General features: G+C 46.1%; 1 protein-coding gene across 2 annotated transcripts; it reads left to right on the top strand.

The window, feature by feature from the left end:
• The first annotated feature begins 14,406 nt into the window (after positions 1–14,406).
• On the top strand, positions 14,407–40,528 carry Klhl25 (kelch like family member 25). Of its 2 annotated transcripts, none has more exons than XM_027408167.2 (3): positions 14,407–14,563; positions 34,387–36,191; positions 38,954–40,528. In XM_027408167.2, the coding sequence occupies exon 2, from the start codon at positions 34,398–34,400 to the stop codon at positions 36,165–36,167; it is 1,770 nt and encodes a 589-aa protein (XP_027263968.1). In that variant the 5' UTR covers positions 14,407–14,563; positions 34,387–34,397; the 3' UTR covers positions 36,168–36,191; positions 38,954–40,528. The 2 variants fall into 2 exon arrangements, with proteins under 2 accessions (XP_027263968.1, XP_027263970.1); XM_027408169.2 differs by lacking the exon at positions 38,954–40,528 and adding an exon at positions 38,118–38,604.
• Positions 40,529–71,601: the final 31,073 nt, after the last annotated feature.

Here is a 71,601-nt window from a genome sequence, read left to right as displayed (position 1 = left end):
CATCTACAAGGTGTGTTGTCAAGAGGGGGAAAGCTGGGAGGCAGAGGCTGGTGGGTCTCCGTGAGTTCGAGGCCAGCCTGGTCTACACAGTGATTTCCAGGCCAGGCTCCAAAGCAACACAGAGAAACCCTGTCTTGAAAAAAACAAAACAAAACAAAACAAAAACAAAACAAAACAAAACAAAAAACAAAACAAAAAACAAAACAAAAAAGAGAGGGGGGGAAGTAGAGTGCAGACCATAACTTCAGAAGCATATCACCCTTGGTGCAAAAACTGGGCATTATGGATATAGAAGCATGTTTGTCATAAGCCCTGGAAGAATAGGACACAATCTTCAAAGCTTCACCTCAGCACCCCAGTTAAGAGGCGGAGAAGGGTTGATGTGATAAAGGAAAATGGGAAGTAAGAACCATCTACATGTTTTCCACAAGAAACTACATTATACATAAAGACAAGTGTGAAGAAATGGGTGGGAGCAGCTGAAGGAGTAGCTCAGGGGTGCAGTGCTTTCCTAGCAAGAACAATCCTACATTTAATTCTCAGTATTTTGGAGCTGGAGGGATGGTTCAGCGGTTAAGAATACTTGCTGCTCTTCCAGGGGACCTGGGTGCGATTCCCAGCACTCACATGGCAGCTCACACCTGTCTGTAACTCCCTGTCCAGGTGGATCTCTGTGAGTTTGAGACCAGCATGGTCTACAAGAGCTACTCCCAGGACAGCCTCCAAAGCTACACAGGGAAACCCTGTCTAGAATATATATATATATATATATATATATATATATATATATTCTTGGTGTTTCTGGGAGGGAAAAACAGAGTGAGGAAGGGAAAAGAAGGAGGGAGGGAGTAGATGAGGGGGCAGGTGGGAGAGCAAATGAGCAAGAAATTAGGAGACCTAGGCCTACAGTCCCAACTACCTGTGAGGCTGTGGTGGGAGTATCACTTGATCCCATCAAGTTCAAGTCTAACGTAGGTGAGAAGGTGAAATCCCCACATTAGAAAAGGAAAGAAAGGTGTGGGCATGGTGGCATACACCTTTAGTTCCAGCAGAGGCAGAAGGATCTGTGTGAGTTCAAAGCCAGCTTGGTCTACAGAGCTAGTTCCAGAACAGCCAGAGCTACACAGAGAAAACCTGTCTTGAAAAAATAAATATCTCATGACTTCAGAACACTAGTGTCTTATTTGTAGCTTTTTAAAGTGTACTTTGAGGTGGCAGTGACTGCTGAGTCTACTGGCTTGTTCAACGTCCTTGTGCTTATCATTGGAGGACCAGCATCCAAGTACCACATCTAATGGGGAAAAAAAGTGCCTGGCTTCCCACCTGCAGCTTATCTAAATGAACCACATGTTAATTACTGGTGTCGGAGTTACACACACACTTAATACTAATAATGGGATCCTTAAGCTTTCAACTGGCAAATAATGTCCAAAATTAGTTTTTAAGCATCATAGTCACTGTCAGTGATCCTGCTCTGGCATTTCTAGGCAGCCAAGCCCAAAGCAATCCCAAGATGCTCCAGTGGCGACTCACAGCGGATGAAGCAGTCAGGGAGCAGAGCCCAGGTGAGGCGCTGGCAATTGGGCCCTGCCTGGACTGTCAGCTTCTTAGCTCAGAAACAGAGAAAAGGCAAGAAATTGTTCATCTAGCTTTTGTCTACACTGATCAAAGCTAAACTAGGGATTGCACTTATGTGAACACACACGGGGGAACCATGAAGTGTTGACTCATCACTGGCAGTGTGGCCCTCTAGGTGTGAAGAAGAGTCACCTGGCACCAGAGAAAGGTGCCTTGCACCTGGACACTGCTCAGACCTGATAGAAAGATGCTGCCAGAACCAGAGCTGGAGTCACACGGGAGAGGGAGGTGGGAAATCCAGAGTGGAGCATAGGAGGGGTTCACCATAGCTTGGCTACAGAATCTCCAGCAAGTAGTACATTTACATTCAAAAGGTTGAGAGTTTATACGTTCTCCCCTGACCCACACCCCATATCAGGAACCAGATAGGTTACCTTCGAGGACCATGGTGTCACCCATGTCTCAGAGGTCGTAGGCAATGCAATAAAGCAACAGAAAAAAGTTAACCACGAGAATTGGAAGGAAGAAATAAAACTATTATGAGCAGAAATGATGATTGCATTAATTATTGTAATCAAATAAGTCAGTTTATCAGAGACACTGAAGGTTATATTTCTAGGTCAGAGCAACAAACTAATAGAAAATGAAAATGTAAAATCAGTGCCATTTTACAACAGTGTCAAAATGTTTCCGAATCCGTCAAGGTTCATTGAGCAGTTCAAGGCTGAGAGCTTAAAAAGCAAAAAGACACAACCAAAAAAATACTGACATTTCAGAAAGCAATGGTGAATGAGCTCAGGGTCCTATATGCTCTGTAAATTTCCCTCTAAGCCCAAATCATTTAAATAAATTAGTGTTTTTCTTTGAGAGGCAATATTGGGAGAATAATCAGAACTGTTGTGTAGACTGAAATAAAAATATGTAAAGAAACTGATGGGACTGGAGAGTTGATTCTGTGATTAAGATCACTGGCTGCTCTTCCAGAGGATGCTGGTTCCATTGTAGCAAACATGTGGTGGCTCACAACCATCTGTAACTTCTTTTGGGCTCTTGGATACCAGGTACATGTGTGGTATACAGACATACACGCAGACAAGACACATGAAATAAAATAATAAAAAGTAAACAAAGAAAAGTGCCACAAGAGGGTGGATGGGGTGGGGGGTAGGTCAGGGTGGGGGAGGAGGGATGGGGTGAGGGGAGGGAGAGGGAGAAGGGATTGACATGTGAAACAAGCTTGTTCCTAATTTGAACTAATAAAAAAATTAAAAAAAAGAAAAGTGCCACAAGCCTGCTTCTGAGGGCCTCCTGGGGTAAGCTAGGGAATACCCAGTGGGCTTTGACACTCAAGTTATAGAGACCAGAATCCAGCAGATTCCAAACCCTCTTGGAGGTGGAACCAGAGATACTCAGAGGAGGAGACTTGGACATTCCTTTCTTTCCTCCATCCTGGGACAGAGGGTGATGGAAGATACCCTGCATCTTTATTACATAAAGGGGAGAAGAGCTGAAATTTCTCAGCAGCAAAAACAGAGAACCGGGTCTCTGAAGAATTTGGGAGCTGTTCTCCTGGCACTGGTAGAAATTATTTAAGGCCCATTCCTCACTGTTCCCTCTGAAGCTCTGGCTCTCTGCCTCTCATGCTGAGACTAGTTTTAGTGACAGCCCTACAAAAGTTGCCCCCATCTGCTGTTCCAACCTTTGGTGCCAAGTTCATTATCATGTTCTGTAAGGATCCTCTTTTTCTCAAGCTTCAGAGAGCTCCTTGAACTGTGGGTCCTGTGACCTGAAAGTGGGGGCCGTGGAAAGTCTGGCAACAGTAAAAGTATCTGTGTATGTAGAGGCCACAAAATTTCTTTGGAATCAAATGTATACTGGATTGGGAATATTCCTTGCAGCGTTCACCCAGGTTGTGTCAGGAACCTTCGCTAGAGCCTTGTTTCTGAACAGGCAGATGTGCACTTCATATTGCAGGGACTGCTCTGCTCTGTAATGCTGTTAAATGCTGCCTAAAACACCTCAGCTCAGATCTGAGACTATTATATGTCATGAATTGCAGTGTTTTCTACTGTACATACAACATTTTCTGCTCTTATAGAAACACCGGTTTAATTACAGACAGCAAAGACATAATATTTTCTCTTTCTTTTTTATGTATTTATTGTGTATACAGTGTTCTATCTATATGCTTGCCTGCACACCAGAAGAGGGCATCAGATTTCAGTATAGATGGTTCTGAGCCACCATGTAGTTGCTGAGAACTGAACTCAGGACTTCTGGAAGAGCAGTCAGTGCTCTCAACCTCTGAGCCATCTCTCCAGCCCTTAATATTTTCTCACCTTCATTTCTTTTTCTCTGTCTCTCTCTGTCTGTCTCTCCTCTCTCTCTCTCTCTCTCTCTCTCTCTCTCTCTCTCTCTCTCTCTCTCTCTCTCTTCTGAGATGGTGTTTCTCTGTGTAACAGCCCTAGCTGTCCTGGAGCTAGCTCTGTAGACCAGACTGGCCTTGAACTCACAGAGCTCTGACTGCCTCTCCCTCCCATGTGCTGGGATTAAAGGCATGTGTCACCCTCCAGCTCACTATCATTCTCAGTGTTGGATGACGGCTGGTTTTTAGTATCAAATCACCACAACTTAGAGTCACCTGAGAGCAAGGATCAGCATTTGAAAAAACTGTCCTGATTGCCTTAGGTGATGCAGGTAGATGTAGCTGGATGTAGGTGTCGCCTTCTGCTGGCATCTCATATTAAAAACAAAACAACAACCAGGTCAGAAGGGCGATTGCTCACCTTTTGTTCACTCATCCTTTCCCTTTGCTGAGGGATTGATTCACTACTGCTGCTTCTGCTGCTGCTCCTCCTGCTGCCTCCTTCATTGATGCCAGAATCAATGTTTCCAGTCTCCGTTGTTGACGAAGGACAGTGGCTTTCCAAGAACCTTCCAGGATTTTGGTGACAGATTGGGATTGTTGACCCATCTGTCTTCATGGAATGACCAACTACCAGGGTGTTGGCCTCCCTAGTGGCATACAGTCACAGGGGACTCCTCCCATTGCTGAGGCACCCAGCCCCAGGACCTAGGGACCACCAAGTTCTCATCCTCTCAGGTATTAGACAACTGTTGTTAATATTTTAATGTAAGTGGATTTAATAATTTTTTTATAATTCTTTAAATTTTTTAAACCTTTATGTTTTATGACTACCGGTATTTTGCCTGCATGTATGTCTATGTTATGTGTATGCAAGTCATGTGGATGCCAGAAGAAGGTGACAGATTGACTGGAAGGGCAGTTACAGGTGAAGGTGAGCTACCATGTGGGTGTGGGAATCAAACCCCAGTCCTCTGGAAGAACAGCCAGTGCTCTTAACTGTGGAGCCATCTCTCTCCAGCCTCTGATAAAGTCTTTTAAGTAATATATTCATCTCATCAGTTCTGTTCCTCTAGAGCACCCTAAGACAGCGTGTAACTATCAAATAAGTCTAACTTCAGGTTGGGTTGTGTTTTGCAAACAATACATACATCTCACCAGTAAGAAAATGTTTATTCATCGTTAATAAATGGTAAAATTACATGTATACTAAAGAATTGCATTAAAATAAGTTAAAATATATTAACAGTAATGTTCACTTTACATCCCTGTTTTATAGATCTTTGTAGCTGCTGTGATGTTTAGTTTTAATCATCAACTTGACACAACCTAGAATCAGCTTAAAAGAGTCTCCATAAGGGATGGTCTAGATTAGATTGTCTTCGGATGGGGGGAGGGAGAATTGATTACATTTATTGATGTGGGAAGACCAGCCCTAAAGTTGGGTGCAACTTCCCCTGAGTCTGGGTCCTGGGTTGTATGAAGAGGGAGAAAGCTGAGTAGTGGGCATATGTGCATGAACCCATTGCTCTCTCTCTCTCTCTCTGACTGTAGAAAAGGGACCAGCCTTCGTAAGTGTTGACCCTGGGACTGACTTGCTGTCATGGGCAGTATCTGGACTTGAGTTAAAATAAATCCTGTCTCCCTGGGGGGATTTTGTCAGGAATTTAGGAAATGAAACTAAGACACCTGGGGTCATGTAAGCATTTCTCAGATGGAAAGGGGTCTTTGGAGACTTAGGGAGCCCTGCATTGGGCACCAGGATATCGGGTCTATGCTGAATTCCTGGGAAGTTGTCTGGTTCTCAGATGGTCTACCTATTGAAATACCAGAAGCCAGAAGAATATACAGGCTCTAAATTTCCCTTCCTTCCTTCCTTCCTTCCTTCCTTCCTTCCTTCCTTCCTTCCTTCCTTCCTTCCTTCCTGCCTGCCTGCCTGCCTGCCTGCCTGCCTGCCTTCCTTCCTTCCTTCTTCCCTCCCTCCCTCCCTCCTTTATCTTTTTTCTTTTTCTTTTTTCTTTTTGGTTGTTCAAGACAGGGTTTCCCTGTGTAGACCTGACTGCTGGAACTCACTCTGTAGACCAAGCTGGCCTTGAATTCAGAGATCTGCCTGCCTCTCCCTCTGGAGTGCTGGGATTAAAGGCATTCACTACCACCTCCATGCTCTAAAAACGGAAAAAAAAAAAAAAAAAAAAACTCAAAAGCCAGTATCATTAAATATCTATAAAATGGGGCAAAAGGAAACTCGTCTGAGGCTGCTCAAACCACACTTAGCTTCCATGTGAATGACAGGGCTATTTTATTTCACAGGTGTACACAGGTATGCTTTAATGTGCTCTGTTGGGAGCAGCAGTTTCTCAAAGGAGAGGAACCACAGACTTTCTGGAACCTTTAGTCCCTGTGGAGTTCCCAAAGTGGGCCTCCAGGTTAGTATCTGGATGGGGACCACAGGGTATGGATTCCATGAGATGGTGGGAATTCAATTAGTTTGAAAGAACAAAAAAAGTCTCTGCATCAATGCTGCCACCCGGTTCTCTAAAGTTTTTTTTTTTTTTTTTTTTTTTTTTTTTTTTTTTGAATCTCCTCAGTCATTCTTTTAGCTGCTCTGTTTTCAACATCAAAGACTGAGTCACAGTTCCCCAGAGCCAGGAACATCCCAACTCCTACTCCCTTTCCTTCTCCAGCACAGTCCCTACAAGAAATCTGCCACAGACAACTCAAGTGGGGAAATGTTCTAGGCCACCCCCTCCACAATCCAGAAACTTGTTTTGTCCTGAGGCTCCCAGATGTCATCCTTCTGTCCATGCTCTGGGTACCAGAGATTGGCTAAGGAATCAAACCCAGACTTGAGGACAGGTGAGTCTCCATCTCCTTTTTAGGACCGCTTTTTTTTTTCTTTTTTTCTTTTTGGTTTTTCGAGACAGGGTTTCTCTGTATGGGAGCCTGTCCTGGAACTCACTCTGTAGACTAGTTTGGCTTCGAACCCACAGAGATCCGCCTGCCTCTGCCTCCTGAGTGCTGGGATTAAAGACGTATGCCACCACCACCCCAGTACCATTCTTTATCTTGCAAGATGTGCTTGCCATATTTAGTCCTAGTTTCCTCCACGGATGGAGAGACCAGCATGCTTTCCCATCTCTGTTCCATGGCCCGTGTGTTTTCAGTTTGAAGTCTTCCTGAAAAAGGAATAGCTTCTGTCCATTATTACTAGTCAACGGGTAATGATATTCGTGAAAAGTGGTCAAGGAGCCATTGCAAAAACTTCAGTAATGACGACTATTAAACCAATTTCCTCCCACTTTCTCATTGTATGACAGCTAGAAACTGCTAGAAATCCAGTGCCAGAATAAATTTGACATTTTAGATGTCTCCTACAGCCACACACGACTTTTGACTTTTTTTGCTGTTGTTTTTCAAGACAGGATTTCTCTATGTACCCTTGGCTTGCTCACTCAGTACACCAGGCTGGCCTCCAACTCATAGATTTCCGTGCCACCACCACCCGCTGGCTTGAGACTCTTTACTAACAAATACTAGAGTTGAGAGAACAGTGTGATGAGCCAAAGCTTTGCTGAGGGAGAAAGACATTAACAACCACAACATCAACAGAGGACTTTGGTTTTCCCTGAACTTAGACAGGAAGAAAGTGAGGTATGTGCTTTAGATGAAACTATATAAAAGCTCCCATAGTTGTGCAAGCAGTGTTAGTAGTGAGGCTGTGGACTAATCCACCACTACTGGAGTCACTATCTGAATATACCTCTGAGAGATGGAGCTGCAGACAGTGGGGCCTGACTTAGGGGACCAAGTCACAAGGGCTTGTCTTAGAAAGACACCTCACCTCTTCTTGTCACTCTCTTTGTCTCTGGCAGCCATGAGTAAAACAGGTCATTCCTCCACATGTCCTCACTGCCATGATGCTCTGACCTCAGGCCTAAAGGAATGACACCAGATAACCTCAGTGGAAACCACTGTAGGCACCAAAATAAACATCTGTCCTTCAGTTGTCTCCCAGGTGCTTGGCAGAGTGATGTCCTCACAAGTCACATTGCCTTCTGTGCAGTTCTGGAAGAGGGAAGCTTGCTCCCCTGACACCCTTTCTGAGTGTAGCATCACTTATTCACTCAACATAGTTGCACAAATACACTTTAACAAATGAGTCAGGTCTCCAGCCCTGTGGAAATTTGAATACAATTAGCCCTCATAATCTCACAGGGAGTGGCCCTGTTAGGAGGTGTAGCCTTGTTGGAGTGGGTATGGCCTTGTTGGAGGAAGTGTGTCACTGTGGGACTTTGAGGTTTCCTATGCTCAGGATACTGCCAGTGTCTCAGTCTATTTCCTGTTTCCTGAAAGACTCCTGTCAGCACCATGTCTGCTTGCACACTGCCACGTTTCCTGACATGCTTGACACCATGAGGATAATGAACTGAATCTCTGAAAAATGTAAAGGAGACACCTCACTTTAAATGCTTTCTTTATAAAGGTTGCTGTGGTCATGGTATCTCTTCACAAAATAAACTCTAAGACCAACCCCTTACTTTGCTTTTCTGGAAGTTTATAGTTTTGTGTTTTCAGTCTATGATTCTATGTGGATAAGTTTTGTGTAAGATCTAAGGCTTAGGTTAAAGTTTACTGTTTTATTGTGTGTGTCCTTATTAGTTGTTTCAACAATTTTGTTTGTTGTTTGTTTTGAGTAGTAACACTTCTGTTCATGGTTACACCATTCCAACTGAGTGTATGGAGAAGGCAAACTTGGCTCTTGATCCATAGGCTGCTCTCAGAACAAACAAACACACAGAGAAAGTAAGAATATTTGGTTTTTACTCTAACTCTCCCCTCCACCGTCTGTTCCATGGAGAGGGTTAGGCCTCCCATAGGAAGTCTACTAAGTCTGTTCCATCATCTAGTTGAGACAGGAGCAAGGATCTGTCCACCCCCACAGCCCTGTGTCTAGGCTGGGCAAGGTATCTCCATATAGAATGGGTTCCACTAAGTTGCTTTGTGCATTAGTGCTAGATCTTGGACCCACTGCCAGAGGCCTCATATATTGTCCCAGTCACACCATTGTCACCTATATTAAGGGAGTCTAGTTAGGTCTTATGCAGATTCCCCATTTGTCAGACCTGAGTCAGTGATCTCTCACTAGCTCAGGTTAGCTGAGTCTGTGGGTTTCCCCATCATGATCTTGACTCCTTTGTTCATATTTTTGCTCCTCCCCCATTTAGAATGTACTCCAGGAGCTTGGCCCATTGGTTAGTAGTGGATTTCTGCATCTGCTTCCGTCTGTTTCTGGAAGACACATCAAGCTTCTCTGGAGTTAGGATTGTAGCCTGGGTATCTTTTGCTTTATGCCTGGTATCCACTTATGAGTGAGTAATACTATATTTGTCTTTCTGGTTTTGGGTTACCTCACTTAGGATGGTTTTTTTTTTTTCTAGTTCTGCCCATTTGCCTGCATATTTTAGGATGTCGTTTCTTACAGCTGAGTAGTACTGCATTGTGTAAATGTACCACATTTTCCTTATCCATTCTTTAGTTGAGGGGCATCTAGGCTGTTTCCAAGATCTGGCTATTACAAATAATGTTGCTATGAACATAGTTGAACAAATGTCCTTGTGGTGTGAATGTGCCTCCTTCGGGTATATGCCCAACAGTGCTATTGAAGGGTCTTGAGGTAGGTTGATCCCTAATTTTCTGAGAAATTGCCATACTGATTTCCACAATGGCTGTACAAGTTTGCACTCCCACCAGCAATGGAGGAGTTTTTCCCTTTCTCCACATCCTCTCCAGAATAAGCTGTCAATGATGTTTTTGATTTTAGCCATATAATTTGGAACTTTTGATACATGTGTATGATGTGAGATGATCAAAGAGGGTAATTAGCATACCCCGCCCTCCACACACTTTTCATTTGTGTTGGGAACATTCAAAAACCTCCCCTTATAAATATCTTAAAGAGCATAGAAGATTTTAACTATATTTACCTTTCCCTGCTGTAACACATTAAGCTTTATCCTCATGACCTAACTGATCTCATTGTAATTACCTACCTAATGTGCCCTTTATATGACATTTAATATTACATTGGTTGAATGACATCTTGAGTTAGTGTGTGTGTGTGTTCTGGAACAAAGCCTTATCTAGCCCAGACTGGCCTCATACTTGTATGAGTGGACACTGGAATTGAACTTCTGATCTTCCTGCCTCTGCTGCCCGATTGCTGGGATTACAGGCATGTGCCACCATGCCCAGTTTTTTTGCATTTTCTTAAGGTCATTCATTTTAAGATTTGCTCTCTTTTTGTTTACAGTAATTAAATAGTATGTTATTTAAGCCAGGTATAATGTTGTATGTCTTTAATCCTAGCACTCTGGAGCCAGAGGCACACATAACTGTGTGAGTTCAAAGCTAACCTGGTCTACATAGGGAGTTCCAGGACAGTCAGAGCTACAAAAGAGAGATACTGTTTCAAAAAATAGTATATTATTAACTTTCTACATGTTTAGAAATTTTCCGATTATCTTCCTGTTGCTAGTTTCTAGGTTGATCCCTTTAAAATCAATTAGCACACTAATTTAAATTATTTGTAAATATAGTACTATCTGTTTTCTGGTTCCAGACATAATCAATCTTGTTCTTGATTCATGAATGCTTGAGGAAAAGTATATGTTGAGTTCTACACATCATACTTGATTTGTTTTTATGTGTGTCCCTTTTCATGTGTGTGTCTAGTGCATGTGTATGCATGTTTGTGGAAAGCTAAATAACCTCAAAGGGCCACCTCCAGGAATTCCATCCATCTCCTTTGAATCAAACTCTATCCTTAGCGTAGAGTTCACCATTTTGGCCAAGCTGATTGCCAGCAATTGTTTTGCAGCCTTCTGTCTCCCCCTAGTATTACAAATGTCCACCAAGTCCAGCCTTTAAAAGTAGTTCTTGTGGATTGAACTCAGATCATTAGGCTTGCAAGACAAGCAATTTGCTGACTGACTATCATCCCAGACCCATTCTAGAATTTTTTACTTTAGCAGGGCATGGTGGCAGCATACCTTTAATACCGGCACTCGTGAGGCAGAGACAGGTGGATCTCTGTGAATCTGAGGTCAGCTTGTTCTACAGAGTAAGTTCCAGGACAGCCAGGACTATGTAGAGAGACTTTGTCTTAAAAAGACCCCAAAAGCCAAAACAAACAAAGAAACAAAACCAAAAAGACTTTACACTGTGGGTTACCTGAAATACTTCCTAGATGGCAATATTCATTGGCTGATGCCAGTCACCTGTCCTCCCTTCTTTTATGCTATCACAGCCATATCCTAGCATGTCAAGGGAAATATTTATATCAAAGTGCATATTTCCCAGCTTCCCTTGCAGAAACAAACTTGTATCTTATTAATATCGTACTTAATTTCAGCCTTTCTGTCAGATGCACTATAAGAGAGTTCTGAGGAAACTGAGGGGGGTGGTGGGTCTGGGGGAGAGGAGAGGTAGGGAGGAGCCAGGAGTAGTGGAGGGAGGGGAAACTGTTGTGGAGATGATTTGCATGAGATAAGAACCTATTTTCAAGAATAATAAAATAAAATAAAATAAAGAAGAATCCTGAATGTTATAAGATTAGCTGGTAGTACTTCAAAACCATAAAGTCAACTTGTGTATAATGCTGAGGTTTCTGAGGTAACTGTGATGGGCCCTGTATCTCAGATCTCCAAGTGTCCTTGGAGTATAGTATATTAACTTTCTGCATGTTTAGAAATTTTCGGATTATCTTCCTGTTGCTAGTTTCTAGGTTGATTCCTTTAAAATCAATTAGCACACTAATTTAAATTATTTGTAAATATAGTACTTTCTGTTTTCTGGTTCCAGACATAATCAATCTTGTTCTTGATTGGCCTGGCAGATAGGGGCTCTGACAGTGGGATGCCCCAGTGTCCATGAAGGACTGAAGCAGATGGCAAAGCAGGCTTCTCTTTTCCTTCCTTTCAGCTCATGTCTAAATTCTACACTCCAGTACACATTCTTGCTGTGATTTCTGTTGATTGGCTATATTTGATATTCATGTATGCCACTACCCAATTTAGGCCTCAGAGTTGAAGAGAGGAACAGTGATAATGTGGGCCAGGTTTTAGATGGTTGGCATGCATAAGTTCACAGAGATCCTTTAAGAAACCATAGCAATGGTTATGAACTTGCTAAGAATCAATTTTGCATGGGGAAACCTCAGCCAACCCACAATTACATAAGTGCTGTAGCTTCATGAAATTGGCAGGGCACTAAAACTATAAATGCAGACTGTCATTCATTTAATGAAACTATGATTTGATGCCACCTTATTATCCTTTTGGAAAGTTCCTTAACAGCACATTAGGTGAACTGATCACCTCTGGCCGGGGCTCCTCTTAAACATCAGAGCCCTTCTGTCTTAAATGTCTCCAGATCTTGGCCAAATGGAGACACTCTATTGAACATTTACTGGCTGCCAAGTCCTAGATCTTTACAATAATCATGTGGGAAAGGTTTGTTGATATTCCCTCTGCCCGCAAGAGCCAGGCCCTCAAAACATCAACTTGCCTGCAGTCCCTCAGAGCTCTTGAGGGGCAGAGTTAGACAAACCTGGACTTCAGGTTACTTGCAGCTCCATGGGACTGCCCCACCCCCACCCCAATGTATGCTTTGTGCTGTGTATGTAGCTAAGTTCTCTTTCTGCCAGGCTAAGCAGCTTTCTGCACAAGGGATCTATTTCCCATTTTCCACCAGTCAGCCTGCGATTTGTCTTCCAAATCTTTTGCACCCGCCCCACAAACCTCCCTGGCACCAGCCATAAGTGAGACCTCTGCTCTCCAGGGTTTACCCCTATCCTTCCCAGGCCTGTGTGGTACTTTGTCACCTTCGTTTGTTTTTAAGAAAGGATCCGACAATGGGACTCTGGATGTCCTTGAACTCTGTGGACCAGACTATCCTTGAACTCACAGAGATCTGCCTGCCTCTGCCTCCTGGGATTAAAAGTGTGCACTGTTATGACTGGACAGTTTACTGCTTTCTTAACTTGGGCTCTTTGTGTCCTTAAGCAAGCTGTTTCAACGACTGTCTGTTTGGTCCTTTAATCCTGCAGTTACTCCAGTGGGGGACTTCATGCCTGCTACTTCACAGGCAAGGAGATCAGACACATAGCAAGCTGATGTGGTAGAATAATGGACAAACCAAGATTACGAGGTCTCAGAATTATAGCACATACACACAACACCCCTGTGTCATAGGGTAAAGGCATATAGTAATTCTTTTCAGTTGTTAGATTGTTTTTTGAGACAGGGTTTCCCTGTGTAGCCATGGCTGTCCTGGAGCTAACTCTATAGATTCTGAGACCTTGAACTCAGAGATTCACCTGCCTCTCAGTGGATTAGTGATTTCTTTTTAAGATGAATTATTGGATGTATTGGTGAAGTGTGATGGCCATTCTTGATGATCAACTTGATTATATCTGGATTTAGCTAAAACCCAAGCAACTGGGCACAGCTATGAGGGATTTCTCTTGGTTGGATCATTTGAGGTAGGAAGACCCGCCCGAAATCCTGATCTGAGACAGAAGACAAACCATCAGTCTGGGCTATGTCATCTAGTGGCAGTCTATATAAAGGACCTGGAAGAACGAAGCTTCTGTCCTTTGCCTCATTGCTTTTGTGATCACCGGCACATTCATTCCTTCATTGGTGTTAGAGCTGACTTCTTCCCGATTCCAAGGCATACTGAAGACCAGCTGAGACACCCAGCTTCATAGACTGACAATAACTGGATTCTTGGACTTTCTTTCTGGCCACAGCCATTATGGAACTACCCAACTACAGCCTATAGATGGATCTAATAAATAACATATATGTGTGCATACGTATGTATATGCAAATGCAGATTTTTATCTGTCAGTTTTGCTCTCCTAGAGAATTCTGACTAATAAAGATTACTTGAAGGCTACTTTTAAAAAGTTTAGTGAGAAGTAACCGCCATTTTGACAGCTGAAGTGTTTCCTTTCCCCTGGATTCCAAGTGTAGACAGGGATTCGCGGCAGGAGAAACTTCCCAACATTGAAACTAGCCGGGAGCAAACAGTGATTTCCTTAATGCAGGGAGGGTTAGAGTGCAATTCTGTAAAAAGATCAACAATGGCTGGGATTCGGGAACAGAAAGAGGCATGTGTGTAAGCTACAAAGCTTCTTCCTTGGGGAAGCTCTAGACCAGGTCGCGTTTCTTTCGAGTTTCTTTGGGCAACTCTGGCCACCAGGGCGGAAGGCAATGGCTTGTCGCTTTAAGAATCTGGTGGCAGTCTCTTTCCTTTCCTCGTCCCGCCTCCCGCGGTACCAGCGGTCGGAACGACCACCTCTTTCTCCTCACGCGGCTGTACTACGGGTTTATTGGCCCATCCGTCACAGAGGCGCGGCCTATGATTGGCTGCTGCGCTTTGGGCCGGGAGGCGGGGCGGTAAGGCCGGAGAAACTAGTTTGTTGGCGGTGCCGATGCGGGTCAGCTACGGGAGAGCGGCCGGGACTCGAGAGCTGGCCGGGGGCGGCGGCGGCGGCAGCGGCAGCAGCGGTAGCGGCGGAGACTGCGGGGACTACGTAGCGCGTGGGGCCATAAGGTGAGTACCGGGTCGGGACCGGGCCGACAGGGGGCGCCGTCGTCTGGACTTGTCACCAGGACAGCGACCCTACGAGAGGAGCGCCCCGCAGGGCGTAGGACCGCGGGCTGGGTTCCCTGGGTCTGGAAAGTGGGGGGCTGACCCGGGACCGCCCCTCGATCGAGCTTGAGGACCCCGTATTGCTTTGCTCAGAGCTCCCGCCGAGGCAATGAATTGTTTTGAAAACGGATGTCACTCTCGGGAGCTGCTACCCTCCCCCGAGAGTGTGGTTGATTCATTGAGTCCGCTGACTCTTTTTAAAAAAATTACTATTGATCCTAGAAAGAGGACGCTGCTTATCTTCGAGGATGCGAACAGCGCAGCTTTGCGCCGGCGCCTAGCCAAGGTCCGCATGCCTAGCGAGGGCCGTGCCGAGGGGTTAAACAAGGGAAGAGAAACCTGCGGGATCTGGTCGTGTGGCCCGCCGCGCGGGGTCCTTCCTGTCTGGGAAGTTGTCTATCGAGGGAGAAGTAGTGACACTTCCGGAGTCACACCCACCTACCCACCCAGGTGTTGCCCCCCCTCGCCCCCATGGGGCTATAGCAAATCTCCCTCGTCCCCAATTGTTCTACCCTCCTCCCATGGTTTGCCGGGTCCCAAGAACTACGCTGTGGTCTGCAAGGCCCCCACTTGACTTCTCCTTCATAGTTGTATCAGAAGCTTCTTTTTCCTAATGCGGAATTATGCCTGTGGGGCACCAGGCACCCTTGGGGTGTACCCTAAAGTGCATTCCGGCAGTCTACAAGGATTTTTTTCCTTTTTAGTCTTGTTAGGTAGTCAGGCCAGCCTTGAACTTGGAACACTCCGGTTCCAGCCTCTTGAGTGCTGGGATTAAAAGCAAGTGCCATCATGCCCATCATGCCTAAGATGGGCATGATGATCACAGGTAGTTGGAGGAGCAGGAGACAACGACCCAGGCCCCTTCCACTTTATCAGTACATTGGGGAGTCCTAAGTCCAAGTTGTTTTGGCCAAGACACACTGATGAGGCAGGCAAGATATGCCAGTTGCCTGGGCCATTTGGATTCCCCCTCGAATGGAGTAAGTAGGACAGGGAGGGAGGGGAACTTGGGACCTGACCCTCCAGGATGCTGGGCCTCTCATAGGTGACACAATTATGCTGTGAGGACTTTTTATGGGTGTTGCTGAAAGCTTGTGTCTGGGAACTGGAGGGGGCGGGGACCCAGGGTGCTCTTATCCTATAGTAGATTTGGTCCCTTTAAGACTGGGGTTCTTGAGTTCACAGGCTTTGTCTATGGAGACTGGCAAAGTCCGTTTTGTCCCTGGCCCTGTAATTACTGGTATTTCAGATTGAAGTCATTTATCAGCAAGTGAGACCAGGGAGACTGTTTTAAAGGAAGCCGGGGAAGAAGGAAGAAACCTTTGTCCTGGGTCTCAAGCTGCATCTGGGTTCTCTGTGCTGTGCAGCTAAAGAGCTTTGGGCCAGTTGCCTGTTCCACAGTGGCTCAGTCCCTGTGGATGGCATCTTGAGCCTGTGGGCACCAGTGTGGGGAGAGAAGAGTAGGAAGAAAAAAGAAATGGCCTTGCATGTGGTGTGCAGGGAGAGCAGCCTTCCTTCCTCCTGTCATTAGAGGGTGGAGCATGGCCTGGAGCAGTGAGCATGTTATATGGGGTGTTTTTAGTAGTTCATTTACTTGATTGGTCATTTGAGTAGACTTAGACCCTCCCTTTAGAGAGAAGGGGTGCTGGCACATGGATGGGGGGGGCGGGCTCGACATCATAGTTTGCAGAGAGTCCCATTGAACAGGGTCACAGGGAGTAGGAATGAAGTGGTGGAGGCTTCCTGGAGAGAGGAAAGGAAAGCTAGCAAATACCTTCCACAATCCGGTTTCCATGCCCTGGGCTGCAGCCATTTTTCTTGCCATGAATCTCTAGAGTGCCTGCTTTAGGCACAGGTGAGGTCAGGGGAAAGGGAGGTGGGAGGTGGGAGGTAACCTAAAGGTTGATTCGTGGCTGTGATAGTGTAATGAATTCAGACAGCTTTTCGGGTTCATTGGAGGCCCTGGCTTCCCATGCAGCTTCTGGGGTGTGTGTGTGTGTGTGTGTGTGTGTGTGTGTGTGTGTGTGTGTGTGTGTGTGTGTTCCTGGGAAGACTCATCCTGCTAACCAGCTCACTGCTTGAGTCCTGAATCCTCTACTAGCTGGGAGTGTGGGTGTGTCCTGGGCAGGGGCTTGGTTCCCTCCCCCTTGTGCAGACTTGGCACCAGCTAACGGTAATAGCCACAAATGAATTGGCTCATTGAGATGCTTGTTTGCATCTAATGTGGTATATTTCATAATTGAATTGCCTCAGCTGAACCGTGCTAGTGAATCCTTTTTAAGGCTGAGAAATACGTACTTGGGGCCCTTGTGAGGAGGGCCAGGAAAAGGCCGAACTGAAGCACCCACAGCTTACAGTAAGTGTATCCCAGCAGGACTTAGGCATCTGTTTCTGTCTGGCCATATTCCCTTAGCAGCAACAGTGCCCTGAGCAAGTGTCTGCTGGTACCACTTCTAAGACATCTAAAGCTGACCCCTGCCACACTTGCCAGGACTCTCTGGGGCTGTTAGCACATGGGGGCAGACACTGAAAGGATTAGAGGGACAGAAAGGGACTTGGAGGTTGGAAGGGCTCCACCTTAAGTCACTCAGCACAGGATCAGTAGAAAGCCTGGGGTTCAAATGCTGCTTGTGTGTCCCTGTAAAGCTGTCTTGATGGTGTGAGATGAGACTATGCCCTGTAGAGCACTCCCTGGAATGGTGTCTGGCGTCTTGTGGGCTGCTCCTGCCCAATTCCCTTTCTTTCCCCTTTGCTGCATCCTCCTGACATAGAATGGAGGTGGGACTCCTGTTCTGTGGTCTGTCTGCAGGTGGTCCACAGCCAAGGCCCCACCCTTGCCCTCTCCCTCCTTATCCCTTTCTCAATCTTAGACCTTTTTTCTCCAGTCCTGTCTTGGTGCTCCTTAGGATGATAGAGGGTAAGCAACTTGTGTCCTGTTGTTTAAAGTGACAATTGCTTGGGCTGAGATTGCTCCTTGGTAGCATGCTTGCCTAGCTATCATGCTTAAAGCCCTGGATCAAAGGAGACATGGTGCAAACACCTATACTCCAGGCATTGGAAAGCAGAGGCAGGAGGATGAGGAGTTCAAGGAAAGCCTGGGCTACATGAAGCCCTGTCTCAAAATGGTGTTAGGAAATACTCTCTCAGAAGTCTAAAATGCCACAGGGGGCAGGGTGGGGGAGGCTAGCAGCTTTCTGAGTTCCAGGATATCCTGATCTACATAGCAAGTTCCAGCCAGGGATAAAAGTGAGATCCTTTTTAAAAATAAATAAATAAATGAACAAACCTGTCAGTTTTGTGGTCTTAGTAATCCAAGTTAGAGCCAGGTGTGGTGGTGCACACCTTTAGTCCCAGTACTTTTAACCCTTAATCCCAGCATTTTTAATCCCAGGTAGAGGCTAGGGATTACAGTGGGGGATAGGGATTCAGCTAGCCCTCCACTGTGAGACCCTGTGCCAAATTGATAGGTTAACTGAAAAATTGCAAAATAAATATATTGACACAGATCCTGTCTAAATAAATGCGTTAACTGAGAAACTGCACTGTACTTTACATGAATTCCTATTTTTTTCCCCAGGCACTTTCTCCTCAATGTTCTGCCTCCAATTTCTCTAGAGTAGGGTTCCTCTTTTTCAGGTCAACCAAGGCCACAGGCCACCTCCACCTCTTCAGCCCACAGCAGAATCCCTCAGACCTGCAGCTGTTGTAGGAAGGACACCGAGTTCTGCCTGTGTGACCATAAGCAGGTCTCCTTGCCACAGTGCGTTCAGGTGGCTCTTCTAGGAGATAGATTTTTCCAGACTGTCCTGTCAACAGTCTCACTGGAATGCCCCAGGGTCCCGAAACTCTAATGCTGGGCAGTTAGTTACAAGGCTTGCCTGTCAACCTTGTGTGAAGGAAGAATCTGAGAGTCAGCCTGTGATGGGCAGTGACTGAGACAAGGTAGAAGTCAGGAGCTGGGTGGGTTCTGGCTCCAGCTCTATGGAGTGCCGTGGGCATCAGATGAGTCATTCTCCCTGTCTGGACCCTCGTTTTTCCCTGGGGTAGAATAAGGTTGCAAGCACAAGCTCCCAGCTGCCTTGTCTCTGAGTGGAGACAGTCAGGTCCTGCTGGTAGCTCCAAAGGGACAGGGCTCTTCTCCCCTCCATCCTCCCTCAGTTTCCTGGTGGCTCCTCAATTTAGGGCTGTACAATGCCCAGGAAACTGGGTCAGAGAAGCTCCAGTCTGGGCCCAGGGATAGCAGGCATAGGATTAGAGGAAGGTAACACCTAGATGACTCATTTCCAAGGTCTCCCTTGGCTTGTCCTGGGCAGAGAACTGGACATCAAGTGTGGGAGCATCTGTTGATTCCCCTCCCTCTAAGGAATGGCATGGCTTATGGGATGTCCCCTGGGCACACAGCCAAGGTGGAGAGATGGACAAAGAGCGCAGAGAAGGAGAAGAGATTATGGGGAGCTGGGGTTGGGGGCAGGAGGATGAGGCTGAGTGCCAGGATTTGGCAAGGATGTGCCTGCAGGACCAGTTGGGTAGCTCCTCCTGCAGAGCAGGGCCGTGGGTGAGCTATGGCTGCTGCAGCCAGCCTGAGGACCACATCTACCTGGCTGTCACGCTACCCACTTCTGCCTGGTGATTGCTGTCCATGTCAAGGATGGGGCAGGAGTAGACAGCAAGGGCAGGAGGGAAACCAAGCCTTGCTCTCTCCACATGTTCCTGTTGGGCTCCCCAGGAGGGACTGAGCAGAGATCAATGTAGGCCAAGAAAATGAATCTCCTAATTAAGATAAAGAGGTTCTTTCCTTGTTCAAACCCCAGGATGAGCCCCTTGCCTGGTTTGCGTAGCCAGGCCAGTTTGTTTGGGTAGGAGTGAGGTCAGCAGGCAGGGAGCTCTTTTCTAGAGAGCTAAGGCAGCAGCATCCAAAGTCCAGAAGTTAAGTTCCTCTGGGCCCAAGAGACTGTGTAGAGAGTCTCTTTATCTACACATGCCTCCTGAATTTACATCTTGGGAATCTGAAGGAGGAGGTATGGTATCCTGTTCTCAATGCCTTATAGGTGACACTGGAGGAAGGTTGGGCTCAAAGAGTTTACACTGGACCTCCACTTCTGGTGTCCAGGGTTGGTAGTCAGAGGTCATAGCTCAGCTAGGGTACAAGCTGAATGCTGTTTCCACTCAGGAGAGGCGAGCAAGTGGACATCATTAGTCTCTTTGTTCCAGATGTGTTCAGTGGGCATGCTTTGTCATTGTTCTCTGCCTGGTTCTGGAATTCAGCAAAGCACAGGGTGAGCCCCATTTCCTGCAGCTCCCATTCATTTGGAGGAGGCTGGCCACAGGCAGAGCCAATAAATGCAGCTATCCCCAAAAGGGCTGTTGGGAAAGTAGACTGGGAGGTGACAGCGGGAGCAACAGGACAAGGACCATCTATGGAGACAAAGGGGTTGGGGAATGTCCCTCAGGGTCGTGACATTTGAGCCAGAGAAGTGTGCTAGGTAGGTAGTGCAGGGTTCAAAGGCTAGGATGGCATGAGTACAAGGCAGAGGACCAGGGTTCCACAGAAGGTGTATTCTGAGGAGACTAAGGAAAACATTGTGCTTTTAAATTGTAGTTTTTAAATTCAAATATAGTGATAGATTCCTTTCATATAAGAACAATATAGAAAAACTTCATAGTATGAAAGTCTGCCCTTTCCTGGTGTGTTCCACAGGTAGAGATTGTGTATGAATTTGATTTTCTATACTTTGACCCTCTTTAGCCTCTATCACTGCATAGAGGGCAGCTCTTTCCCTCTTAATGTCCACATAGCAGCCATATTGTGTCTAGACCACACTGGTTTTAATGTTGCCTTCTAAGGAGAAACTTGGGGTGGTCCTCATTTCCCCCGTATGTTCAGTGATTCCTTGGAAGCCTGCTATCTTGTGTATTTCAAAGCAGGCATGGCAGTTTTAAATTTTATTAGTCATATGCCTTTCAGCATTATTACTTTTTCCACCAAATGCCATTGCTCCATTTCTCTTCCACGCTTGACATCATGCATTTTGAAGAGTAACTGATACAATGGAACCAGTATCATTCTTTAAAAAAAAATTAAAATAAAGGCCCGCTAAGCAGTTCATTCATGCATTTTCTTTTGACTCTGGTTTTTCCGGAAGATCAAGGTTCTGCTTCCTATTGGTCTCCTGGCCTCAGCTGGGGATTGAGTGAAACTCTGGGCTGTGTGTGCTCATCTGTGAAATGAGGCCCTTTAATCCCTGCCCAGCCCTGCCCCCTGCTTGCTGCTGTGTGCTCTGACTGGGAAAACATTCCTGAAAGGTCCTCTTCAGCTCAACCGCTCTGGAACATCAGGAGGTATGGTTTTTGCTAATGACAGGGAGCCTAGTGTCTGAAGGCTGGAGCATTTGAGTGAGTGGGCGCGCTCCTAAACAGCATTTTAGTGACAGGAGGTGGCCTTGTCTGGGTGAAGTGCGGGTGGCTTTAGGTGTATGTGTAGAGTCCTACCCCACCCAAGATAAAGTTGGCTGGCTTTAAGGGAGCTCCGCAGGGGGCTGGTCCACCTGTCACAGGATAAAGCCCTTGAGTTAGCAGGGCAAGGCCAGCTCTTCTTGCATATGGAAGGGTTTTCAAGGAGCATCTGTAGACTGAATTGTGTGTTGTATGTTCCCGTGAGGATCCCTGTATATGTGCCAGGGAGCTTTAAAAGAAGCCAAAGTACCAAATGGCACTTGTACTTGACTGGGAGACAGAAAGAATGTGGAGACCCAAGGAGGAGAGGTAGATCTTGGGAACTGTGGAAAGTCAGGCTCTGTACATGGTCTCCTGATAGACCTTATGACTGGGGAGTCAGGATGGCCAGTCTGTGGCCTGGGGACCTGGTGTGCATCCTTGCTGAGACTCAGAGCTGGGGCATTTGGCAGGACTGCCCTATCCTTGAGTCCTTGTTCCCTCCCTTTGGAAGCAGCACCCAGTCTGGTTGTGTGATTGCTGCCCTAGAACCTTAGAACTCTGCCCCAGAGTGGGTACCTGATAGGTCTTCAACCTGACCTAATAGGAACAGACATTGGAGAGGATGGGTCATCATCAGTTAGGCAATAGAGGGGACAGTAGGAACCCCAAATTGCTCCTGGGCGATCTCCTAAGTGTCCTAGTATAGCTCATGAGGGGAGGAGGCTGAAGGGTGTTTCTGCAGTCTGAATCTGGGTGTTTGGGAAAAGGATGAGGGAGCAAGGCACTCCCCTGCAGCTTTTGAGTGGACCCCAGCCTTCTGTCATCCCAAGTTTTTCGGGCAGTTTTGGCACCAAGCGGTAGACTGGATTGCCAGGCTTCCTCTCAGGCACCAGCACCCACTGGGGTGGGTATCTGTTGCAGGAAGCTGCAGTTGCTATTTTTATCAATTCAACTAGAACTTTATATTGAAAGATATAATTACGAGCAAAATGTCAGGGTTTGTCTGGCTGGTGAGGCTGAGGCTGGGGCCACACTGCACACTGCTCACTTGATGTGCAAAGCAGGGCACACCTACCCTGGTTACAGGGGGCTCGCTCAACTGCTTCTGTGTCTACAACTTTCTTTTTTTAGATTGGGTTTTATGCAATTCAGGCTGGTCTCAAACTAATATTCTTTTTTGTTTGTTTGTTTGTTTTGTTTTTTGAGACAGTGTTTCTCTGTGTAGCTTTGGAGCCTATACTGGCACTCGCTCTGGAGACCAGGCTGGTCTCAAACTCACAAGCGATCCACCTGCCTCTGCCTCCCGAGTGCTGGGATTAAAGGCATTCGCCGCCAACGCCCAGCTCAAACTAATATTCTTTGCAGACAATGATGACCTTAAACATCTGATTCCCCTGTCTTCACCCCTAAATGCTGGGATTACAGGTGTGTGACACCATCCCCCATTTATGCATTGCTGGGGATCATACCCTGATTTTCTGCACATTAGGCAAATACTACCAATTGAGCTGTCTCCCAGCCCAGAGGTTTTCTATGAAGTCGGAAAGAGACCTGTACAGAGTTTGCCTAGATAATTACACCTGGACACAATTGGCTGGTCGTGAAGCTGTGTGTGTGTGTGTGTGTGTGTGTGTGTGTGTGTGTGTGTGTTTGTGAGGGGAGCCTGGGAACATAAGTTGGAGCTTTATAAAAATTAGTGAGATCCTATTTGATGCCACCTCCTCTGCTAAGTGCCAGGGAAAGAGATGAAGAAGCCCTGTCCCAAGCTTCACACACAGACCCGAACACCTTACCATTTGGATAAATACCTGACTGCATGAAATAGACTTGCTTTAGTCTGAGGCCACTGCTGCTCACTGGGTAGCCTCCCCATCATCAGCTTCACTTCTGTAACTTCAGTTATCTGTGGCCAACTGGTTTGAAAATATCAAGTGGAAAATTCCAAAAGCAAGTGTGGTGGCCCAGGCTTGCTTCATACTAGCAGTCTTCCTGCCTCACCTCCTGGGCTTTAGGATTACAGGAAGGGACCACTATCTCCACACAGCTGGTCCCTACCCTGCCTAATTTATGAGATTCTGGGGATCAAACTCAAGTCCCTATACTTCAGCAAGGACTTCACTGACTAAGCCACCTCCTCAGCCTGGGACACTGTCTTTAAAGGGTTAGTGGATGTCAGGTCCACCCAGACAGTTTCTTTCCTAAGGGCACATGTATTTACATGTGCATATGTGTGTACATGTGCACATGTGTGCATGCGGGTTCCTATGAGGTGAGAGGTTGGCCTTGGATGTCACTCCTGACACTGTCTACCTTGGCATTTTTTAAACAGGGTCTCAATGGTGGCCTGGAGCTTACCAAGTAGGCAAGGCTGACAGGCCATTGAGCTCAAGGACCTACCTATGTCTGCCTTCCCAGTGCCAAGACTGTGTGTCCTCTCATACCTGGCTTTCTGTGTGGGTCTTGGGATGGAACTCAGATCCTCAGCTTCGATGGCAAGCACATTTCCAGTCGAGCCATCCCATCAGCCCAGGGCAATCAGCCACTGCACCTGTAAGCCCCTTGCCTTGTAGGGTAACCTCTTCACACGAAAAGACCACTGGTGGGGAACAGGGGCCTCCATCATGGAATCCTGTCTGCCTGGGGCTAGTGCTGATGGTGTGTGGAGGGGGACAGTGTCAGGGGCAGCAGCTCTAGGGAACTAGATCAGTTCCAGAGCTCTTGTTTAATTGCAAGATAGTACCTCCAAGATGGGACATTTATTTTACCACAGAAGAGAAAACCAGGCATCTCCAACAGCCAGGGATTGGGAGCCAGGGACAGTCTCTACTCAGCTGTTTTGTCATGCTGCTCCAGGTTAGCACCCCAACTGGACTGTGTGATTTATGGACCACCATCCAGAGCAGCACTGGAGGTGGTTCTCCCCTAGTTACAACCAAAAATGTCTCTCATTTTTATAGATGAGGACTGACTCTACTATTAGCCCAGGCTCACCTTGAACTTGCTGTAAAGCCCAGGCTAGCCTGCAGCTCCAAGTGATTCCCTGCCTCTCAAGTGTTGGGATAGTATGCATGAGCCATCTGTCTTAACTGATTAAGCATGGGGCAGGAGAGATGGCACAGTGGTTAAGAGCATTTGCTGCTCCTGCAGGTGACCTGGATTCAGTTCCCAGCACCTACATGTCATCTGTAACCTCAGTTCCAGGGAGTCTGATGCTGTCTTCTGGTTTCCAAGGACCAGACCAGCAGGTGCTGTATTCACATTCAGTCAAAACACTCATAGCCATGAAAAGAAAGTCTGTAAAAATACAAGTTACATCTCAAGAGATAGGGCTGACACAGTTGTGCAAGTTTATAATAGCCCTCTGAACATCTCCATTCTTACTCCAGTGGCTAGCACTTTAATCCAGTTTCCATGACATGGAACTTTTTGAGCATCTGGCACATACAAAGGGGATGCCCAATCTACCCTTGGAGCTGCAGACATAGATAAGCAGAATGGGCACCGGTCTAAGGTAGAGCATACCGGCCATCAGGAGAAGGCCACCGTGCTACAGCAGAATAAAGGGGGTTATTCTTAGGAGAGTCAGGACAAACTTCTCTCTTGGTATGGGTATAGTGTATAGTAAGTACCTGGGAAAACTTGTTGAATCGATTTCCTCAGCATCTACTATGTAGAAAATGTGCTGGACAACTTAAGGAGCTGGGGTTGTGGGGCAGAAGCATTGTGGGGGGAACTTGAGATGGAAGGGTGGGAGGGGAAGAAACTGGGGGAGGCTGTGGATCTGGAGAAGAGGGAACAGGTTGAACAAGGCTTGAACATCAGAGGTCATTGAAGGCTTTGGAGCAGGGGAGGATGACCATGCAAAAGCATCCCTGAGTGAGTGGCTATTTATGGGCATCCGGGTACTTGCTATAAAGATGCATACATATGTAATTACAGAGACCAGGGACTGTCAGCTGTGATGTCCAGTCTCAGCCCCTGTCATTTGGGAGGAGAAGGAGGTGATGCTGTGGTGAGAGACACTTCTGGCAATGACAGAGGAACAATGGGCCTTGGTGAGGGTGGAGGGCAGGTGACCCTATGACCCCAGTGACTGCAAGGTGCTACAGGCTGGGGAATAGGGAGGAGGAGAATGTGAGTCTTGGCACAAGCCTCACAGCTCACAGTGCTTGGGACTGGGAGGTCCCAGGCCCATCTGATCTTGAACACTGACTGACTCTGGCCAAATCTTGGATGTGTGCATGTTAGTTATCTCCCCAGCACTTCCTTCAGGGAGTTCCTGTAAGTTCCCAGAGAGTGTGCTTAGTATGGAGGAGTTTTACAAACCAGTGTTGAAGTGAAGCTCCTTTGAGGGCCTCCAGACCAAACAGGTTTTTTCAGGAATGCTGACATACCATCTGCCTTGTTCACTCTCTCCTGAGTGCCTAACTCAGCCAGCCAGTGTGTTCACGTGATCATGCACCAGGTTACAGGACCCTGCCTGGGTAAATGATCCATTCAAGGTGCAGGTTGGGAATGTGGCAGAGTACAACAGTTCATTGATAAGGTATAGATTCCACACTTCAGTGGCCCATAAAGAAACTGCCTTGGCCACAGAAGAGAGGCCATGGTTATCTGAAAAGGCTTTATCTGTGTGAGACTGGCTTTTCTTCCTGTACCGTCATCAGAACCCCACATCTTAGCAGATTGAAGGCTACAGCAGGTAGAATTCAGCCAGTGTTTCAGAAGTAATTCTCTTCTTCAGATTGATTTTATGGGAAGCAACGCTGCTTGTGGGAATTGCACACACATTCGTGTGTGTGTGTGTGTGTGTGTGTGTGTGTGTGTGTGTGTGTGTGTGCCTGTGAACACCTGTGTGGAGCTGTATAGTACTGTACACCCCAGACCTCTCAAAAGGCAGCCATCAGACCACTCAGTCTTGAGCACTGAGGCTCTCCTGACCTTTTGTAGTCAAGCCACCATGGATGCTCGTGTCCTGGGGAACTGAAGGAAATTCCTGTGAGTGAAAATGCTAGGGCAGAGGGCAACCTCATGTCACTTTGAAAGATTTTTCCCCATTGTTCTCCCATGAGTTGGTGCCAGCTGCCTCTTCCCTGTGCTCCTCTAGATGAGCTGGGTGTCAGGGAGATGGCTCAGTGGGTAACGGTGCCTGCCACCAAGCCTGGAGATCTGAATTCAGTCCTTGGGACCCACACGGTGGAGAGAGAGCCCAGTGCCTGAAAGTTGTTCTCTGGTTTCCACAGTCAAACCATAGCACATGTGCTCGTAACCCCAAAGATATAAATAAATATAAATTTTTAATTAAGAGAGGAGTGAGCAAGTGCAAGCTGGCCTTGGTGTGAGTGGTTTCGGGATTGGGAACATGATCTTCATGGAAGCCAGGGATTGTGGGGGAGAAGAGCTTCTGGAGACAGAAGGTGGTCCCCTCCTGGGAGATAGCTGTACTTTAATTTCATTCATCTTCTCTGCCCTCCTGTGTGTTCCTCACTCCGGAAGGCTCATAGAAATTGGTATCTAGGTCAGTGTGTTCTTAATGGCTCCATCTGTGAGGCCAGAGTGCAGGAGAGGTGACTGCTCCCTGAGTACCCAAGTACCTGTGAGGCCTACAGCCCTGGGTGTCTGCTGTGCTGTGTAGGGGGCTGCACTGGTCTGTCTCTGCCTCACTGTGGCTGAGTGAGAGGGAGGAAGTGATTTCTCCAGATGGGAGCACCCGAGTGTTCAGGTTGCTTGCTCTGTGCCTGGAGTGCTGGTGTGCTTTCCACTGGCCTTGCTCCATCTGGAGCTCCAGCTGGGCCTGGAGATCTGGGCCCGAGACAGTTGAGGGGGAGCAGGTGGTGGCATGTAGAAGTCAAAGTGATACCTGCTGTCTGCCCTGATGGACTTGAATCTGTGCTTGCTCTTGTGGCTGCAAGAAGCCTCTTTGGAGGGACAGCAGAAGCATGTCTTGAGTGGTCACCTGACATACAGAACTTGCAAGACAATGAGACATCTGTCATTCTACTGCCAAGATTTTATCTCAGGAGAAAGCAGTAATTCAGCCAAAACAATGCTATTTGGGTTTGGGGTAAAAATGAACATACAGCCACCTAAACAATATGAGAAGAATTAGGGAAGTGCACCATGTGTGAAGTGGAGGTAAAAACAGCATGAAAGAGTGTCCTGTAGCTGCAGTGATTTGAGTGTGTGTGTGTGTGTGTGTGTGTGTGTGTGTGTGTGTGTGTGTGTGTGTGTGTGTATGTAGGCATGTGGAGGTCTGAAGGTTACTAGCAAAAGTTGACTCTCTTCTTCCTCCTTGTATGTTCTGGGAATTGATTTCAGGTCATCAGGCTTGACAGCAATCTTCTTTAGCTCCTGGGCCAACCTATTTATTTATTTTTTTATTTATTATGTATACAGTGTTCTGTCTGCATGTATCCCTGCAGGTCAGAAGAGGGCACCAGATCTCATTATGGATGGTTGTGAGCCACCATGTAGTTGCTGGGAATTGAACTCAGGACCTTTGGAAGAACAGCCAGTGCCCTTAACCTCTGAGCCATCTCTCCAGCCCCGATACTGGGCCATTTTTAAGACCCTATCTAAAAACTAACAAACTTCAGTATTTTTACAAGGTCTCATGTAGCCCAGGCTAGCCTCACATTAGATACGTAGCCAAAGGTGACCTTGAACTTCTGATATGGCAACCTTTTGTCCAGTGCTGAGAATATAGTTGCGTGGCTATCACATTCCAGCTTACTCGAAGTGCTGGGATCAAACCCCCAGGGTCTTGTGTGTGCAAGCCCTGGGCCAACTGAGCTATATACACCCTTAGCCCCTATATCAATTTGAAAAAAAAAATGTGTTTGCATGGTTTGTATGTATGTCTTGCACCATTTGCATGCCTGGTACCTGAGGAGACAAGAAGAAGGTGTTATGAGCTGCTATGTGGGTGCTCGGAAAGAACCCAGGTCCTTTGGAACAGCAGTCAAGTCCTTCCCCCCTTTACAGTCCCCCCATAAATTATTAATGATATTATAATGTAAAATGCATCTAGTCCAATTTCAAAAGTCCCCACGGTCTACCACAGTCTCAACAATGTTTAAAAGTACAAAGTTCAAAGTCTTCTGAGATTCATGTAATCTCTTAACTGTAATCCCCTGTAAAATCAAATCAAAAAGAACACATACTCCAACATATAATGGCACAGGATATATGCTACCATTTTAAAACATACTGAGGAACTTCTGCACCAAAGCAAGACCAAAACTAGCTAGTCAAACTCCATGTCTGATGTTGAAATGCTTTCCATATCTCCAATTCCCTTCAACTTCGTTGACTGGAACATGGTTCTTTCTCTTGGGCTGTTTCCACTCCCTGTTAGCAGCCCTCCTCGGCAGGTATCCCACAACTCTGGCATCTCTAACATCTTGGATAATTACAAAACTCCAACTGACCAGTATTTGTGATTCACTCATGGTCTTTTGGACTCCAAAGGGCTTGGGTCACTTCTCTGGCTCTTCCCTCTGCAGCATACACAGCTCGTCTTCCAGGCTCCAGCTTGCTCTACTCTACTGTTAATGCTATTTCTGGTGGTTATACCATGGTACTGCCATGTCGAAAACACTGGGGTCATCTACTGCAACTGGGTTATACTTTTACCAATAGCCTCTCATAGGCTCTCCTCATGGTGCCAAGCCCCAAGTTCTTTCTTTGCATGACCCCTTTAGTCCTGGGCCTTCAACCGCCTCTGAAGCTGCATCTTCACCAATGGCCTCTCCTGGCCTCTCACAGTGCCAAGCCTCAGCTGCTCTCCATGACCCCTTCATACCTTCAAACCAGTACAACCTGAGTGATGCTTGGAGATTACCAAGTCCAGCTGCCAGCATGAGGTACAACCTTGGCTGCCTTTGAAACAGCTTCTCAGTGCTCTCAGGAAACAAATCCCAGAAGATTTTATTTCAGTGATGCTGGTTTCTTCTTAATCACCACTAATTTCTTAGCTCCAGCTGACCAGCATCAAGTATGCCAACAAAGCAAAGTTTTGCTTTAGTAGTTCTGCTGTCTTGTTAATCACAGCTGATTCTTCAGTCCCAGCTAATCAGATCTTAACTCCTTTCTTCCATCCTTAACTCTAAAGCCAGAACCACTTGGCTAAAGCTGCCAAGTTCTGCTGCTTGCTGGGGCTGGAACATGACCCCCTTGTTTAATTACATCTTCACCAGCTTTCTGTCTTTCACCACCTAAGCTTGGCTGTCCTGAAACTCGCTCTGTAGACCAGGCTAGCCTTGGATTCACAGAGATCTGCTTGCCTCTGCCTGCTTCTGCCTCTGGAGTGCTAGGATTAAAGACAAGTGCCACCATCGCCTGAGGTTACCACTCCCATTATTGTATTTCTTAATCCGTTTATCTTATTGAACAGAGGATTTAGCTCCATTCCACTTTCTTGTGCCCTTTTCTCCTTACATATTTTTCCTTGCTTAGCTTGCTCCTTTCATTATAAATCTTCATTAGAGTTACCATTAATATCCACATGACAAAGTCTATACTAGGCTGTTTTGAGATTTCTTCTGCCAACAGAATTAATCTGAAACTTTGCACTTAGCCCCAGGCAGACTCTTAGACAAGGACAGAAGGCAGCCACTTCCTTCACCAAAATATCCCCAAATGATTTCTAGGCAACATACTAAAATTCTTCTCTGAGACCTCTTGAGCCAGCTCTGGACATTTCAAATCAGTATCAATATCATTGTCTTCCATGCTCCTTCTAGTATTCCCCATTAAGCACTGCTTTCCTAACCCAAAACACCAAAGTCCATAATGCTCCAAACAAACGTGTGGTCAGCAATACCTCATCCCTAGTACCACCTTCTGTCTTAGTTAGGGTTTCTATTGCTGTGAGGAGACACCATGACCATGGCAACTCTTAGAAAGAAACCATTTAATTGAAGGGGCTTGCTTACAGTTCAGAGGTTCAGTCCATCATGGTGTGGAGCATGGTGGCATGCAGGCAGACAGACATCCCCCCCTCACAGTTTTATCCTTGGTGAGAAGCTGGCCAATTCCACACATCCTCTTATGTTGGTGTTAAACTCTGGGCAGCTGTCCCATCCTGACCCCAAGGCTTTAAACACAGGACCCGGTGACCGGAGGTAGCTTCCTACTGAGCTCAGGACAGAAGTGAATTCATTTCTGCTGTGGATGTCTTGGGGCACAGGGTACATTCTCCAATGTTAATTGTCCTAAGTAGATAGAGCCTGGGTGAGAAAGGCTGCTTTGTGGGTGGAGAGCAGTGACCTGACAGAGTCTGGTGACATGCCAGGCTAAGACCCCCTCTCCAGCCCTGGGGTTCAGGGGGAAAGTTAAGTCAGACCTAATGCCACATTTTCCTCAGCCTTGTGGTGTTGGGGGTCACATGGGAGATTGTAGGGATCCAAGCCAGCGAGCTGGCTCTGTCCCAGTCACTGTGGGCCTTTGGTTGAATTTCTCAACATCTCTGCCTGCTTTCCCAACCTGCAGATGCGATTGCAGTGTCAGGTTAGCTAAGTTAGCACACACAGGGCTCTCCTTTAGCAGTTCTGTATTGTTTGAGTTACAGATAGTGGACGAATGATAGGGTTACACCTTGTGGCTTTCTCTGTGCCAGTCAAGTTGTGTGACTAGTTTTGGCCACTGAGATAGGAATGAAATGGTGTGTCCTTCCAGGCCAGGCTCTTAGTCACCACTGCCATGATTTTTCCCTTTGACCCAGTGACTGGTGGCTTGGTGACAGCTCTCTTTGGGTCTCTGGGAGTGACCCCAAAGTGAGTTCAGTAAGATGAAGCTAAGCACAGCCATGTGGTTCTACCAAGACATGCTGTCTGAAGGGTGTTTGCTGCAGTGTAACCTCACCCATCCTGACTAAAACAGGTGTGCTTGGGTCTCAGGATTCAAACTTCTGTCATGCCCAGCAAGAGAGGGCAGTGGGGGTGGGGCTGGGGAGAAAGACAATGGTACCTTGTCCTCAGGAGGATTTACCTATATGTGTGTATGCCAGAAGCTGAAGGTGATTTATTTTGTGGGGAGGGAGGGGACCAGCAGGAGGGACAGTGGGAGGAACAGATATGAGCAAAGTACAATGAAGTATGGAAAATGTAGCAATGAAACCTATCATTTCTTTAAATTTTTCTTACAAATTCTGTAAGCACAACATGGTTTTAGTCACTTGGCAGTTGTAAGTTGGCCCCTTTCTGACCAGACTTCCCTGCAGATCCTTTGCAGGGTTGCTTTATTCTCAGTGGATTTCATAGGCCTGTCCCTTCCCTCTTGCTCTGTGCCAACCCTGAGAAGGCAGAGCTGTTGCCCTGGGCAGGGCTCAGCAAGGTCCACGGCCTGAACTGTCCCCAGGCATCCCCCCTGGAGTGGAGAAAGCACTTGATGGCATCCATCAGTGTGGGAGACTGTGCTGTCGGTCTTCAGTTGTAGTCATCCTGGAACTATCAATTATGGAGGCTAATGTGGCCATCCTTCTTCAAGTGTGCTTACCATTGGCATTGCCAGGTGCTAAGTCAAAAGGTTTGGGGTGGGGCAGGATGTGGCTTCCCATTCCTGTTATCTCAGCACCTGGAATCTGAGGATTGCAAGTTTACGGTTAGTTTGGGTGAGGCAGTGAGACGCTGTCTTGAAAACGAAATCATTTGCTCATCCTAATGCAGTTCCTATCTCTCTTCTTGTCCCAAGTTCTGGTCCCAAGTTCTGGCAAGGAAAGTTGGGGTGGGAGCTAGTGTGTGGGACTCACCTATAACCTCACTGACCAATTTGGGGGAATGATGTCAGGGGCTTGCCAAGGACACAGTACCACAGCACCGTTGATCTTGACCTCAGTAGCAGATGGAAAAGGCTAGGCTGTTTACCTGACCATGTGTCTTACAGGTTCTGGAAGCAGGTCTGTCCTGCCCTGTTAGGTTGAGCTCAGGGGTGAGTGTTACCTTGCCATCCTGCTCTTTGTGTGAAACTTGAGGCAGGAATGTTTGGTGACCTGAAAAGGAAATCTATTACCAAACACTGCTCCCCAGTCCTGTCTAGGTGCATGCCCATGTCAGCCTATTCCTGTGGGGGAGGTGTGGGTCAGGCAGGGCACTCAGAGTGAGCTCAGAGCCGTGAAGCCGACTGAGACAAGGGCACAGTTCACCCTAACTCTTATGACTTCACTCCAGACTTTCCACAACAGCTATTTGTGGCTTGTGCTGAGAACTTAGCTTGGTGGTGCAGCCTTTAATCTCAGGACTCAGGAAAGCTGACCTCTGAGTTCAAGGCCAGCCCACTTATCAAAAAACACCAACAGCATTGAAAACAAAACCAAAATAAAATGTGTATATAGTAAAAATATAAACACTTCTGATCAACTGAAATGTATGTATGTATGTATGTATGTATGTATGTATGTATGTATGTATGTATTTTTGAGACAAGGTCTTTCTATGAAGCCCTGGCTGGCCTGGATCTCTATGTAGACCAGCTGGCCTCACTCACAGAGATCCAGTTCTACCTGCCTTGGCCTTTTAAGTAAGTGCTAGGGTTAAAGGTGTGTGCCACAGTGCCTATCGAGAAAGGCAGCTCTTGTCTTCTTTTTAAAGTGTATATAAGTGTGCTGTGTAGGGATATGTATACATGAGTGCACGTGCCCTCAGAGGTGTTGGAGCCCCTGATGCTGGAGCTACCTGATCAGGATGCTGGGAACCAAATTCAGGTCCTCTAGAGGAACAACACACTGCCCTTAACTGCTGAGCCATGTGGGTGCTTTGCCTACATGTGTTATGTCTGTGTCTTTGCTTTCACAGAGGCTGCAAGAGGGCGTCAGGTCCCCTGGGACTGGAGTTTACATAAGGTTGTGAGCTTGTGACTATTGGAAATCAAACTCAAGTCCTCTGGAAGAGCAGCCATTGATTTTAACTACTGAGTCATCACTCCCGTCTTCATTTGCATTTTTAAATGTAAAGCCAGCCTGCACCTTTAGTTGTAGGGAAAGGCATGTCTTGTTTTTGTGGTGTGGGGATGTAAACTAGGGTCTTGTGGGAGTTGGCAATTGCTGTGTACACTGAGGCCCAGCCCCTGTGAGGGTATTTACGTGTTACAAGTATGTGTACAGGGCTGCTTTTTCCCTGGAAGGTGGGAGTGTCTGCGTGAGGCCTATGTCTGCTCATCTGTACCTAGAATGTTTATGGCACTGGTGCAGTCACAGGACTCATGTTTTATGTCCACTTAAATTCATCTGCTTAGTGAGGGTTCTAAGTGTGTGCTAGACATTAACCTCCACCTCTGGGACTTCCTGTGGGACTGAGCAGTACTTCCTGGACACATCTCTAGTACCTCAGCTTTGGTGACCTTCACAGTTCCAGGAGTGACCCATACCCAGCACATTTGACTAGAGCCTTCAACATGTTTTTTTTTTTTATAGAAAATAGTCATTAAAAACTGAGTCCTCTCAGTCTGGTGGCGCACTCCTTTCATACTAGCACTGGGGAGGCAAAGGCTGGCAGATCTCTGAGTTTGAGGCCACACTGCTCTATAAAGGGAGTTCCAGGACATAACAGTGTTACATAGAGAGGCCTTGTCTCAAACCACCAAAAACAAAATAAAACAACTAACCAACCAAACAAAAACCCAAAAAAACACAACTCAGACTTAAGTAGAATCTACTGATAGCCTAAGATTAGAATGCCTACCTGTGTGTTCATTCAGGACGGTGTAGTGACAGCAACAATGAGACAGTTGACTGAGTAAATAGGGACATCTGGGCTATTGTAAGTACAGTATTCTGATGTAACTTCCAAACACTGTAAAGTGCCCACTGCTTTTATTGGTACTTTATTGTTGGGGGAAAATGCCTTGAGGTAAATTAATTTTCCCAAGGCCACAGAGTAATAGCTGAGAGGTCTTTAGGGTCCCTGTTCCTAACCAATGGCATCAGGAATTTGGATTCACGGCTATGTTGCCAGGCATACAAATACCTGAAGCTCAATACCATTAGGGGTGTGTGTGTCTGTGTATTATAGATCCCAATATGAAATTGGGTGCTTACATACCCCTGCAACCAGAGGTGTGTCACAGGCCTAGTCCTGGCAGAACAAAGCTAGTCTGTGCAGGACAGGGTGAGGCCCAGGGCCTTCTTGCCTACAACATCTTTGGGGATGCAGGAAGGAAAGTTTGGTTCTCTAGAGCTGGACAGAGGAGGGAAGGGAGAGTGGGGCATTTGAGTTGAGCATGAAGAAGTTGCTATGCAGAGGGCTGGTGGGCATGGGATTCACTCTTTCTTACTGGTGTCATTCCCCCTGCAGGTTGGTACACCATGTCTGTCAGCGTTCACGAGACCCGCAAGTCTCGGAGCAGCACAGGCTCCATGAACATCTCCCTCTTCCACAAGGCCTCACACCCTGACTGTGTCCTGGCCCACCTGAACACTCTACGTAAACACCGTATGTTCACCGATGTTACACTCTGGGCTGGTGACCGAGCCTTTCCCTGCCATCGTGCAGTGCTGGCTGCCTCCAGCCGATATTTTGAGGCCATGTTCAGCCACGGCCTGCGGGAAAGCCGGGATGATACAGTCAACTTCCAGGACAACCTGCACCCCGAGGTGCTGGAGCTGCTGCTGGACTTCGCCTACTCCTCCCGCATCGTCATCAATGAGGAGAACGCAGAGTCACTGCTGGAGGCGGGTGACATGCTGCAGTTCCATGACGTCCGGGATGCAGCTGCCGAGTTCCTTGAGAAGAACCTTTCCCCCTCCAACTGCCTGGGCATGATGCTGCTGTCTGATGCCCACCAGTGCCGACGGCTCTATGAGTTCTCTTGCCGCATGTGCCTGGTGCACTTTGAGACTGTGCGGCAGAGCGAGGACTTCAACAGCTTGTCTAAGGACACGCTGCTGGACCTCATCTCCAGTGACGAGCTGGAGACTGAGGATGAACGTGTGGTCTTTGAGGCCATCCTGCAGTGGGTGAAGCATGACCCGGAGCAGAGGAAGGCTCACCTGCCACTGCTCCTGCGCAGTGTGCGGCTGGCCCTACTGCCCTCTGACTGCCTGAAGGAGGCAGTATCTGGGGAGGCCCTCCTCATGGGGGACGAGTGCACCAAGCTTATCATAGATGAGGCCTTCCGCTGCAAGACCAAGATCTTGCAAAATGATGGTGTAGTCACCAGTCCCTTTGCCCGGCCACGCAAGGCAGGTCACACTCTGCTCATCCTAGGAGGCCAGACCTTCATGTGTGACAAGATCTACCAAGTGGACCACAAAGCCAAGGAGATTATCCCCAAGGCAGATCTGCCAAGCCCCCGGAAGGAGTTCAGCGCCTCTGCGATTGGTTGCAAGGTCTATGTGACGGGAGGGAGGGGCTCTGAGAATGGGGTCTCTAAGGATGTCTGGGTGTATGACACTGTCCACGAGGAATGGTCCAAGGCAGCCCCCATGCTGATTGCCCGCTTTGGCCATGGCTCGGCTGAGCTGGAGAACTGTCTCTACGTGGTGGGGGGACATACATCTCTAGCAGGTATTTTCCCTGCCTCCCCTTCTGTCTCCCTGAAACAAGTAGAAAAATATGACCCTGTGGCTAATAAGTGGACTATGGTGGCCCCTATGAGAGATGGCGTCAGCAATGCTGCAGTAGTGAGCGCCAAGCTGAAGCTCTTTGTGTTTGGTGGGACCAGCATCCACCGGGACATGGTGTCCAAAGTCCAGTGTTTTGACCCCTCCGAGAACCGGTGGACAATCAAGGCGGAGTGTCCCCAGCCTTGGCGATACACAGCTGCCGCCGTCCTGGGCAGCCAGATCTTCATTATGGGAGGTGACACAGAGTACACAGCAGCCTCAGCCTATCGCTTCGACTGTGAGACCAACCAGTGGACTCGGATTGGGGACATGACCGCCAAACGCATGTCCTGTCATGCCCTGGCTTCGGGCAACAAGCTGTATGTGGTGGGAGGCTACTTTGGGACCCAGAGGTGTAAGACCCTGGACTGCTATGACCCCACTTCAGATACATGGAACTGCATCACCACCGTGCCCTACTCTCTCATCCCCACGGCCTTTGTCAGCACCTGGAAGCACCTGCCTGCATGAGAGGCACCTTCGGAGCCCAGCCAGGTGAGGAGGGAAGAGGAACCCCTCTGGCTTGTCTGGGTAATGGTTGCTACATCTCCCAGGGAAGGACTGATGAGCAGCAGGATAATGAGTTTTAGGGATAGACAGCCTGTTCATATCCTACCTCTTCTGGCACAGCTATGGGCTTGCCAGTGGGAGGGGGGAATATCTGTCCCCTGTGTGAAGTTATGGGATGAATGATGACCTTGTGTAAAGCAGGCAGCCATTCTGATCCTCAGAGCAGGACTTATACCACAAAACGGGTGTCTGTGAGCCCTGCCGCTGTTCTCAGTACCATGAGTGTATGAAGTCATAGGAAAACAAGAACCTTGCCAAGTGACTCATCAGGTGCTCCTTGGGGTGCCGAGGCATGGAGGAGACTCTCTTCAGTGGCAGAGAGCGTGGGGACAGGAGGGAATGGCAGAAGGGAGGTCTGCTCTTGTGCTGCCCTTGGCAGGCAGGGGGAGGGTGCTAGGCCAGCCTGATAGGGTGTTCTTGGGAGGGGCTGACTTGGCTGGCTTGTAGGAGCCTGAGCTTTTATGGCCTGGTCCTAGAAAAGTCAGCTCCATACTAGCCCTTGTCCCTTGCCCCAGTTCAAAGTCTTTATGGGGATGAAGAGTGGGGGATGGACTCCCATGGGCTGAGATGGGGTGGGGGTGCTGGTCTACTGAAAGCAAGAAAAGGAGGCCTTGGAAGAGGATGGTCCTGTCTCCCACTCAGCTGGCCTCCTGTCTTGTGCTCCTGTGGCATTTTTAAGAGACCCAGTTAGGAAGTGTCCTGAGCCTCAGTGAACCTGTGGGCACTACTGCACAGGGAAACAGTGAACCTGTGGGGACCACTGCACAGGGAAACAGTGAACCTGTGGGGACCACTGCACAGGTGAGCCAGAGGACAATCACTCATCTGCAGCTGTCACAGGAACCACAGAGGGTGGCTCTCACCATCCTTTGCTCATAGTTAGGGGTCCTCACCCTGGTTTTGAAGGACACATTTCAGCATAAAGGGTCCTTGGACAGGCCCTGACCTTCACATTGTCCCTCTCTGTGGCACTCTCCTGCCAGCTAGGCCTATCTACCTCAGTCCTTGTTCTGGGTATTTCTTTGTTGTAATATTGAGGCAGGATAAGGTGGGTCAGCAATCCATGCCACTGGGATGTTCAGATTGGCTATCTTAGAGTGTCTCAGGACTGTTAGGGGCCTCAAGACCCTGCTGGAAAAGCAGCGGCCCTCTGCCCTGCCAGTGTCTAGAAGATTCAGGATCTCTGCAGATAGATGGCAGGGTTCCTATGGCTCAGCAGCAGCCTGCCTCTAGGAACTGTAGCAGTGCTGGGGGTATAACTCATAGAGAACTTCCACGGAACCTCAGCACTGGTTTATGGTTTTGCTCTAATGTTTTTGTGAACACACAGAACCTGTATAGCTCACACCAGTGTACAGGTTACATAGTTCTAATCCTAAACTGCCAAACGTACTGACCGGTTTTGCTCCCTGCAGTGCCTGTATGAAGACACAGCTCAGCACAGGGCCTGTGAGTTCATGAGCACCTCTGGCCATTCAGAGATGGGGACAGAGTCTACTCTTCCTTCACAGGTGCTCCTTCTGGCCTTAGGAAGCTCTGGTACATCTAGCTGTGGCCTCCACTCGAACCGCGTGGACTTCTGGGATGCCTGGGAACAGGATCTGTGGCTTCCCTCCTCTTTCTTGCTGTCTTAGGTTCCACACTCTCCCACTCCAGTTTCTCCCCTGCCAGCCCCGCTGTGTCTTGCAGGGGGTCCCAACTTGATCAGCTCAGGAGCTCTAGCCTGGCCACCATCATTTCCTAACTGGGTGCCCAGTGACACCCTCCTTAGGACTGGCCTAGGGTTTTGTGGGGATGCTGCTGCAGCAGTGATCAGACCAGTAATAAATCAGTGTTTCCTTCTTGCTTCAGGATCATTCTCCATGAAGCCTTCAGCAAGGGGTCTGGTTCCTGGATCCTTCTCTGGGCAGGTAGACATCCACCATCTTCATTTCCAGGGCAACCACTGATGCTCCAAGTGACTGAGGACGCAGCAGGGGACATAAGCATCATGGCCACAAGGACAGTCCCTCCTCATTCGCCACGTCATCCCCATAGCCTGCCTCATGGCCTGGCAACTAGAAGCTGTGGGGAATTTTTGTTTAGGTCACAAAAGACCTTGTCTCTTGTCTACAGCCTGTCACCTGCCCTTCATCACACCTGCCTTTCTCCCAGATCACAGTCTTGCCTCCTGTGCCTGAATCACTGGCCCATTTTTGTTTACATTCTTAAAGTGCCACATTTCTTTCAGGACCACCGAGTTCCTTCTGATCTTCCCCTTCAGCCAACTGCTGTCTCCCCATCCATTCTCCTTCCCATACCCCACTGAATGAAATAAAGGTCCTGGTTGTTAACTCAATGTTAGAAGTTCCTTTTTGTTTCCAGCGCTTCCCAGGGCAACTGCCATGCAATTGTTTGTTTAAGTCTGCAGTTTCTCCAGGGAAGATGATGCCTAGGAACCATAGCTGCATTTGCTCCTGGATCTGTGTGAGGGAGGGAGCGTAGTGACAGATGAGTGCATTGCTCTGCTGGGAGGAAGGGGTGGCTCTGGTTCCTGAACTGTGGAGGGCTGCACTGGATGCACAAGGAGCCTTATCCTGCTACCAGGTGTCAGGTGTCTGAATCCTAGCCCTGGAGGCCTCTTGAATCTGGCCAGGCAAGGACAGAGCAGTGTGGCCATTCATCTTCTCCCTGTGTTTCATCCACAGACTTCATGGTTCTTCCTGCCGGGGCCAGAAGCTGACAGTACCAGCTCCGGGTAGCAGCAGTTCAGGCTGTCCTGAACTGTAGCAGAAGAGTGAAGGTCTCCAGAGACACCTGTGCTTGGGCATCCTAAGCTGCCAGCGGCTTGTGTGCAGAGAAGCTTCCAGAGGCGTGGGCTGTCACCAGGAATTCTGGGCTGGGGGATGACATTCATGCAAAGCCTTGAGGTCACCTTTGTCAGCCAGGGCTGGCAGGGGAACAACAGGGGTCCCTCGGCACCAGCAACACAGCCTTTGACTGCAAGGCTGCCTGTGGGAGGTGGGAATGTTGCTCTGTAGTGTCCCGGACATCAGGGAGCAGTGTGCAGCGGAGGACATTTTTGAAGGGACAGAAACCCACAGGGCAACCCAGCCTCAGAAGGTACCCAATAGGCAACCCAGCCTCAGAAAGTACCCACAGCACAACCCAGCCTTAGCAGGTATCCACAGGCATTATCGGCAGATGGCACCAGACCCCGAAGACCAAGGGGAATTCTCCTGTGTGCCCATGGCCAAGCACTAGCCTGTCCCCTCTAAGGGGTAAGTTCCAGGAAACTGCCATGGATATAGGACAGATGCTGCTGACCTGTCAGACACTGCTGAGGGTCCCCCAGCAGGACTCTAGGCCTCAGGGAGCTGGTGGGGCTCATTGCCTGCCCTCCTTAAAGCCATAGAAGAGCAGTAGGATATACTGGCCCGTAGCAAGGGGCTCCCAAGACCCACCTGCCCCTGAGATAGGGCAGTCATGAGCCCAGTGTGGCAGAGGGACCTCATGGTCACTGCAGATGCCAGTGTTACTGGATTTCTGTCAGTGTGGGGGTCCAGTGACAAGACTCCTGTGACACCTGCTATCCTCCTTGGCACCAGCTGGCAGCCTGTATCCTGCCTGTTTGTTCCTTAGCTCAGAAAGAAGGATCCGAAGAAACTTCCCGGATGTGTTTCTCAAGGATTCCTCACCAGTGTCCCCTGCAGTAGGTTTGCAGAGGCCCCTTCTGATGCCACTGTTGACTCCTGTCTCTTCCCTTGTTTGGCTAGCCCAGTGTAGGGGGTACAGGCACTCTTGTGTCTGGCATGGGGTGGGCAGGGTGCCTAGCTGATGGCTTCCAGGCCATGACTTTATCAGGATGTAGCATCCAGAGTGGGTACTCTGTTGACAGAAATGGAGCCATGGTACAGACCAGTGTGGTCAGCACTCAACATCCTCCCAGCTCAGCCTAGTCCTGATGCTGAGTGCCCACTAGGGGCTTTGGGGCTGGGCTCCCCATGGCATGCTCTGGGAAAGAGCCCAAAGCCTCCTTCCTGATGTGACCTAGGCTCAGGCTGGCCTTCATCCTGATGTCCAGCTTGCTTTCCACTCCATACAGGGTCAGCAATGCTGGAAACTTACAGGGTCTTGGCCCGTGGACTCTGCCACGGGGACTAGTCACTCCACACAGCAGAGGAACTGGCCATGGTGCTTGTCTGACTGAGCACAGGTGTTGCTTTTAGTAGTTTTCTAACTTAATAAAAGGGAGGAAGTTCCTGGCCTTCCTCGGATTCTGAGCTTGCTGTGACTTTATGAGCCCCTGGTCCAGCCTGCCTGTCTGTGTCTGCTGCTCCGTGCCTTGTGGGGACCCACCAGAGCAGAGGACCTAACTTCATATCAGGGCTCATTTTTTCCCTCTGATTCCATTCAATAGGCCACATTTGTGCACCATGGGCTCCAGAGGCACAGTTTTGTGAAAGCCACATCAGTGCTGGGAAGGTGGTCATGATTAACGCTGCCAGTGACAGTAGGGTCACAGCATCCCTAAGGGCAGCTGGTCCTCAGGGGTTACATCAATGTGCCATGGGCTGCTGTCCTTCTACTGTGAACTGTAAACCTAGGAGTGAATGCTAGTTAGATGTGGCTGCATGAACTGGGTGGTCTAGCCTTGGCACCTTCACCTTCAGTAGCATTTAGCAGCATACAAACCCCTAGTGGGAAGCACTTCAAACAAGTGTGACACTATGTCACATTGCTCCGATTGGAATGACCATTGTATGAACCAGGAGCCTCTCAAAAGTAGGTCATCCTGGGGAGATGGCTCAGAGGTCAAGAGCACTACGTTGCTCTTGCAGAGGACCTGGGTGTGGTTCTCGGCATACACACAGTGGCTCCCGACCATCAGCATCCTGTCCTGGCCCTTGTGAGCATCAGGAACACACATAGTGCTCACATATGTAGGTAAACATACACATTTTTAAAAGGTATCCAAGAGCACAGATCCTTCTGCAGCCCCCCACCCCCACCCCCCAGTGTCTTCACATGGGCCTCCAGTTTTGATAGCTGTAAACACGGGCCATAGTGATGACAGGCCAGGTCTTTCCCTTCAGTCCCAGTGCTGGGAGCAGGCCCAGGTGCCTCATTACCTTTCCAACATCGTGGTCCAGCTCCAGCAAGCCTCACCAGCTCCTGCAACTCTGTGTGTGTGTGTGTATGTGTGTGTGTGTGTGTGTGTGTGTGTGTGTGTGTGTGTGTGTGTGTGTGTGTGTGTGTAGCCCTGGCTTCACTGGAACTGAACACCAGAGAGGCCTCAAACTCATTCCTCTTTTAAAGTTGTGAAGTTGGACTTTGCCGCACCTCATATGCCCTCCAGAGAGGTTGGGCAATACCCAACTAAAGTCCTTTACCTTCCCAGGAACCCCACAAGGGCAGCATCCTTGACTTCTTCCTGCAGTGGGGAACCAGGCTCAGGTTGAATGACCCAGCTAGGGGCTCACACAGGTTGCTCATCGCACATGATCTATAATGGTAGCTGGTTTGAGCTTGGTGATGAGGTCAAGCGTTAAGGCTATGCTCTAGATTTGTGATGGCATAGCCAGCTCCTGGACCACCCTGTTGCCCTCATGCTGGCTCCATGTTGCAGTGGCACCAGCTATGGTCTACTTTTGAAGGAGGTGAGCGGCCCTGTGCCTGGGTGATCCACACCATTTGGACCAGCCTGACTGGAAGGGGGCTTCAGGAAGGAGCCCTGCCTGTATGTCAGTGTGGGCCAGTTCTCCCTGGGAAATAGTCCCCTGCACCACCAATGGAGACCCCTGCCTGACAGGAATAATAATAGTTGAGACTGTCCCAGAGGTTCAGCCTCCTGGGAGCCTGTTCAGGGTGAGGAAGGTCTAGCTGGCTTTGTTAACACATCCTGAAAGGCCCACTGCCTTGTCCATTTGCACACATGCCTCTTGCTCTACCTCAGGGCTGAGGGAAGTGGGAAGAAAGGTCAGTTTATAAAATAATTGGGTAGCCGAGTGATAGTGACTCACTTCTTTCATCCCAGCATTGGGGAGGCAGAGCAGAGGCCAGCCTGGTCTACAGACCTAGTTTGAGTATAGTCAGAGCTGCAGCAGTTTGGTGGTGGTGGCGGGTGTTCGGGGAGGCCTTTTTAGGGCATGGCAGCAGCAGGCATGGTGGCAGGAGCAGAAACTGAGAGCTCACACCTTTAACGAATAGAAAATGTTTTGTTTTGTTTTTGTTTTATGAGACAGGGTTTTCTCTGCTGTCCTGGAACTAAGACCAGGCTGGCCTTGAACTCAGAGATTCACCTGCCTCTGTCCCAGATTGTTGGAATTAAAGGTGTATGCACCACCAACCAGCGAATCAGTAAATTGTTAGTGAGATGCAGCTGTAAATTCTCTAGGCCCTTTTCCAGGTACAGTAACTCACCCAGCAAGGGCATTCCTCACTATACCCTCCCCAAACAGCACCACCCACCGAGGAGCAAGAGCTGGTGCATGGTCCATTCAAACCACCTGGCTTCGAGAGCACAGGGGTCCGGGATTGATTCCTAGCCCTGTACAGACAGCTGGTACAGTGTTCACGCCTGTAACCCCAGCACTCGGGAGGTAAAAGCAGGGGAGTCAGGAGATGAAGGCCATCGTCAGCTACACATGGGTTTAGGGCCAGCTGGCCTACATGAGACCCTGTGTGGAAAAGCAATTGCTTTAAAGGTGGAGGCAGGAGAATGAAGTGAAGTCAAGGCCAGGCAGGGCTGCAGCATGAGTTCCAGGTCAGCATGGACTACAGTGTGAAACCTTGTCTCAAAAAACCTGAAAACAAAACCCACAAAAAGGCAGCTAGGTCTTTAATGAATGAGTCTGTCAAGAGCTTGAGTCATTCGTGACCTGGAGCTTGAGTTCAAGGTGTCTGGGAGCCTTTCCCCTGAAGAAGCCCAGGAAGAACCCAGTGAGGCAGGCCTCTCCCTGGTGGGACATAGTGCACTGAGACTCAGAGTCAGTCTACAAAGCCCTGCACCTAGCCTCCACCTTCCATTTGTCGACATGTGGGCGTCCCCAAGATGAGCAGGGTCAGCCCTCCCTCACTTCCTTTCCAGCCTCAGCAGCCATCACAGTCACAGCACTGCCCCTTGGGGCCACGGGTGGTTGTGAGGGTGCCAAGGAACCTTGTGCCAAGGAACACCCTGCAACCAGGAGAGAGGCCTGCCTCACTGGGTTCTTCCTGGGCTTCTTCAGGGGAAAGGCTCCCAGACACCTTAAACTCAAGCTCCAGGTAGGTGAGTCGACACCAGGGGACCCCCTGCAAGACACCAGGCTCGTTGGCAGTACTGTTACTAGGTGGTGCTTGCTGGTATAGCACACTCACCCAGCTGGGGGTGACTGGGGAGAAGGAAGACTGCCTAGCATGCCTGAGCACTCAGTTCTCTCCTCAGCTCCAGAGCATAAATAAAAAACCCAGCTGTGCCCCTGAGGAGTACACAGGGCTCCCCAGCTTGTTAGAGAGGGCCAGGGTACCGTGTAGGGAAGCTTGTTCCTTGTCCCACTGGAGCCAATGGGGCTGCTTGTGGGGCTGGGTGTCTTTACCTAGTGGCCTTAGACTAGTGCAGTGTCTCTTCCTGTACAGGTCTCCACCAGACAGCAGCCCATCCTTCCTCTGTCTAGATTAGGAAGGGACAAGTGTCCGCAGTCCTGAAGGGATTCCATGCCAGGGACCTGTTAGCAGGTCTGGGAGAGAATAGGGCTGCCAGTTTCCCAGCAGAGCTGCCCTGACCCCACTGTTGCTTTCAGCACAAGTGCCCTGTTACTGGGATTTCCCAGCAGTCAACTCACACTATTGCCCGAGCTCTGTTAGAGCATGTACAGCCCACTGGCTCTCCTCAAGGGTGGACACCTGGAGGCTGAGGCAGGTGACAAGGCCATCCCTGAGTTCACCCATGAACCATGCATTTGACGCTTGCTGGGAGCCTGTGCTAGCCTGTGCAGAGTGTGATGGGGTTTTACAGACCAGGGGCCCATTTCTAAGATCTGGAGACTGAGGCTCCACAGGGTCCTAGGGTGAACTAGATCTATGAGCCTCTCCCCAAGGGTCCAGAGGAGAAGCAGGGAGTGAGTTGCTTTCATCTCTGGATTCATTATCAGTCTTTACTTATCTAGCTCCCAGGTGCTAATTAAAGCAGAACTGAATGGCACAGTTTGTTTAGAACAGAAAAATGCAAGGAGAGGAAGTGGCATCCCCTTGCCATTGTCATCCATTCAGATGGCCTAGCAGGCTTGTAGGATGGTTCCCCTCACCAATGCAGACCACCCTGCCAGGTTTTTTGTGTGGATGAGACTATCTAGTATTTGAACATTGAGTCCAGAAAGCTTCCGACAAGCTGTGTGTCCCCAGAAAAGGCAATTTAGCTTTCTGAACCTTTGTGAGTATAGCCTGGAAGTTACCAGTGGCTTTGATGAGAATTGAGTAAGTCAAGACATACCTGGGGATAGGTATGGTAGCCCAGGCCTGTAATTCCAGAACTTAGGAATCAGACAATAGACAGGTCTAGATCATCCTGGACTACAGTTGCTATCTGCCTCAAAGATGAAGAAACTCACAGCTGAATCATACATAGGACATGCAAAGTCCCCCGACAGTGCCTGGTGCTTGGAAAGTGTGTTACAGTTGTGAACCATTCTTGTTACCTCTGATGCTTTGGCCAAATACAGGGACCCTGCCACAGCCCTTGCCTGGCTCAGCCTCCTGGTGTGTGCCCACCACCTGGAGTCCTGATTTCTGGCTCTGTGTGTCACAGTTTAAGTAGTGTGACCACAGATATCCTTGCCCAAGGCCACTCTTCACTTTTCAGCAATGCTTTGACATCCTTAAGTCCCTTTGGGGTCAAAGTGCACTGTAGTGTAACTGAAGAGACATGCTGGGAGTGAGACGGCAATAGCCCTTTGCAAATGAGGCTAGCCCAAGACTACTCGTCCACGGTTAGACACAGGCCTTCTGCCTGTCAAAGGGGCGTCTCCCCTCTTTTTACTGTGATTGACAGCATCACTAAGGAAACATGGATCTCTGTCTGGGGCGATGGCTTTGTTAGTAAAATGGGGACATTAGCACAGATCTCCAGTAGCCATATCAAAACAAGGCATGGTGGCATCTAGCTACAACCCCAGCCCTGGAGACAAGACATGTTGATGCTGGCTGGCCAGGCAGCCTAGACAAATGGTTGAGTTACAGTGTCAGAGACCCTGTCTCAGGAGAGCTCAGGTGGAGAGTAAATGAAGAAAATACCTACTGTTGACCTCTGGCCTCTACTCATTTGTACACTTGAACATAGACAGACAGACAGACACAGACACACACACACACACACACACACACACACACACACACACACACTTATTCACAAGTCTTACGAACCAGCAGATTGTTTCCACTGTCACAAAAAAAGGGGGAAATAAAAAGCCAGGACTGTCTTTAACCACTTATGATGCTCCAGTGTTCCAGTCAAGGGATCACACAGACCTGGTGTGGTTTATACCATCAGAACCACACTGGATGATCTACATTGTAGATGACAATTTAGCCCAATGAAAAATATGTAAAACACAAGTGTGGCCTCAAATGTAGCTCAGGATTCAATTCTATTCTTTATGTTAAACATAAAGTTTAACATAAAGGTTCTTACTCTGCATGCACATTAGACTCAAATGAAGAGCTTGGAAGAGTATTAAAGATGAAGCCCCCTGCCTCAGTAGCTCTGTTTCAATGGGTCTAGGATAGGACCCAGTGACAGTTTTTTGTTTTTTCCCCAGAAACAGAATTGTTCTTTAATCAGGACAACCGAAGGCCCATGGTCTCTATGAGGGAATGGAGAATGTGTGTACGTGGTGCTGGGCCTTGGGGTTTTACATGCAGGTCAGTTCCCCTGCAGTCTCAAAGTGGTGGGAACCACAGAGGGAAGCATCCTGGTCCTGGACAGCTGTTAACAGTGAAGTCAACTCTCCTGCCCAGAGTTTCTCAGTCCACCTGAGGCTTTTAAGTCATTAACCCTTCAGACCTGGGGACAGATAAAAAAGAAGGGCAATGTATTCTCACACTGGCAGCTCCCTGACAGAGATGGTGGAGGGGACGTAGGCTCTGTCCCCAGAATCTAAGAGTATGGTTCTGGTTGACTGTATGTAGCAGGAGGAGAGTTTGAACTTGATCGGCTGTGGTGAATCATGTGACTGCCATCAAGTGACCCTAGAGAAACATCTGAAAACTAAGTGTTAGAGGGCTGAAGTGGATGGCTACAGAGTGAACCTGAGAGATTGACCAGGAATGGGGAGGGGGAGGAGTAGAGTCAGGAGACACAGAGAGGAGCCAGAGAGAGGAGCTGGGTGTCCATAGATGGGGCCCCATACAAGGCATGGGGAGGAGGGGGATTTGTATTTCGTCTCAAAGGCCTGTGGGTATCCAGCAGAGGTGAGTCAGTCAGAATGGGAAGGATGTCCAGAGAGGTGATAAGTTGGAGGAAGCAATAGCCCCAACTTCAAGGGTTTGGAAAGAATAGAGGAAGGTAAGAGGCTGGATAAAGCTGAGCCATCTTGGGAGATTTACTAGGGGCAAAGGACCTGGGAAGGAGGGGGTCATTGGATGGAGATGTGTCTTGAGAGGGGTGTGGATCCATAGTGATGAGGGGGCAGGCAGACCAGGGACACTGGACCATGGACCTTATCCTGGACCAGGATAGGTAACTGTAATTGGCTTTTTGTTGCATCAAACTCCTGCATAAGGAACAATCGCCTGGAAGCTTTGTGAGAGAGATCTGTTAAGTCAGCGTCCACATGACAGTTTGAAAGAGCAGTGCAATCCCATTGATCCCTTTCTATAGGTTTGTCTAGGAAAGCTCTGAGAATACCACTTGGATATCCTATATAATTCCCCAAACCTGTGAGTTTGATGACCCAATATGTGGCTGCCTCCTTTCATCAGGACGTGAGTGTTCAGGGTGCAGAAAGACACATTCTATCTGTGAGAAGTACTCTTCCAGAAAGAGTGGTCCCAAGTCATGTGCAGCCTTGTGCATGGGACAGAGATGACAGACACTGTGCCCTTGTTGATGTGGGGCCAAGGAAGTTTTGTGCCTTCCTTGTGGTCATGAAATTTTACCCCCACCAGTCCACTGTAAATTTCAACAAGCAGAAAATCTGCCTCTGAGCCCAGAGGCAATGAAAGCCCCTTTCATCTGTGTGCATACACAATTTAATAGCAGTTTCCCCCAATAGGGCCAGCTCTGCCCATACAGGTCTCATGACAGAATAGCAATACTTGCAAAGAGAGAGCCCAGTAAATTAGAGCCATGTAACCTAACAAACCTGGGGTGAAGCTGGAGGCCTGCCTCTCTTACACTCTGCAGATGTGGGTTGCTGCAGGTTCATGGTTACCCTCTAAGTAACTGGAGGCAGCCTGGGAGCCATGAGTGTGGCCAGCCTCTGTTGCTAAAGACAGTGTCATAGGGACATGGTAGGCACTCTGCCTTCCAGCTCTGAAGAAAGACAACATTTGTGACCAGGTAGTAAAACACAGAAGAAAGAGCACAGGAAGTGATGATGCCCAGAGACCTTCAGTGTAGTCCTCATTCCTCCTGAAGGAAACTGTAGTTCAGGCAGGATGCCTCAGCTTCTACACTGTGCCGTATCTAATAGAACAAGAGATGTGAGGATGGTCGACAATCACCCGGGGATGCACGAATGGAAGATCAAGGAGCCGCAAGCGAGACCAGAGGTTGAGGAGCTGTGTGCTTTACCAGGCAGCATGGTCACCCACCCTGTCCTCATCAGAGCTTTGCACAGGATCTCAGGACATGGAGCACTAGCATTAGTACACTGAAAATATCCAAAATATCCATCCAGCCCTTCCCCTAGAGATGCAGTGTGATCACACTGTGACCCGCACCAGCCTGGGTATACCCACGCCTTGAGGGTTCCTAAAGAAGTAACAACAAATCCGGTCTTAGGTCTTTCCATTCTTTTGGGGGAGTTGGGGGGAGCGGTGGGAGTGGGGTGGTGGTGGTGGTTGGTTTTTCAAGACATGGTTTCTTTGTGTAATAGCTCTGGTTTTCCTGGAACTTGCTCTGTAGACTAGGTTGGCCTTGAACTCATGGAGATCTGCCTGCCTCTGCCTCCTGACTGCTCAGACTGCCACCACTCGGTAGTCTTTTCCTCCTAACTGCCTTTGACTCTGGTCTTAGTTGCTCATTTGTTTGTTTGCTCATTTATTTGAGACGGGGTCTATCTGTGCTGTACAGGCATGTCTTACACCCCTGGGCTCAAGGGATCCTCCCAGCTCAGCCTTCCAAGTAGCTGAGACACCTGATATATGCTCGGCATGTGGGTTATCTCCTCTTAGCCCTTCAGCTTTGACAAGGCTATGGAGCAAGTATGGGCTGTTCAAGCCTCCTGAACAATGTGACACAGGTGTGTGTGTGTGTGGGTGCTTGGGCTTCTCTGTGCTGCTGAGGGTTGTGGAACAACGGGATATTTGGAGAAACCCCTAGGTGTGAAGCAGCCACTGGGCCCACATTCCTTCCCTTATCTCTCCCTCCAACCCCCACCCCCATCATCAACAAACAGGGCAGCTGCCCTGTCTGTCCCAAGCTACCTCTTGTTTGAGGGGATAAGGGTATCTAGGAGAGACCATGATGACTCACAGGAACTGGAAACACATTTTTTTCCCCTTCCCAAGCTTAAAAATGAGATGAAGAGATAACTTGTATCACTTTCTAATGCAATGGAACTCGGAATACACACAGTATGGAGCAAGATTTCCAGACCCTGAGTTGTGTGAGGAGGCGACCCCCGACCCTGAGGTGGAACGGCATGTCTGATCCAGGGTAGCAGAGACGGAAAAGATTAAGCACAGCAGTGGAAGCAGCTGGGAGGGCAGTTGTCATCCCGAGGAAAGTGCAGTTTGTTGAAAGCTGCTCCAACTGTCTGCATTGCCTGGGGCACTAAGTGGAGCCACACCCAAGTATGGAGTATGGAGTGAGGTGATGCTGCCCCCTAGAGGTCATTCTAGAACCGTCACATTATTGGAGGTTTGCTGCCTGTTTCATCTGGTGCCCTGTAGGAAAAGTCTAGAGCTTGTCCCTGATTTGGGGTTCAAACAGCTACAGAGAAGTCTGCCTAGGCAAAATGTAACCTCCACAATTGGTCTCCCTAGCCCAGTTTTCTGCCTTTGATAATTGTAATGTGGTTCTATGAGAGAATGTTCTTGTTTTCAGCAAAGTGTTAAACACATGGGGATGTGATATTGTACTGCAAAGTGTTACATAAAAAATTATGTCTTTGAACCAATCAAGGCGACTCATTTCTCTACCCCCAGGACTTAAGAAGCAGAGGCAAGAAGGTGGCCATGACAAAAAGCCAGGGACACATAGCAAGACACTGTCTCAAAAAAGAATTTAAAAAGAAGAATTTAAAAAGAAGAAAAGTTCCTGTATCATGCTGGAAGAGGCAAACTTTAGCACCTAACCTGCAGAAAAACAGCTCTTCAGACCTGGCAGTCTGAGTCAGCGCCTACTGTCAGGAGATGCCAAGTGGCAGCATTCCTTCACATCATGCATTTCCTGGTTCGGTTATGGACCAGTCTGAAAAGAGCAGCATTTGAAAGAGACATGCCTTTCATTCCAGACAGAGGCTGTCCAACCAGGGGCTCCCTGGTTTTCAGACACTAGAGCAGCTTTTACTGCTGGTAACATCCTTCCTGATGCTTTGGTGCAGGAGCAAAGGGGTGACCTGGGCAGAGTGATACCTGGTTGTTGTGTCCTGTGACCTCACCCAGTACCCCCAAGGATCTAATCCACTGGTCTTCCCAGCTGGAGATAGAGAAATGTCCTAACCCTCAACTCCTTGTCACCCAAACCATCCTGAGATCTCACCAGCCAAGTACTCAATGGGCCTGGCTCTGCCACCAAATATAAATAATAAACCAATACTTTAAAAATCATTACCATTAAAATCCCTTCTTACAAACAGCACCTTAAAATGTCTTGCCGGTTTAGCCACAGCCTGAAAGTCTCAGGCATAACCCTTAGAAGATTAAAGCACAGGATCCATGAGATTGACATTGGATGTCTTAGCCTTACTCCACTTTATTTTTGGGACAGTCTATGTTCATCAAGTACATTGGCCTGTAGTTTTCTTTCTCTTTTTGTTGTTGTATCTTTACTGGTTTGGGTAGTAGAAGTTTGGGAGTGTTCCTTCTGTTTCTATCTTTTTTTGAATAGATCTTTTATGAAAATCTGGCAGAATTCCATTGACTTCATCTGATACTGGGATTTTTTTTTAAAGCTGGAAGGATTTTTAATACTATTGGAATCTCTTCATTTGTTATGGATCCATTTAGGTTGTTGACTTCTTGATTTAATTTTGTGGTTTGGCTAAATCTGGAAATTAATACCTTTCTTTTGGTTTCCCAGTTTACAGAAGTATAGGTTTTAAAATTATTCCTTTATAATATTTTGAATTTCTTTGGGGTCTGTTGTAGTACTTCCCTTTCCATTTCTGATTCTGTTAATTTGGGTCTCATTTTTGGTCAGTTGAGCTAAGGGTCTGCCAATCCTCTTTATATTCTCAGGAACTAGCTCTTAGAGTCATCAATTCTTTGTTTTGTTATCTTTATTTCTATTTCATGGATTCCTTCTCTGACTTTTTTTTTTTTTTTTTAAATTCTTGCTGTCAGCGCTGTCAACTGGGTTTGGATTTGGTTTGTTCTTGTTTTTCCAAATTTTTGGGTAGCATCATTAAGTCATTTTTGCTCCTTTCCCATACAGGACTGCTTTCAACTTGTCCCCCCCCCTTTTTTTGGTTTTCATTTCATTTAGTTTCCAGAAAAATTCCCAGTTCTTTCTTCTTTCTTCTTTTAGCCATCCATCATTCAGCAATGATTGCTCATTGTCCAGGAGTCTGTGTATTTGTTAGAGATCACTTGCTGCCCACTTAAAGTTTTATGGCTTTGTAGTTAGTTAGGCTACAAGGAGTTAGCTAAGTCTTGTCAAATCTGTAAAGATTCATTCTGTGGCCCAGGATGTGGTCTGTTTTAGACGCTTCTGTGTGCTAGAGGGTAGAAGATGTATTCTTTGGTGCTTGGGTGGAGTATCCTGTAGACATCTGTAAAGTCCACTTGATATACGATGTCAATTAGTTCAGATGTTTCTCTGTTTATTTTTTGTCCAGACTATCTGTCTATTGGGAGACAGTGGGAGTATTGAAATAACCCGTTATTAATGGATGGACATGAATCTGTGTCTTTAAATCCAGTAGTACCTTATTATTATTATTATTTATTATTATTATTATTATTATTATTATTATTTAATGAAATTGGGCACCCTCAAATTTGATGCATATGTTTAGGATAGTAATGTGTTCCTGGTCAGTTGTTCTCTTGATTAGAATGAAGTGTCCCTGTCTGTCTCTTCTGTTTAGATCTAGTTGGAAATCTATGTTGTTGTATATTAGGGTAGAGATGCTTGCTTGCTTCCTGGTTCCATTTGATTGGGGTGCTTTTATACATCCTTTTACTCTGAGGTGGTACCTATCTTTAAGGTTAAGATGTGCTTCTAGAAGAGGACAGGTAGACGGATTTTGTTTCTTGATCAGTTCAGTTATCCCCTGTCTTTTGATTGAATAATTGAGGCCATTGATATTTAATGCTATTATTAAATATGTGTGTGTATAAAGTTTGGTCATTGTGTTGGATTTTGGTGGTGGTGTTTGCATTCTCTGTGGTAATGTTGTGTTTTAATAATCATGACTTTTATTTCTTTCAACAATGTCCCTGCCAGGCACATTCCTCTCTTCAGCCAGAAGTATAGATACAATAAAAACCTCTCTATGAATTTGAGCATCACACCTGATAAAAAAAGAAATGAAAAGGAGGACATGATTGGTCCCAGGTATGGTGGAGAAGAAGGTTTATGAGGGAGAACATAGCCAGAGTCAGGGACATCTAGGAGGGTCCAGAGTAGACATGGCTCCGAGCTGAGCCACGTAAAGAGAGGGGGCAAGACCAGGAGACCAAGAGGCCCGGAGAGTAAAGGGTAAAATAGGATTAAAAAGGGACTGGTGTAGCCAATATGGCTGGATTATATAGGGAGGGGCAGCTGGGGGAAGGCAGGGCAGCCAAGGGCAGCCCAGCCCTTGGCTGGAGAAGTTTAGGGTAGGGGTCAGGGCATGCTAGTCAGAAGGACCCTGAGGGATGCTGGGAGAACTTGATGGCCCGGTCTGCTTTGATATTGTTAAATAAGTACCTCAGTTAGCCTCTTGTCCTGGGTTTGAGACCTAACAATACTCACATTTCGGTTACAGGTAACTTAACACAGTTACTCCAAAAACATTTTCTTCTATTAACCTTGGCATCCGGTATATGACATATTTCAGTTCCAATGTTTGTAGCAATTACTCTATCATACCTATCGAAATATGTCTGGGCCTCGGCCAGAGCTCAAGCCCAGCGGCCAAGGGTGAGTGGGCGAAACAAAATAAATAAATAAATATAAAAGAAGTATGTCTGATAAAAAAAGTTACTTCTCTAGAGGAAATTATAGAGGTCAAGCCCTCTTAGTTCTAGAATAGCAAGAGTTGAACCTGAACTTAAGAATTCAAATATCTCTGTGTAAGAAATATAAAACTTTCAGATGACATTTGCCACGTGGTTCTTGAACACATTTCTATGTTTGCTCTTAGCTTTTGAGTTTCTGTTTAATAGACATAAGCAGAACACTTACTAGTTATATACTGATACACTTAATTTGTTTTTGAACTTCAAATACAGTATTTCTTTATGGACAATACTAATACCAGTTAATGGAGGCCTTTTCTTTCTATAAATGATTTTTCACTAAATTTATATTAAATACATACAGTAAAAAAAAAGAATTCCAATATCTTCATGTTATCTTTACACTTCATCCTATGCCAGTAAGGTCAGCTAATTAAGCTATAGGACACATACCCCCAAAATGTTGATTTAAATCTTTCCCGTATCAAATAATCTGTTACTTTTATTTGCTATTTACTCTTCTCAGGTTCTACAGTTGTACTATTTAGCTACAATCTTCCAGTTTGAATTGGGTTAGAAATAAATATACTAGCTATTATTCCTTTACTTATTCACAAATCAAAACCCACAATCCATGGAAGTAGAAACTGATTGTTTCTTTTTCTTTTTTGTCCTTTTTTTTTTTTTTTCTGAGACAGGGTTTCACCATGTAGCCCTAGATGTCCTGAAGCTCACTCTAGAGACCAGACTGGCCTTGAACTCACAGAGATCCACCTGCCTCTGACTCCCCAGTGTTGGGATTAAAGGTGCATACCACTATTAAAAGACAATAGCACTATCAAGGCTACCTCTAAAGCTATAATAGCCATATTTAGCTTATTCTTCTACATACACTTAGTTTTACATTACCTCACTCAACTAGCTCCCCAACAACTAACAGCATCAAAATAGTTAACCGCGAAGAAAATATAAAAAATAACTGAACATTCACCCCTCTAATTATTCTTAGCACCTTAACCCTCCCACTATCCCTATAATTAGTTCCCTTAACCAGAAATTTAGGATACAATTAGCCCAAGAGCCTTTAAAGCCTTAAGCAAACTTTCAAGTTTAACTTCTGCTATCTAAGGGTTGCAAGACTTTATCTGACATCTACTGAATGAAAATCAATTGTTCCTATTAAGTCAAATTCCCCTCTAGATTGATGGATCTGACCCCATTGAAATTGTAGTTAACAACTAAATATCCTACAGCTGTCTTCAGTCTACTGTTCTTGCCTAGGAGATAGGGGTGGGAGAAATCTTGATAGAGTGGCTTTTTTTTCTTCCTACACCTTTGAATTTGCTAGTCAGTAGGAACTTCAGATCAAGACTTGGTAAGAAGATGCTGGGTGTTGGTGGCACACGCCTTTAATCCCAGCACTCTGGAGGCAGAGGCAGGTGGATCTCTGTGAGGTGGAGGCCAGCCTGGTCTACAGAGTGAGTTCCAGGACAACCTCCAAAGCAATACAGAGAAACCCTGTCTCAAAAAACCAAAACCAAACCAAACAAAAAACCCAAACAAACAAAAAGACTTGGTAAGAAGAGGACTTAAACCTCTGTATTTAGATTTTCAGTCTGATGCTCACCCAGCCATTTTACCTTTGTTCAGGAACTGTTGACTATTCTCAACAAACTGTGAAGATGCTGGGATGCTAGACCTCCTGCTTGCTGCCTGAGCTGGAGTAGTAGGAAAGGCTTTATGTCTTCTAATTCAAGCTGAACTAGGGTCAACCAGGAGCCTTACTAGGAGAAGACCAAATTTATAAAGTTATTGTTCATGCTTTCTTTTAACAATTTTCTTTGTAATCCTACTGTCTTATGGTTACTACTGCTGTGAGGAAACCCCGTGACCTAAGCAACTTGAGGAGGGAAGTGTTTTTTAGGTTATGCTTCCACATCACTGTTCATTGTCCAAGGAAGACAGGGCAGGAACTCAAAGAGGGTAGGAACCTGGAGGCAGGAGCTGATGCCGAGGCCATGGAGGGTGCTGCTCATTGGCTTGTTCTCCATGGATTGCTCAGCCTGCTTTCTTTTTTCTTGCTTTGTTTTTTCTGTGTAGCCCTGGCTGTCCTGGAACTGGCTTTGTAGACCAGACTGGCCTCAAACTCAGAGATCTGCCTGCCTCTGTCTCCTGAGTGCTGGGAGCAGCACTCCTAAAGGCGTGAACCACCACTACCTGGCTTGACCTGCTTTCTTACAGAACCCAGGACCACTTGCCACAACAGACTGGGTCCTCCCACATCAGTTTCTAATTAAAATGTCCCACAGGCTTGCCTACAGCCTGATCTTATGGAGGCATTTTCTGTTCTTTTCTCCCCTCCCTCCCTCCCTCTTTCTCTCCCTCCCTTCCTCCCTCTCTTTTTTGAGTCAGGTAAACTCTATTCATATATTACATCAACTTGCTGTTGGAAGGAAATATAATATTTCAGAAATAGAACTGCAGCAGCAGAATGCACCAGTTATTAAGGCCAGTTGATTGCCTTTTTCTCTTATTCTCACAATAGCTTGAAAACATACTGTATTTTGGCTTCATGCTTCTTCTAAATTCTTTCCCCATAGGATTTTTTTTGTCTTTGTTTTGATTTGTTTTTTTCTTGTGGACATCAGAAGCATATAAATTCACATATAAATTCACCTTATATAGACCCTCAAGCAGCTCAATCTATTAATGTAAATTTGCTTCTGAAAGACTTCTTCTCAAACTGTCTGATTTATTGTTTTAATTTTGACTTGTCACCACCACCGAAGCATCTGTCACACTGTTATCCCAGGTTTAGAAAAAAGAGCTCACTGGGCTGTCTCCCTGTTTGTTGGATCTTGGGTTTTCCTTTTATTCTTGGATCCTCATTTTCTTCTGATTAACTAGTTGCTTTCACAGAAATGACCTTTTAAAAAAATATTCTACTCTGATATAATACATCACTAAGGCAGTTTCCCCTCCCTCCTCCTCTCCCTGTCCCCCCCTCCAAGATCTACTCCTCCTTTGTTGAAGTTCTAGCCTTTCAAATAACTTTAGCCTGTGCCAAGTTGACATAAAACTATCTAACATGTATACATAATAATTGATATTATGGCTTCTGGAAACTGATTGGTCTCTTGTAATTGGGCCTCATGGAGTGAGCCCTAAGTCAAATCAGATATCTGTTGGTTACTCCCACAAGTTCTGTGCCACCATTGCCTTAGCATATTTTTCAGGGAGGACAGATGGTAGCTCAAAGGTTTTTGTGGTTGGGTTGGTGTTTATTTTTCTCTTTTGGTGATCTGAAGAGTACCTTTCCATGTTGTAGGTGTTGTCTTCAGCAATGGGGCTTTATTGTCAGTTTGAGGAAAGTAGCCTATTATCTTGGCAACAGCCTGGATTACTTGGTATTTTCCATTTGAACCTTTTCAGTCAACAATTCAATTGGATGTAACTCAGTCCTGGCACTCCAAGCTTCATTTGAAGACAGTAGGTGAACAGTCTCCCTCATTATTTTGGAAATGTTATTAGGATCACCTTCATATATTATAGGAAATTTCCACTGTGTTTAGTTTTCGTACCAACCCTCAAATATTCTTCAGTTCTAGATGTCGCTCCCATCATTCCCTCCATCCATCCACCCCATCTCCCCTCCCCTCCCCTCCCCACATTATCCTTCTATTCTTGTCCCCTCCTATGCCCCCAGTGAACCCATAAAATCTATCCTATTTCCCCCTCCCAGATAGATCCATGTATCACCCCTAGTCCCTTCCTCTATACCTACTCTCTCTGCGTCTACAGTTATCATTTACTTAATGGCTAATATCCAGATATAAGTGAATAATACCATATTTACCTGTCTGGGTCTGAGTTACCTCAGTAAGGATAGTTTTTTTTTCTAGTTCCATTCATTTGCCTGCAAATTTCATGATGCCATTTTTAAAAATAGCTAAGCAATACCCCATTGTGTAAATGTACCACATTTTCTTTATCCATTCTTATTCTGAGAGACATCTAGGTTGTTTCCAATTCCTGGCTATTATGAATAGAGCAGCAATGAACATGGTTGAGCAAGTGTCCTGGTAGTGTGATGAAGTATCCTTTTGGTATATACCCAAGAGAGATATAGCTGGATCTTGAGGTAAGTTAGTACCCAGCTATCTGAGGAGCCACCATATTGACTATACAGGTTTGCACTCTGACCAGCAATGGAGGAGTGTTCCCCTTGCTCCTTATCCTGACCAGCATGAGCCGTCACTTGTGTTTTTGATCTTAGCCATTCTGACTGGTGTAAGATGGAATGTCAAAGTAGTTTTGATTTGCATTTCCCCGATGGCTAAGGATGTTGAACATTTCTTTAAGTGCTTTTCAGCCATTTGAGCTTTGCTTTATTTACGATGAATAACTAATGCGTAGTCCGTAAGGTCAGGGTATCTTTTAATAGGTAAATGCCAACCAACAGGAAGGCAGAGCATGCCAAAACAGCAAGAAAAGAGAGATACCATGTGCCTTCTCTATCCCTTTAAACCTCCCACACGTCACCCTGACATCACTTTGACCACACCTTGATGGTTAAGCACACCTGTAGCCAGCCCTTAGGGGGCATGGTTATGGTGTCTCCCTACATTGCCTATTAAGAATTATCTGTTTAGAGGAGAGCTGGCAGGCTGACCAACCCTGCAACTACCCAGCCGTGTTATTTTGCCTGCCTAAAACACTCATTGGTCTAAAAAAGAGCTGAACAGCCAATAGCTAGGCAGGAGAAAGGATAGGTGGGGCTGGCAGGCAGAGAGAATAAATAGGGGGAGAAATCTAGGAAGAAAAGATGGGGGAGAAAAGGAGAAGGGAGGACACTAAGGGCCAGCCACTCAGCTACACAGCAAACCATGGAGTAAGAAGTAAAGAAAGGTATATAGAAAAGTAAGTAAAAGCCCAGAGGCAAAAGATAGATGGGATAATTTAAGTTTAAAAAAGCTATCAAGAAACAAGGCAAGCCTGGTGTTGGTGGCGCACACCTTTAATCCCAGCACTCGGGAGGCAGAGGCAGGTGGATCTCTGTGAGTTGGAGACCACCACAGTCTATAAGAGCTAGTTCCAGGACATCCTCCAAAGCCACAGAGAAACCCTGTCTTGAAAAACAAAAAAAGCAAACAAACAAACAAAAAAAACAAAAAAAAAAAAAAAAGAAAAAGAAACAAGGCAAGCTAAGGCTGGGCATTCATAAGTAAGAAAGAATAAATCTCCGTGTATTTATTTGGGAGCTGGGTGGTGGGTCACCACCAAAGAGTAAAGATTGAAGAAACCCAACCACTTTACAGAGTTACACATCCATCATCACAGCCATGTATAAAAACACTTTCTATCGTTTCCCCCTCACCCAGAGAAGTTCTGAACAGCTCAACTCAACCTTTCTTTAGTCCCCCAGTTTATGGTCCCTCCTGGTTCCTCCAGTCCTCCAGGAACTAGCTTCCCTTCTTCCTTCACTTCAGGGTTCATGCAGACTGAGGTGTGTTAGTACTTTGTTCCTTTTCATTGCTGGCTGATATTACATTGCATGGGCATGACACATTTTTACACATTCATTCACTGGTGGATGGGAAGTCAAGGAGTGGAGAATGTCTTTATGTACTGGATGCTGTGACTAATGATGAAGATTCATTCATGAGGTTTTGTGTGGTTGTGTGTTACTATTTCCTTGGCCACATACTTAGGCTTGGAAATGTTGCAGCTCTCTCTGATTCATCATTTGAGCTTTTAATTTTTTTTCCAGTCAGGGTTTCTCTGTGTAGCTTTGGAGCCTATCCTGGCACTCACTCTGGAGACCAGGCTGGCCTTGAACTCACAGAGATCTGCCTGCCTCTACCTCCCGAGTGCTGGGATTAAAGGAGTGCACAACCAATGCCCGGCTTTCTCTCTCTCTTTTTTTTTGGTTAAATGTTTCTTTTTTTATTTAAAAATTATTTTTCATTTTACATACCAACCCCAGTTCACCTTCCCTCTCCTTCTCTTGCACACCCCCACCTCACCACCCACTCCTCAGAGGGTATAAGGCCTTCCTTGGAAGTCAACAAAGTCTGGCATACCAAGTTGAGGCAGGACCAAGCCCTTCCCACTGTATCAAGGCTGAGCAAGGTATCCCACCACAGGAATATGTGTCAAAAAGCCAGTTCATGCACCTGGTCCCACTGCCAGGCACCCCCCCCAACTAACAGACCAAGACATATAACTGTCACATTCAGAGGGCCTAGGTCTGCCTCATGCAGGTTCCCCAGCTGTCAGTCCACGAGCTCCCACTAGCTCAGGTCAGCTGTCTCTGTGGTTTTCCCCATCATGCTCTTGACCCCCTTTCTTCATATGATCTCTCCTCCCTCTCTTCACCTGAAATTCAGGACCTCTGCTCAGTGCCTGGATGTGGATCTCTGCATCTGCTTCCATCAGTTACAGGATGTAGGTTCTATGATGCCAATTATGATAGTCACTAATCTGATTAAAGGGGAAGGCCTGTTCAGAACCCTTTCCACTTTTGCTAGGAGTCCTAGCTGGTGTCATCCTCGTGGATTCCTGAGAATTTCTCAAGCACTGGGTTTCTCACTAACTCCATAATGGCTCCCTCCCCTAACTCATTCCGTCTTCTTGATTCCTCATGTTCCCATCCCCATGCCCTCCCTTCTAGACCTCTCCCAGTTTACCCAAGAGATATTAACTGTTTTCTCTTCCTGGGGTCTTCCACGTGTGTCACTCTTAGGGTCCCCCTTTTTACCTAGCTTCTCTGGGCTTGTGGATTGTAGCCTGGTTATCCTTTGCTTTACATCTAATACCCACTTATGAGTGAGTACATACCGTGTTTGTCTTTCTGGGTCTGTGTTACCTCACTCAGGATTTTTTCCCCTAGTTCCACCCGTTTGCCTGCAAATTTCAAGATGTTATTGGCTTTTCTTTTCCCCACTGAGAAATACTTCAGTGTGTAAACATGCCACATTTTTTTTGCAGATTTTTTTATTTGAATTAGAAACAAGATTGTTTTACATGACAATCCCAGTTCCCTTGTACCACATTTTCTTTATCAGTTCTTTGGTTGATGGACATCTAGGTTGTTTCCATGTTCTGGCTATTACAAATAATGCTGCTATGAACATAGTTGAGCAAATGTCCTTTTGGTATGATTGTGCATCCTTTGGGTATATGCCCAAGAGTGGTATTGCTAGGTCTTGAGGTAGATTGATTCCTAATTTTCTGAGAAACCTCCATAATGATTTCCAAAGTGGCTGTACAAGTTTACTCTCCCATTATCAGTGGAGGAGTGTTCCCTTTACTCTACATCTTCTCCAACATAAGCTGTCATCAGTACTTTTTTTCCCTATTATTATTATTATTATTATTATTATTATTAATTCAAGTTAGGGAACAGGCTTGTTTCACATGTAATTCCCCTCTCCCTCTCCCTCCCCTCACCCCCATTCCTTCTCCCCCACCTCCAACCTACCCCCCACCCCATCCACCCACCACTCCCCAGGCAGGGTAGGGCCCCCAACCGGGGCTCCACCAAGTCCACCAAATCTTCCTGTGCTGGGCCTAGGCCCCTCCCCATGTGTCCAGAGACAGAGCGCATCCCTTCAAGTGGGATGGGCTCTCAAAGTCCCCCCCACACACCAGGGCAAAATGCCAGTCCACCTCCGGAGGCTCCCAGGAGTGCAGGGGCCTCCCCATTGGCATCCATGATCAGGGGGCTGGATCAGTCCCGTACTGGCCTCCCAAAGAGCGTCTGGGGTCGATATGCTTTCCCTTTTTCAGGCCAACTGTTTCTGTGGGTTTCTCCAACCTGGTACAGACCCCTTCGTTCTTCATTCCTCCCTCTCTTCAACTAGGTTCCAGATTTCAGCTCAGTGTATTTCTGTGGATGTCTGTCTCTGCTTCCATCAGCCACTGGATGAGGACTCTAGGATAGCATAGAGAGTAGTCATCAATCTCATTCTAGGGGAAGGGCTTCTAGGCCATCCTCTCCTCCACTGCCCGGACTGTCAGATTGTGTCATCCTTGTAGGTCTCTGGAGATCTCCCTAGTTCCATATCTCTTCTCCGACCTATAGTGGCTCCCTTTGATATGGTATCTCTCATCCTGCTCTCTCTCCTCTATTCTTCCCCCAACTCAATATCTCTGCTCCTCCATTTCTTCTCCTCTACTCTTCTTCTTGTGCTCTTATTGTGGCAGCACCCACTCCCCTACCCTCATGCTCTCAATTAGCTCGGGAGTTCATGCCACTTCCCATTCCTGGGGTCTATTTATCCCTTAGAGTCATTCATGATTTCTAGTTTCTTTGGGGAAGAGGATTATAGGCTGGTAAACCTTTGCTCTATGTCTAAAAATCATATATGAGTGAGTACATACCATGTTTGTCTTTTTGTGATTGGGTTACCTCACTCAGGATGGTTTCTTCTAGTTCCATCCATTTGCCTGCGAATTTCAAGATTCCATTGCATTTTTCTGCTGAGTAGTACTCCATTGTATAAATGTACCACATTTTCTCTTTCCATTCTTCAGTTGAGGGGCATCTAGGTTGCTTCCAGGTTCTGGCTATTACAAACAATGCTGCTATGAACATGGTTGAACATATGTCCTTGTTGTATGGACATGCAGTATTTGGGTATATACCCAAGAGAGGAATGGCTGGATCTTGAGGTAGATTGATTCCCATTTTTCTGAGCAACCGCCATACTGATTTCCAAAGTGGTCTTACAAGTTCACACTCCCACCAGCAATGGAGGAGTGTTCCTTCTTCTCCGCATCCTCTCCAGCATAGGTTGTCATTGGTATTTTTGATTTTAGCCATTCTGACAGGTGTGAGGTGGTATCTCAGAGTTGTTTTGAGTTGCATTTCTCTGATGGCCAAGGATTTTGAGCACTTTCTTAAGTGTCTTTCAGCCATTTCAGATTCCTCTGTTGAAAAATCTCTGTTTAGTTCTGCACCCCACTTTTTAATTTCATTGTATGGTGTTTTGGTGGCTAGCTTCTTGAGCTCCTTGTATATTTTGGAAATCAGTCCTCTGTCAGATGTGGGGCTGGTGAAGATCTTTTCCCATTCTGTGGGTGGTCGTTTTGTCTTACTGACTGTGTCCTTTGCCTTACAGAAGCTTCTCAGTTTCAGGAGGTCCCATTTATTGATTGCAGACCTCAGTGTCTGTGCTTCTGGCGTGATGTTCAGGAATTGTTCTCCTGTGCCAATTTGTTCAAGGGTTATTCCCACTTTCTCTTCTAGAAGATTCAGTGTGGCTGGATTTATGGAGAAATCTTTGATCCATTTGCACTTAAGTTTCGTGCATGGTGACAGGTATGGATCTATCTGCAATTTTCTGCATGTCCGAATCCAATTGTGCCAGCACCATTTGTTGAAGATGCTATCTTTTTTCCATTGTATGGATTTAGCACCTTTGTCAAAAATAAGGTGTGTCATCAGTACTTTTGATTTTAGCAGTTCTGATAGGAGTAAGAGGTATCTCAGAGTCATTTTGATTTGCATTTTCCTGATGGCTAAGGATGTTGAGCAATTCCTTAAATGTCTTTCTGTTATTTGGGCTTCTTCCATTGAGAATTCTCTGTTTGGATTTGTACCCCATTTTTAAATTGGATTATTTGACATTTTGGTGTCTAGTTTCTTGAGTTCTTTATATATTTTAGAGATCAACCCTCTATCAGATGTGGGATTGGTGAAGATCTTTTCCCATTCTGTAGGCTGCTGTTTTGTCTTATTGATAGTGTCCTTTGCCTTACAGAAGCTTCTTGGTTTCAGGAGGTCCCATTTATTGATTGTTGCTCTCAGAGTGTGTGCTTATACCATTATATGTAGGAAGCAGTCTCTTGTGCCCATGCATTCAACGCTACTTCCCACTTTCTCTTCTATCTGGTTCCATGTAACTGGATTTATGTTGAGGTCTTTGATCCACTTGGACTTGAGTTTTGTGCAGGGTGATCTATATGGATCCATTGGCATTCTTCTATATGTCAAAATCCAGTTATGCCAGCACCACTTGTTGAAGATGCTTTCTTTTTCATTGTACAATTTTGACTTCTACATAAAAAAATCAGGTGTTCATAGGTGTGTGGATCACTCTCAGGGTCTTCCATGAGATTCCATCGATCCACATGTCTGTTTTTATTACTGTAGCTCTATAGTAGAGCTTGAAGTCAGGGATGGTGATGCCTTTGGAAGTTCCTTTATTGTACAGGATTATGTTGGCTATCCTTGGTTTTCTGTTTTTCCATATGAAGTTGAGTATTATTCTTTCCAGGTTTGTGAAGAATTGTGTTGGGATTTTGATGAGGATTGCATTGAATCTGTAGATTGCTTTAGGTAAGATTACCATTTTTGCTATGTTGATCCCACCTATTCAAGAACATGGGAGATCTTTCCACTTTTCTGGTATCTTCTTTGATTTCTTTCTTCAAAGACTTAATGTTATTTTAAAGATATTTTATGTTATTTGTGGCTACTATAAAGGGTGATGTTTCTCTGATTTCTTTCTCAGCCCATTTATCATTTGTATATGGGAGGACTACTGATTTTTTTTTTTTTTAGTTAATCTTGTATCCTGACACATTACTGAAGGTGTATATCACCAGTAGGAATTCTCTGGTAGAATATTTGGGGTCATTTATGTATATCATATCACTTGCAAATAGCAAAAGTTTGACTTCTCTTCCAATTTGTATCCCCTTGATCTTTTATTGTTGTCTTATTGTTCTAGCTAGAACTTTTTGAGTACTATATTGAATAGATATATAAAGAGTGTCTTGTTCCTGATTTCAGTGGGATCTCTTTGAGTTTTTCTCCATTTAATTTGATGTTGGTTTGCTATATATTACCTTTATTATGTTTAGGTATGTTCCTTGTATCCCTATTCTCTCCAAGATCTTTATCATGAAGGGTGTTGGATATTGTAGAAGGCTTTTTCAGCATCTAATGAAATGACTGTGTTTTTTTTTTCTTCAGCTTATTTATATGGTGGATTACAGTGACAGATTTTCATATGTTGAATCATCCCTGCATCTCTGGTATGAACCATACTTGATCATGGTGGATGATTTTTTGATTTGTGCTTGGATTCATTCGGCTTAACAATATTTTTTAAAATGTTTTTTAAAGGTTTTATTTATTTATTATGTATACAACATTCTGCTTCCATGTTTATCTGCACCCCAGTAGAGGGCACCAGATCTCATAATGGATGGTTGTGAGCCACCATGTGGGTGCTGGGAATTGAACTCAGGACCTCTGGAAGAGCAATCAGTGTTCTTAACCTCTGAGCCATCTCTCCAGCCCGGCTTGACAATATTTTATTGAGTATTTTTGTATCAATATTCATGAGGGAGACTGATCTATAAATCTCTTTCTTAGTTGCATCTTTGTGTGGTTTGGGTATCAGGATAACTGTAGCCTTATAAAAAGAGTTTGGCAATGTTCCTTCTGTGGAACAACTTGGATAGTATTGGTATCATTTCTTCTTTGAAATTCTGGTAGAATTCTGCACTGAACCCATCTGACGCTTGGTTTTGTTTTTTTGTTTTTTTTTTGGTTGGGACTTTTGATGACTGTATCTATTTCTTTCAGGGTTATAGGTCTATTTAAAATGTTGATCTGGTTTAGATTTAATTTTGGTATGTGGTACCTATTCAGAAATTGTCCATTTCTTTTAAATTTTCCAAATTTGTTCAGTACAGTTTTTTGAAGTATGACTTAGTGATTCTCTGGATTTCCTCAGTGTCTGTTGTTATATCCTCTTTTCATTTCTTAGTTTGTTTATTTGGATATTCCCTCTCTCTCTGTACCTTTTGGTTAGTTTGGATAAGGGGTTGTCTATCCTGTTGATTTTCTCAAAGAACCAACTCTTTCTTTCATTGATTCTTCGTATTGTTCTCTTTGTTTCTATTTTATTGATTTCAGCCCTCAATTTGATTTTTTCCTGGCATCACCTCCTGGGTGAGTTCTTTTTGTTCTAAAGCTTTCAGGTGTGCTGTCAAGTTGCCAGTGTGAATTTTCTTCATGTTCTTTACATAGGCACTTAGTGCTATGAACTTTCCCCTTAGCCCTGCTTTCATAGTGTTGCATAAATCTGGGTATATTGTGCTTTCATTTTTGTTCAATTTTAGGAGGTCTTTAATTTCTTTATTGCTTCATTTACACAGTGATGATTCAGTTCAGAATTGTTCAATTTCTATGAGTTTTCAGGCTTTCTGCAATTTGTGTTGTTGAATTCTAACTTTAAACCATGGTGATCTGATAAGATACATTTTTAAAATATTTTTTTATTTTTATAATTGTAATTAGACCAATTTTAAATTAGAAACAAGCTTCTTTTACATGTCAATCCCAGTTCCCTCTCCCTCCCCTCCTCCCCTGTCCCCCTACCCCCTATCCCAACCCCTTTCTGCTCCCCAGGGAGGGTGAGGCCTTCCATGGAGAATCTTCAGAGTCTGTTACTGGAGCAGGGCCTAGACCCTTCCCCGTGTGTCTAGGCTGAGAGAGTATCCCTCTATGTGGAGTGGGCTCCCAAAGTCCATTCGTGTACTAGGAATAAATATTGATCCACTACCAGAGGCCCCATAGATTACCCAGACCTCCAAACTGACATCCTCATTCAAAGGGTCTGGAACAGTCCTATGCTGGTTTCCCAGCTATCAGTCTGGGGTCCATAAGAAACCCCTTGTTTCTGTGGGTTTGTCCAGACTGGTCTTGACTGACCCCTTTGCTCATCACTCCTCCCTCTCTGCAACTGGATTCCAGAGTTCAGCTCAGTGTTTAGCTATGGGTGTCTGCTTCTGCTTCCATCAGCTGCTGGATGAAGTCTCTAGGATGGCATATAAGGTAGTCATCAATCTCATTATTGGAGAGGGACATTTAAGGTGGCCTCTCAACTATAGCTTAGATTCTTAGTTGGGGTCAAACTTGTAGATCTCTGGACATTTCCCTAGTGCCAGAATTCTCTTTAAACCTATAATGGCTCCCTTATTATGGCATCTCTTTTCTTGCTCTCCTCCATTCTTCTCCTGACTAAATCTTCCTGCTCTCTCATGTCCTCCTCTCCCCTCCTCTTCTCCCCTTCTTTTTCTTCTAGCTCCCTCTCACCTCCCCTCATGTTCCCAATTAGCTCAGGAGATTTTGTACCTTTCCCTTTCTCGGGGGGACCATGTATGTCTCTCTCTCCTTGTTTCCTAGCTTCTCTGGCAGTGTGGATTGTAGGTTGGTACTCCTTTGCTCTATGTCTAAAATCCATATATGAGTGAGTACATACCATGTTTGTCTTTTTGTGACTGGGTTACCTCACTCAGGATGGTTTCTTCTAGTTCCATCATTTGCCTGTGAACTTCAAGATTCCATTGTTTTTCTTTCCACTGAGTAGTACTCCATTGTGTAAATGTACCACATTTTCTCTATCCATTCTTCAGTTGAGGGGCATCTAGGTTGCTTCCAGGTTCTGGCTATTACACATATTGCTGCTATGAACATGGTTGAACAGATGTCCTTGTTGTATGAATATGCATCTTTTGGGTATATGCCTAGGAGTGCAATTGCTGGATCTGTGGTAGACTCATTCCCATTTTCCTCAGGAAACTTCATACTGATTTCCAAAGTGGCTGTACAAGTTGGCACTCCCACCAGCAGTGGAGGAGTGTTCCTCTTTCTTCACATCCCCTCCAACATAAGCTGTCATTGGTGTTTTTGATTTTAGCCAATCTGACAGGAGTGAGATAGTATCTCAGAGTTGTTTTGATTTGCATTTCCCTGATGGCTAAGAATGTTGAGAACTTTCTTGGGTGTCTTTCAGCCATTATAGATTCATCCATTGAGAATTGTCTATTTAGTTCTGTATCCCACTTTTTAATTGGATTATTTGGTGTTTTGGTGACTAGCTTCTGGAGTTCTTTGTATATTTTAGAAATCAGCCCCCTGTCAGATGTGGAATGTTACATACTCTGTAACAAAGCCAACCTCAACAGATAGACAATTAATAAATGAGACCTCCTGAAACTGAGAAGATTTTGTAAGGCAAAGGACACAGTCAACAAGACAAAATGGCAGCCCACAGAATGGGAAAAGATATTCACCAACCCCACATCTGATAGAGGGCTGATTTCCAAAATATACAGAAAAATAAGTTAACTAATAGATGCTGTGATTCAGATGGGCTTAACTGACATCTATAAAACATTCCACCCAAACACAAAAAATATACCTTTTCTGTTAGGTTTCTGTCTGGCAGACCTGTCCAGTGGTGAGAGTGGGGTGTTAAAGTATCTCACTATTAGTGTGTGGGGTTGATGTGTGATTTAAACATGTAATGTTTCTTTTATAAATGTGGGTGTTCTTGTATTTGGGGCATAGATGTTTAGAATTGAGACTTCATCTTGATGGATTTTCCCTGTAATGAATGTGAAATATTCTTCTCTATCTCTTTTGATTAATTTTAGTTTGAAGTCTATTTTGTTAGATATTAGGATAGTTATGCCAGCTTGTTTCTTAAGTCCATTTGATTGGAAAATCTTTTCCTAATCCTTCACTCTGGGTAATATCTGTCTTTGAAGTTGAAGTGTGTTCTTGTATGTAACAGGGGATGGGTCCAGTATCCATTTTGCATCCCTTCTGTTAGCCTGTGTCTTTTTATAGGAGAATTGAGTCCAGTGCTATTAAGAGATGTTGATGACCAATGGTTGTTAGTTCCTGTTATATTTGGTTTTGTTGTTGCTGTTGGTAGTATTTGTGTGTTTACCTTCTTTGGGGTTTGCTGGTGTAAGGTTATCTGTTGCCTGTATTTCTGTGGGTGCAGCTAACTTCCTTGGGTTGGCATTTTCCTTCTAGTTCTTTCTGTAGGGCTGGGTTTGTGGGTAGATATTGTTTAAATCTGGTTTGGTCATGGAATATCTTGTTTTCTCTGTCAATGATGACTCAAAGCTTTGCTGGGTATAGTAGTCTGGGCTGGCATCAGTAGTCTCTTAGTGTTTGCAGAATGTCTGTCCAGGACCTTCTTGCTTTTAGAGTTTCCATTGAGAAGTTGGGTGTAATTCTGATAGGTCTGCCTTTATATGTTACTTGGCCTTTTTCCTTTGCAACTCTTAATTATTTTTTCTTAATTATGTATGTTTACTGTTTTGATTATTATATGGCAAGGAGACTCTTTTTCTTGGTCCAATCTATTTGGTGTTCTGGAAGCTTCGTGTAGTTTTATAGTCATATCCTTCTTTAGGTTGGGAAAGTTTTCTTCTATGATTTTGTTGAATGTATTTTCTGTATCTTTGAGCTGAAATTCTTCTTCTTCTATCCCTATTATTCTTAAGTTGGGTCTTTTTATGGTGTCCCAGATTTCCTGGGTGTTTTGTGTTAAGAATTTTTTGGATTTACATTTTATTTGGCTGATGAATCTATTTCCTCTAGTGTATCTTCAATGCCCGAGGTTCTTTCTTCCATCCATTTTGTTGTTTATGCTTGCATCTATACTTTCTCTTTGTTTACCCAAAGTTTCCAATTTCAGAATTCCCTTGGTTTGTATCTTCTTTATTGCCTCTATTTCAATTTTCAAGGCTTTGAACTGTTTCTTTCACTTGTTTGATTGTTTTTCCTTGGTTTTCTTTAAGGGATTTGTTGATTTCTTCCAACTTTCTGTTTGTGTTTTCCTCCATTTCTTTGAGGGAATTTTAATTTCCTGTTTAAGGGCCTCTATCATCCTCATAAAGTTATTTTTAAGGTTGTTTTCTTCTGCTTCATCAGTGTTGGGATGTTCAGGTTTTGCTGTTGTAGAACCACTAGTTTCTGGTGTTGCCATATTGCCCTTTATGCTGTTGGATGGATTCTTACATCACTGTCTACCCATCTTTTCCTCCATTCAGTGCAGATGGGGGCTGTGACTCCAGGTTTGCTTTTCCTCCAGGTGTAGGTGGGGCGTGTGGCTCCCTTGGTTGATGATGCAGTGGGGGATGGTTGGGTGGAGGGTGGGAAGCATGATGCTTCCTGGTCCCTGGGGCTAAGGTAGATGGGTTGGGGCATGGGATGTGCTCCTCTGGGCTGGGGCCTAGGGAGCAGGGCTGTCCAGTCAGGAGCTCCGACACTCATCTCTTCCTCGAGGTGTAGGTGGGGAGTATCTAAATGTTTCTTAAAACAGGTGTTCTACTGTGAATTCCCACCAGGGTGTAGTACTTGCCACAACTTTACCAGTACTCAAAATTATATGATTTAAGAGAAATTACTATTATTACTATTATTATTATTATTATTATTATTATTATTATTATTATTTATTTGACACTGAATCTCTCCATGGTTGTCCTGGAATTCACTATGGAGATCAGGCTGACCATAAACTCACAGAGATCTGTCTGCCTCTCTCTCTCTTGGGTGCTTGGATTAAAGGCTGGCTTTGTCAATCCTTTTGGGACAAGATCACACGGTAGCCTTGAATGGCCTGTAACCACTATGTAGGTGAGGCTTGTGATGATGATGATAATGATGATGGTGATGATGATGGTGATGATGATGGTGATGATGATGATGATGGTGATGATGGTGATGATGGTGATGATGATGGTGATGATGGTGATGATGGTGATGATGATGATGGTGATGATGGTGATGATGAAGATGATGATGCCCTTGTGATGATCCTCCTGTCTCAGCCTCCCCAGTGTCAGGATTACAGGCTTGCTTCACTGTCAACAGTCTGAAATATTTGAGGGTTGCCAACTTAGCAGATGGGAAGCTGCACCTCTTCCTGGTTGTGACTTGTGTACCTTAATGTTAACAACAATGGGCATTTTAGTCTTTATATTGGTCATTTGTTATCATTAACTGGGGGACCAGCCTCCATTTGATACCGGGTTATGCAAAAACAAACAAACAAACAAAAAACCAACCCCCCCAAACAAAAACAAACCAAAATCACAAATGTAGTGAGGGCTAGACTTTTCTATCTGAGGGGTAAATGAGGAAGCACATGCTTTCTGATGGTAACTTTCTCTTTACTTCATCTTAAATAATCCTCTCTGAGAATCTTTCAGCTACATTTGTTTTCAATATCAATATCAATCCCAGTTCCCTCTCCCTTCCATCCTCTTATGACCCCCAGAAACCCCTATCCCATCCCTCTTCTGCTCCCCAGGCAGGGTGATGCCTTCCATGGGGGGGGTCATCAAAGTCCATCACATCATTTGAGGCAGGGCCTAGGCCCTCCCCCATGTGTCTAGGCTGAGAGAGTATCCCTCTATGTGGAATGGGCTTGCAAAGTCCATTAGTACATTAGGGATAAATACTGTTCCATTACCAGAGTCCCCATAGAGTGCCCAGGCCTCCTAACTGACACTCATGTTCAGGGGGTCTGGTTCCATCCTATGTTGGTTTCCCAGCTGTCAGTCTGGGGTCCATAAACAACCCCTTGTTCAGGTCAGCTGTTTCTGTGGGTCTCTCCAGCCTGGTCTTGACCCCTTTCCTCACCACTCCTCCCTCTCTGCCACTGGAGTCCAAGAGTTTGGTTCAGTGCTTAGCTGTGGGTGTCTGCTTCTGCTTCCATTGGCTACTGGATGAAGGCTCTAGGATGGCATATAATCTCATTATTGGGGAAGGGCATTTAAGGTAGCTTCTCCACTATTGCTTAGATTCTTAGTTGGGGTCATTCTTATAGATCTCTGGACATTTTTCTAGTGCCAGATTTCTCTTTAAACCTATGATGGTTCCCTCTATTAATGTAGCTGTTTTCTTGCTCTCCTCTATTCTTCCCCCAACTCAACCTTCCTGCTCCCTCATGTCCTCCTCTCCCCTCCTCTTCTGCCCTTCTCTTTCTCCTAACTCCCTCTCCCCTCCCTCCATGCTCTCAATTTGCTTAGGAGGTCTTGTCCCTTTCCTCTTCTCTGGGGGGACCGAGTATGTCTCTCTTAGGGTCCTCCTTGTTTCTTAGCTTCCCTGGCAGTGTGGATTGTGGGCTGGTAATCCTTTGCTCTATGTCTAAAATCCACATATGAGTGAGTACAAACCATGTTTGTCTTTTTGTGACTGGGTTACCTCATTCAGGATGGTTTCTTCTAGTTCCATCCATTTGCCCATTGTTTTCTTCCTCTGAGTAGTACTCAATTGTATAAATGTACCACATTTTCTCTATCCATTCCTCAGTTGAGGGGCATCTAGGTTGCTTCCAGGTTCTGGCTATTACAAACAATGCTGCTATGAACATGGTTGAACAGATGTCCTTGTTGTATGAATGTCACAGCTACATTGTTTACATGCAGCTACATATATCTCTTTACATACATGCATCTCTCTCCTACATGGTCAGACATCTTGACACACAGTCACAACTATTTTCACATGGCCACACATCTTTCTTTTACATACATTTCTCTTCTACATCTCTTTTCTAAACACCTTCATCTTCCTTGTTTCCACAGTTTCAAATCTTCACACAGTTACATTCTTCATACATTTTCCACATAGTTACACACCTTCACTTTTCTTCTTACATCTCCCTTTCAGCACACACATCCTCATTCACACCCTGCACAGTTCTTTTTCCAGAAGCTCCCTACATAGCTCAACACAGTTTCCTTCTCTTTAGCTGTACATACCTTCTCTCCAGCCAAAACTCTGGACAATTATATGTTACATTTTCAGGGTCTGACCCATTCTCATAACACAAGATAAGTCCCATGGTTTTTCTCAGGCTAGGGAGGTCTCATCGACTGGCCAGTGAGTAATGTTTGGCTATGCACATAGCTTTAAGTTGGTGAGGGTTCCCAGACAGAAAATGACATTGGAATTTAAGATTAAACAATAACAATGAATTATCTGTGCCTTGAGTGG

This window comes from Cricetulus griseus, chromosome 3, assembly GCF_003668045.3.
Source record: "Cricetulus griseus strain 17A/GY chromosome 3, alternate assembly CriGri-PICRH-1.0, whole genome shotgun sequence".
Lineage (NCBI taxonomy): Eukaryota > Metazoa > Chordata > Mammalia > Rodentia > Cricetidae > Cricetulus > Cricetulus griseus.
The sequence above is the reverse complement of the archived record's forward strand: the minus strand, read 5'-3'. Positions and strand labels throughout refer to the sequence as shown.

Excerpts from the sequence above, each read along its gene's own strand:
- Klhl25 (XM_027408167.2), top strand. The coding sequence starts at position 34,398 with ATGTCTGTCAGCGTTCACGAGACCCGCAAGTCTCGGAGCAGCACAGGC.